The sequence below is a fragment of the Dicentrarchus labrax genome, unplaced genomic scaffold, assembly GCF_905237075.1.
Source record: "Dicentrarchus labrax unplaced genomic scaffold, dlabrax2021, whole genome shotgun sequence".
In the NCBI taxonomy this organism is placed as follows: Eukaryota; Metazoa; Chordata; class Actinopteri; family Moronidae; genus Dicentrarchus; species Dicentrarchus labrax.
Genome location: NW_026136713.1, coordinates 10,685,228 through 10,754,166, shown reverse-complemented (window position 1 = coordinate 10,754,166; position 68,939 = coordinate 10,685,228). Strand labels below are relative to the sequence as shown.

The 68,939-nt window shown below is 42.8% G+C and overlaps 3 protein-coding genes and 1 long non-coding RNA gene across 11 annotated transcripts; 3 read left to right on the top strand and 1 right to left on the bottom strand.

The window, feature by feature from the left end:
• The first annotated feature begins 8,830 nt into the window (after positions 1–8,830).
• On the top strand, positions 8,831–16,419 carry LOC127373991 (eukaryotic peptide chain release factor subunit 1). 2 transcript variants are annotated; one of them, XM_051418886.1, is made up of 11 exons: positions 8,831–8,997; positions 9,385–9,495; positions 10,916–11,091; positions 11,757–11,896; positions 12,008–12,146; positions 12,315–12,505; positions 13,531–13,660; positions 13,779–13,952; positions 14,044–14,108; positions 14,198–14,345; positions 15,672–16,419. In XM_051418886.1, the coding sequence occupies exons 2-11, from the start codon at positions 9,410–9,412 to the stop codon at positions 15,752–15,754; spliced, it is 1,332 nt and encodes a 443-aa protein (XP_051274846.1). In that variant the 5' UTR covers positions 8,831–8,997; positions 9,385–9,409; the 3' UTR covers positions 15,755–16,419. The 2 variants fall into 2 exon arrangements, with proteins under 2 accessions (XP_051274846.1, XP_051274848.1); XM_051418888.1 differs by lacking the exon at positions 8,831–8,997 and adding an exon at positions 9,130–9,259.
• Positions 16,420–17,887: 1,468 nt separating this feature from the next.
• LOC127373990 (F-box and WD repeat domain-containing 11-B) lies at positions 17,888–31,937 on the top strand. Of its 5 annotated transcripts, none has more exons than XM_051418881.1 (13): positions 17,888–18,029; positions 22,734–22,802; positions 23,235–23,454; positions 23,740–23,926; positions 24,202–24,292; positions 25,426–25,563; positions 26,829–26,947; positions 28,473–28,722; positions 28,984–29,102; positions 29,335–29,445; positions 29,542–29,620; positions 30,343–30,507; positions 30,654–31,937. In XM_051418881.1, the coding sequence occupies exons 1-12, from the start codon at positions 17,910–17,912 to the stop codon at positions 30,502–30,504; spliced, it is 1,665 nt and encodes a 554-aa protein (XP_051274841.1). In that variant the 5' UTR covers positions 17,888–17,909; the 3' UTR covers positions 30,505–30,507; positions 30,654–31,937. The 5 variants fall into 5 exon arrangements, with proteins under 5 accessions (XP_051274841.1, XP_051274845.1, XP_051274842.1 ...); XM_051418885.1 differs by lacking the exon at positions 17,888–18,029 and adding an exon at positions 18,210–18,325; XM_051418882.1 differs by lacking the exon at positions 17,888–18,029 and adding an exon at positions 18,219–18,319.
• A 3,386-nt stretch (positions 31,938–35,323) lies between these two features.
• Positions 35,324–44,499, bottom strand: fgf18a (fibroblast growth factor 18a). 2 transcript variants are annotated; one of them, XM_051418890.1, is made up of 5 exons: positions 42,857–44,499; positions 39,316–39,355; positions 38,959–39,136; positions 37,148–37,254; positions 35,324–36,995 (listed from the first exon to the last, which is right to left on the bottom strand). In XM_051418890.1, exons 1-5 carry the CDS (start codon positions 42,886–42,888, stop codon positions 36,723–36,725), a joined length of 630 nt encoding a protein of 209 aa, XP_051274850.1. In that variant the 5' UTR covers positions 42,889–44,499; the 3' UTR covers positions 35,324–36,722. The 2 variants fall into 2 exon arrangements, with proteins under 2 accessions (XP_051274850.1, XP_051274849.1); XM_051418889.1 differs by having other exon boundaries at positions 38,959–39,139; positions 42,857–44,494.
• A 4,981-nt stretch (positions 44,500–49,480) lies between these two features.
• On the top strand, positions 49,481–61,584 carry LOC127373993 (uncharacterized). 2 transcript variants are annotated; one of them, XR_007886969.1, is made up of 4 exons: positions 49,481–51,754; positions 59,847–60,022; positions 60,539–60,624; positions 61,111–61,584. It is a non-coding gene; the product is annotated as an uncharacterized LOC127373993 (long non-coding RNA). The 2 variants fall into 2 exon arrangements; XR_007886968.1 differs by having other exon boundaries at positions 59,847–60,624.
• The last annotated feature ends 7,355 nt before the right edge of the window (positions 61,585–68,939 follow it).

The window sequence follows — 68,939 nt, the reverse complement described above, 5'->3', positions numbered from 1 at the left end:
TGAAGACCTGGAGAGGAAGGATGAAACTGAATATTTTTGGTATCTCTGCCCTATGGACTCTGATATCAGCCAAACAGGGACCTGTGTTCTCTCAGCGCAGAGTTGAAGCCATTTCAGTGGGTCCACAAACGTAAGGGTGCTAAATAATTACAGAACAGCCTATGTTATGTTCCAACAGAAACTGCTGTCTGTTACCTCTCAACCCTGCTATAACATAAAATATGATGTGACATGGACACTTTTACCGCTCTGCCTTTATTTATCATTTTTTTCTGTTTCCTCTCTATGTCTGTGTTATAGTTAGGCCAAGATATTATCTTACTGTACATAGGCTACTGTATGTTCACCACTGGCCTCCTTTTAGGGGTCTACAGTGTAGATGCATCACTGTCATACTCCCAGGCTCAGAGATGCATGATTTTCTCATATTTGGGATCTTGAATGATGGAGAAACAGAAAGATTTAAGATGCACTTTCTTTACATTTGCATGGTCAGGTGAAGTTGTACATACATCTTGCACAACACAGAAGGATAATAATTGATGGTGATCATGTTGATATTTTTGCTGCTTCAGTCGATTGTGGCTCACAGTGCATCATATGGTGCTTCTTTTTGTCCAAAGCTCATGGTGTATGTCTTGACCGATATATGTTGCTACCTTTATTGCGTTGTGAGAAATATTCGACAAAGTCAAAATAACCCCAATTTACGCCCTGGCTGAAGTCTTTATAAATCACCAAATTTGACCTCTTTAAAAACCTTAAAAAGAAGAGAAATAACAGTGTGTTTAGCTGTCGTTTTTGGATATAGAGACACAAAATCATTAAGCATCACAAGTGACAGAAGAGAATCTGAAAGAGTAACAAGGATTGTTTGAAGAAGTCTGATACTTGTTTAACTGAACAAGTTCACATCTCTCTGGAGTCTGCTCCTCCTGATGTGCTAAAAGAGTCTTAATCATATTTTCACATTTCGCTCAGGTGAATAACAACATTCATCTCTGTTGGTTGTAAAAAGCATTGTATTAAGCTTGTATCTAATTCAGTACACAAGTGTTTATTCTCTTCCACTCTAATAAACAATTTATTTTATAGGCCATGGTTTATCTTTCATTAAAGAAAAAGCACCATCTTTAGCAGTGTCTTTGTTTCTAAGTTCATGTTAAGTTCACAGTGATGTGTCTGCTAATAGATGCATTTGAATCAGTATCTCATCATTATTAATACTGGCTGAAAAAGTATTGAAATATTTGTTTGAGTCGAATTACTGTTAGCAGTGGGTTGTTCACTAATTGCAGGGTTAGTGGTTCAATTTCTGTTTTCTCCTGAACGACATGTTGAGACAAAGTGTCCTTGAGCAAGATACTAAAACCCAAATTGCTGCAAATGGCTAGGGTTTCCCATTGTGGGAATGGGTGATTGAATGGTTGAATGAGAGGCAAATTGTAGTGCTTATATATGCTTATAAAGCACTATATAAACACAGGCCCTCTTCAAGCATGCTTGTTTAATCAAATTAGAGGAATAGCCTGCTACAAAAATGAATCGTTTGTTCCCGTCATAAATTAGCTGATTAATGGCAACAATATTGCCGGTATTTAAATATAATAGTAGCTACGAGGGATGGTAAACTACAACTTCTGCTAGTCACGTAGAATTTCAGTTCTCCTAAAAAAAAAAATAATCATGAAGTCATAAATAAGTATAAAAGCTTCATAAAGAAAGTCAAAAAGCTTCTTAAATAAAACAGAAACAATATTGCCCACTTTATACCTTCTCTATCTATCTCTTCCTATGGACCATCGTCTCTTCTTCACTCAATCTTCACCTCCAACCAAAGCTCACTGACATCTTTTACAAGGCGCTCTCCTTTCACCGACTCATTTCCATCGATTTCTCTTTTGTATTTTTAAATGTAAGATATTGATTTACCCATTTAAGAGGCAAATACAACAAATGGACATAACCTAAATTCCTCGCTGTTATGTTTCATTTTGTCTTCTCTCAACCTCACAGTCGGACTGAAGTGATGCTAACTGGGGCTATAAGCACACGTGGATGTAAACAAACACAAAAACATCTTACACTAAATGGCCACATTTGTTTTTTTCTTACTTTTATTGACTACTTTGTAAAGAAATCTCACTGTAGAGAAGTTCTGTACTGTATTGTAGCACTACTACTCTGTAGTGAATATGTTTTCCAGACAATTTTGAAATTCTAATGAAATGCTGATATTATGAGCTAAACACATTTTGTTTTTAATGTGACACTTCCACAATGTTTGTCTGAATAAATCTAAGTCTCCCTGTCCCATTCTGTCTGTTCAGTGTCCTCACATACAGTACGACTAACACTTTTACATGCAAGCAGACTTGTAGTTTGCATACATTGATTTGAGTGCAACCTTGCACAGACTGTTTTTAAAAATAAAAAATACAACCGACACAATTATTCATTTATACCAGGGTGAATGTGAGTAATGCATTTAGGAGTTTTTTGCAAATACTTTTACTGACATACATGTCACCCAAATGCCATCGACTTTTGATAATTCTCATCATCATCCCTCAAAATAAGCTCGCCTCACCAGACACGCCTTTGTCTTCATTTAATACGCTGTATTAAATCCATTGTACTGATAATGCCCTTTCTGTAGTCAATTTGATTAATGCAGCTCGAAGAAAATCAATTTTCCACAATCTTTCTCCCCTGTTTCATCCCATCTTCCTTTCCCTATCAGTCTATCTGTGAGGTTGTCATGGTGGTGGCTCCGATATAATGATTTCGTACTGGTTTAAAGCTGTGCTGCATGAGTGATGGCATGGATTACTGCATGTACTGGACTCACTGGTATGAAAATGTGATTTTAGGGAGTGACAATCAAGACCTCAGAATCTCTGGTGCCAAGAGCAAATGTTTCTGCACTGGTAGTCTTTTGTGGTATATATTCATCTGAAAACAGCACCATAAGTAATTTGTAACAATTTAGTGTGACTCACAAGATTCTTTTTTACATTTATTGTGCTAAGAGCCAAATGAACACAGCCATTGAATGAGCAACTGCAGTATTTATGCATGTGGCAGGCGTTGATGGAACAGATGTTCCAGAACAGCTGCATTTGGTACATTTTTGCATACACAAATATGGGTTTTTCTGCTTGTGCAAATGTGTAGATTCGTTCTGTTTCTCCAATATAGATTACTGGCAAAAAGTGATATACCATCAGGCCCAGGGAAAGCTGTGAGATTGATGGGACCATCTGGTAATCTCTCCTTGGGGAGTGATAGGTGGCATCCAGGCTTTATCAGCTGGATGTGTTGACTGCTATCCAGCACTATCCTCCAGGCTAACACTGACAGGTAGCACATTGTTTGCTCAAGCAATTCAGCTTTTCTTTTTATATGTATTAGTCTGTGTTACAGTAACAGAAAATAGGGCAAAAAGAGTTTTACAAACCAACTTAAACTACAGAATATACTGAACTCCTCACTCCCTGAGGCGTGAAAGACAATTGGATTATGCCCTGGGTCAGTGAGTGCTGTAGGCAGGCCAGCTGGTCCATATTACTTTTGGGTTTAACCCCTTTCCAATGCATCATTAAGATTGACTGTGTGTCCTGGCCTCTAAATTGAGGTTACTGGTCTTAATCCACTGCTCTGATAAACTCCTAATAGCATACACTGTGTGGACATGCAGCATGTCTCAGCCTATGCCTCAAAAGACCTCGTTTATATTTATGACAACCTCGACTCTCCATTCCTGATTAATCTACTTAATATTAGGACGCAGATCCATAAATCTGCGCCTGTAGAGAGCCGTAAAAGACCCAAGGATGTGAAAAGAATGTCAACAAACTCACACCCAAACAACCCCTCTTCTGCAGTCCCAAATCTTTGCACGTGTCCCAGAACCAAAAACTCACAGCGGTGCAGCAGATGGCTGGCAGACGCCAACAGTTGTACAATCTCATATCCATACAGCACGTCCTAAGAAGATTGGTTTAAGTCATAAGCAAGCTATTGAAGTGCTGACGATTATGATCCTCTTTTTCAGTGGGGAGGACAGAGAAAGAGAGCCTGAGAGACAGACACACACTGAGTCACAGATTAGCTAGTCAGCAGAGAGTATGTGCTGCTTAATTCCCTCTGAGGAGTTCAAAGGTTTCCTCGTCTGTGTTGAGAGATGCACTGCACACACTGAGTAGCAAATGAAGTTTGCATGGGAGGGGAACGAATCAAAGCTTGAACCTGTCAGTGACAACAAGGTTTGTCAGGGAAAAAGCTATCACAGAACTTTGTATAATGTTTAAGTCTTTTTAGTCATTTGTTTTCTAGCTAACTTTTACAAGTCCAGGATGTTGGTCCTCTCTGATATGCAGCCTAGGAGTTTCACAACCTCTGATTATGTAACTGCCTGCGTCTTTCTGGAAGTGTCTGATTGGATGCAACCTCACTCCCTCTGTCTTTTTTACCTTACTCACATTTCTCAGTGATGAAAAGCAGGACTATGTCCTTGAATACCCCTGAGAGTCCCTCCTTCAACCTTCACTCATCCCTCTCTCCCCTAAACTCTACTTAAGCAGATGGCCACAGATGGGGAGATAGATCCCTGTGAACCTTGTGGCATCTGTTTTGGGTCACGTTGTCCATAACTTTGCCACATGCATACATATGTACAACACACACACACACACACACACACACACACACACACACACACACACACACACACACACACACACGTGCTTCCTTCTTAATGGCCTGGTCACTATGACAACAGAGTTTTAGTCACTATGACATCATTATCTGCATAGGGTATGAAAGGTGTCTCTTGATATAATACAGAGCACATTGTGACATTCTGGAAAGGGCAGCCATATAGGCTACACAGTTATTGAACACTGATGGTACTGACTATATGTGAGGAAGGTAACGGTTACATACAAGTGACTATATATATATATATATATATATATATATATATATATATATATAAACATACATATAACATAAGTGCAACTCACCCAACATGTTACAAACAATTGTGCTTTAAATGTACATTTTTAAAGCCACATACAATGTTCTCACACATATTCATTCATTTAAGAGAATTCTGCATCCTTTAGAGACACATTTTCAGTTTTGGAGAAACAGAGGGAAAAAAGTATTAATACAATATAATACCAAACAGGTACCAGTATTCAGTCACATTTTAGATGTTACACGTCATTTAGAGGTTACAATTTTGAGTGTGTAGTCCGAGAAGATCTAAGAAACTGTAAAAGCATCAAGACAAAAGCATACTACATGAAAAGTTTTAAAGAGAATTTAATAAAATATATGAGTATGTTCAAATAAAGTGTAAATAACAGATAATAAAGATTAAACATGATTTGTGTATATACGTATTAACATTCTTGTAGATACATGTACATACACATAGTTAAAAAATGAAAATGACAAAATGAGGCAATTAAGTTGTTGTACCTTTTACTGACAACCATGATCCATGTTGATTTGCTGATTTATCTGCTATATTCTTACGTAAAAACTAGAACTAAAATATTGCTGTTTCAATGTCTATTTGAAGCTCCCTGAAAGCTCAAAATACAAAATTTTATCATATAAAGTTTACTCAACAATTGTATATTTCTTCTTACTGCTCAGACTGTGAAAGTATTTTGGACCAAAGGTTTGGGCCATAAGCCAAAAAAAAGGGGTTGAGACCCCTGATATAATTATTATAAATAATAACTGTATTCCTTACTGCTACAATAAGAAATAGAAATAGTTTCCTATTGAGCCTCAAAGGCTGAGGATTCAACAACCTGTCAACCGTCTCTGCTCATTTGAATGATCATGTGTGACGACCAGGTGAAATGAGGAATAGCAGCCCCAGTCAGCACAGCTCCCATCGACAACACAGCACGATCCATCCATTTCTAAGCGACAGATCATTACAGCTCTGATGGTTGACAGATGGTGATGAATTGGGGGTGATACCGTTGCTGGACAATTTTGAAAGCAGTCAGTTGCACAAACTGCTATGTCACTTTTTCTCCATGATGTAGTCATCATGTGTTGCCCCACCCACCCCCACCCCCACCCCCCAGTTCACCAGAGATTGGTTATACCACAGGGATAATCCTTGGGCTTGTTGCTTCATGCACAAACAGATGTTTGTTCCAATAAAAAACAATCACAATTCACTAAAGACACTGACTAACATCCAGCATATGGCAACCTAATAAGGTCTAACAAACAATTAGTACAATAAATACAAAACAAGAGCTGACTTCTGAGTGTCCAATCAAGACAAACAAAAAACAGAAACTCCAGGAATGAGATGCTCCTTAATCAACTAATAAAATCAACAATGATACTGTGGATGCTATTCATTTGTCCTCTAACCAATGCTGTCATCTAGTGGAATAAATGTGTATAGGCCCTAGTATTCTGTTACTGCTCTATGTTAAAGGGAAAATGCAAGATACTTCTGTGTAGATCTCCCACTGAGGAGGGAAATAGTCAGACTTAGTGTATTGGCTCCATAAAGTTTCACTTCTGATTTCGATTCTCCCTGCCACCCCCTTTCTGGCAGATATTTTCTGTAAATAAGCCTTTAAAATGCTTATGTAGTGACACATAAGTGAATGAAAAATGGAAATGGAAACAATTCAGGAAAAGTGATCAGACCTTAACCCAAATACGTTTATCATTACGTTATTATATATCAGTAAAAGTTAAACTTGTTTGTTGGAAGGTCTTTCAAGCACGAAACAAGATTTTTATAGTAGAAATAAAACAAGCTTTTTACTTTTGGAGAGCATGCATAACTTCAATTCAATTCAATTTTATTTGTATAGCGCCAATTCATAGCAGAAGTTATCTCAGGACACTTTTCAAATAGAGCAGGTCTAGACCGAACTCTTTATAACATTATAAACATATATAACTTCACTCTCCTATAGTGTCATTGACAAAGACGGGGGGAAATGTAGAACAATTGTCATACACATTAGTTTCTTAATTTTTCTAAGGTGTTTAAAGACAGATAGGGCTAGGTCACAACACATATAGCATATACTTAAAATATATATATAATGTTAACAGTGAATAGAAACCTTTTAGTTGAAAATAGTTGTGTTATATCAGATTTCTACTAAAGTTTTTTTTCTGTAAACATTTTCATCTTTTTTTCCTCCTGTGAAAAGTACCAAATGTCATTGGAGGACAAAAAGTCAAACAGATATATTTCTCTGAAGTTGACCCAACATGACTACAGAAGGCTCAGCAGTTAATTGCAGTGTTGCAGAGCGACATATAACCCCTAATAAAAAAAAGACACTACTTACACTGTATTCACACTGTGATCATAGGCTTACCCATAGCTCACCCAGCATCTTACCCAATAATTTTCATCCACATCATCAACCTCAGCAACAGAAGGTAATTGGATTACTGTGCTGCCTGCGTTGAAACACTGTGCTAGAATGTCTTCTTTTTTTTTTTTTTTTTGCTACTTTACCACCAGTCACATTAATTGGACAGCTGACCTTTCTCTGGCTTGAAATTGCCCACTCAGCAGTTCGGAAACCACATTGTTGCAACAATCACAGGCTAAAAGGATGACTGAACCCTGCTGACTTGGGTATACAAAAGAAAACACCCATATGTGTAACATTCAAGACACCTGATGCACCACAAAAGGTTGGCCTCATCTGGTTGATGAGCATGTGTACTGAAGACAGCAGAAATGTTTCTGGTGTTCATTAGCAATGTCATATGTACAAAAGTGAATTTAATTTTTAAGACAACAGTATATTTACTTATGATCCTTTTATCTATTATCATCATCTGACATCTCACCATCAAGTGGAAAATGTTTAAAAATGTGCCAGTTTTTCCTCCCCCTTTGTTCTTTATATCCTCTAAAGTATGTGACAACTTAAAAAGTTACGTGAAAGACAGACCACATCTCTGCCAGTAATGTACAGTAGGTGGGTGGGTAGCAGAGTTTAATTTTATAATGTATAATCAAAAACCTTCTGAAATTGCCTTTCTCGATTTGTCATGAGGCTATGTACTGCTGAATATTTCAGAAAACTGAGTCACTACAGTGAATCATCCTGCTGGTTTTTGAAGGTCAAATGTTTCTCCCATTGGACAGTGTTTAAGCCCCACAGTTGAAGTGTTTGGTTTCTCAATTAATAAACGTTTTCATTTCAGTAAGTCGCAGGCTGGAAAAATAATCGACCTTTAAGCACCCCCAGCAAGCGAGATTAATGCTTCTTATACAATGTGTGGATCTGTCATTTTCTGACAGGTAACGTTATACAACGAAGAATTATAAAAATATTCTTTAAGAGTGGTAGAAAAAACCACAAGAGCAACTGATGTGTTTGTTTCTGGTTGAAATGTGTAATTTTTCTGGCGGCAAACGTGTTTTCAAAGTGGCCAGCAGATGTCACGGTTCACACTATATATTTATGGAAATCTCTCAAACAATATGTAGGCTAATGACAATGTAATACATAGGTTATAACTGCCTACACCAAGAAAACGCGGGAAGTAGTCTAGCTACAAGTACTTCTCTAACGGAAACAACAGTTTAAAAAAAAAAAAAAAAAGTCTGTGCTAGTTTGTCACAAACTGTTAATTCAAATAAACTCACATCCCACTGAATACAAATCCCATAATCCACAGTTACGGACCACCACACAGTTTCTGCGATGTTTGTAGCTTCCGTCCAATAAGTTCTTTCGATTTTTATGATTGACGTTGTAGTCAAGCGTTGCCATTGGTTTCTATGTGGTTTCCAGGAAGTGAACGCCACAATTCTAACCACCTCCTACATGTGAGCTCCAGCGATAGCACCACGCGCAGCGTGTGGAGGAGAGAAACCGGTCGGGAAGGCAACGTCACTCCTCGGACCACCGACTCGACGTAGCGCAGCGGACAGATAGCGGAGCGGAGCGGCGTTGTCCGAGGCAGGTACCGTACCCGCTTTATTTTTTGCCGATATCGCTGAAATGCTGACAGTTGGTTTCCGAACGGTTTCCACGAGAACCGAGGGAAAGTAGGTCGTATTAGATAAGAACAGGGTGGACGCTAGGGCCTGGCAGACTGTAGGCCTGTTATTCTCCCCGCGCTGTAGTGACAGAGCCAGCCCGGGTAAAGTCTTTCTCTCGCGGCTAGTCCAGCTGCCAGCACTGGTCAGGTGCCTTAACGGACACCGCGCCACTAGTTTGGAGAGGTACCCAGTTCAGCTAGTTGGGACGAATATTTTGTCAGCCCAATAAGACTATGAATGTCGCTCAATCTGGTTGCTGGCCGGTTTACCGCATATGTTTTGCTGTTCTTTTTTTCACGTCTTTTCAGGTGCTGAAGCGATTACAGCAGAAAGATGGCGGACGACCCCAGCGCGGCGGACAGGAACGTGGAGATATGGAAAATCAAGAAGCTGATCAAAAGTTTGGAAGCTGCCCGTGGGTAAGGAATCGATTTGAGCCGTGTGTCGATATAGTAGCCTGACCTGGTGTACTAGGGGCTTTTGCTTCAGGTGATGGTGTGAATGTTGACCGCCGCAACAGCTGGAGATCGGATAAGTGGGGCCGAATCTGGGAGTGGTTAGCTTAGCATAGCTAACCTAGCCTAGCTTTTGCTGCTAGCTTGCTAGCTGCTAAACGTTAGCTGCTGTCGCATTAAGCCTGTCTGGAAGTTGGCAACGTTGTGTTAATTTGAAAGAATATATGTTTTGATTTGCCTACGTTTGTGTGTGGTTGGTGACACTGCGCAGAATCTCGCTTCAAGTCTCACGAAGGGTGTAAAGCTTTGCTAACGTTCATGTTAGCTGTGTTGCTAATGAGACCTGCATAGACGTCATCTCTGGAAAGAGGCCGCCATGGGTGTCTTTAACAAGAAACCACGTTGATGAGAAAGGAAGGCCGGCTAGCTCACAGTTCTCCTTTTTAGTCTCTTTCCTCAACTGTTTGTCTGGTCTCTTTTATTTACATGTAGATTAAATCACAGAGCTTCTATATTCCCTCAAGAGTCCACTCAGTTGCCTCATGGCAGCCGAGCAGCTCAGCGTTACATTGAGGCTTCACTGGCTACAAAATGGTCAGTTGAAAAGAAATCGAGATCAGTTGTTTGCCGGTAGGGACGTTGTGGCCTTCATGAAATATCAAACACGACATGTTAAATGTGGGTGTTGCTTAACTGGCTTGTAGCTTGCTCTGCGACAGCTTGTCGTCTAGTGCTGCGCAGAATTTGCTGTCCTGTGCTCCACCGCTGCCATGTCACACACAGTTGACCATTTGCCCTACATTCATCCAGCTGCTGCTACCTGTGTGTGTGTGTGTGTGTGTGTGTGTGTGTGTGTGTGTGTGTGTGTGTGTGCGCGCGTGTGCAGTGTCAGCCTGTACTGGTATGCTTTGTCTCTTGATAGGTAGTGAATGGAGAGACAGTGTGTAGCAGTCGAACTGAAACTCAGTCATTGGCTTCAAGGGCAGAGATTGTATACTCTGTAACTGAAAGCCCATCCTGTTTTATTGCCCTCTACCTTTCACTCTTTGTCAAGGTGATATTTTGCAAGGGAAGGTTGTGTGTTTACAAAATGAGATGAGTGTAAGAAGTGGAGATGCCTTGAAGGTGATAAATTAAGAAGTCCAAGTTGCTGTTCCAAATATTCTAAGTTGAATATAGTTAGTGGGGATAACACCTGTGATTTCAGTGTAATTTTGACATAGATATGAATAATGTTGTAGTGTTTAGCCTGTTGCACTCTAGTAGTGGTAAAGCCCTTGTGTTTATAGTGTGTTGTTAGGCACCGTATCCCATAGCGTCTTGTGTGTATGTATGCCTTAGTGTTTATGTTAGCACTAACATTAAATCCTTTTTCTCCATATAGTAACGGCACCAGTATGATCTCACTGATCATCCCTCCCAAGGACCAGATATCCAGAGTGGCCAAGATGTTGGCTGATGAGTTTGGAACTGCTTCCAACATCAAGAGTCGAGTCAACAGGCTCTCTGTACTCGGGGCCATCACTTCTGTACAGCAAAGACTAAAACTCTACAACAAGGGTATGTGTTGACAATGAAAACCAGAATAAAACCTTGCTGACTTTTTGTTTTTCAGGGGCAGCTGGACAGAATTAATTCCTATCAGGATGTCTTTACATAAAAATGACCCTCTTGTTCTCAGTAAAGGCCAGATAGATAGTCAGATCTAGAATTCAATTGACAGTTAGTCAGATGTTACAGATGCAAAGATATAATTTCAGTCTCTGTGACTAAAGCTCATCTGTAACAGAAGGTTGCATGTGATCTTTGTGCTTGTGGACAGTTGGGTCCAGATTTCTAAACACCAGGAAGTTCTCAGTAAGAGTAGTTGTAGAATGAAAATGGAAGTATATAAATATTGTTCAACATCTTTCTCAGAATGTAATTTTTACATTTTACTGTATGTATGGCGTATTATGCACCTCCTTTCAGCTTGTGATCAGCTAGTGAATGAGAAGGCAATGTTTAACTGGCAGATGTGGTGGTTATGGCATTGAATTGCAAAGTAGGTAGCAACAAGTATGTATTACCCATTACTGTAAGTGCACACATCAAATCATACATCATAATCGAAAAATATTCAAGGGAAAACAGTTTGGACATTTTGTCACTTAATGTGGCCATCTGTACAAAAACCTGATATTTGTTTGATCTCTTGGTCTCTTTTTTCTTTTTTCTCTTGCCAGTGCCACCCAATGGTTTGGTCGTGTACTGTGGCACCATTGTGACAGAGGAAGGCAAGGAGAAGAAAGTCAATATCGACTTTGAGCCTTTTAAGCCAATCAACACCTCCCTGTACCTCTGTGACAACAAGTTCCACACCGAGGTGAGAGCTTTTGCTTGTAGAGAAGATTCTTGGGACATTAGTGTCTCTTTTACACTTGCTTTCTGCCACATTCTCATTGTCTGTTCTTCTCTTAACTCTCCCCTAACACAGGCATTGACAGCCCTGCTCTCTGACGACAGTAAGTTTGGCTTTATTGTGATCGACGGTAGTGGGGCACTGTTTGGCACACTGCAGGGCAACACCAGGGAGGTGCTACACAAGTTCACTGTGGACCTACCCAAGAAGCACGGTACAGACCCACAATACTCACACAACATTGAACTTTTGATATTTTCAACTTCACAGCAGGGATCATCAGAAAATTGATAAAATGTTACTCTTAAATTGTTTGACTCGTTATTTTGCCTGTAAAGAAACATTCTAAACATTGTGTCCCTTAACATTATCTTTCTTTCAGGCAGAGGAGGGCAGTCTGCTCTGCGTTTTGCTCGTCTGAGAATGGAGAAGAGACACAACTATGTGAGAAAAGTGGCTGAGACGGCTGTCCAGCTGTTTGTGTCCAATGACAAAGTTAATGTGGCAGGAATGGTCTTGGCTGGCTCTGCCGACTTCAAGACCGAGCTCAGCCAGTCTGACATGTTCGACCCAGTAAGTCTCTGTGTGTTCTGATAAAAATCAGTACCAATGAAATATTTACAATGTAATGTATCAATAATTAATTCATGTGAATGACTTTCCAAACAATTCATAAAATAGACTGCTATGCAATTTAGAATCTGTTTAATTTCTAGATATCAAAAGACTTTGACATGGTTGATTTGTTCCTTTTTTAACATAGGTAAATCCACAACATACATACAAACAAAATAAATACATTATTTTAAATAAGATGTGTAATAAAGACAACTTATTTGTCCTTATAACTTTAACACACACTAGATGAAGGCCCTCATAAAAACATGATACAGTATTAATTTAGTGTAAATAATTACATAGTTTCTGTGTTCTAGGTAAAGGCCTGAAATTCTCTTTGTATCCTTGGTAAATACAGTGGGGTTAACTGCATGTTGTTAAGTTGCAGTTGTATATACTGTATACAGCCACACCGTAATGAAGAGTACCTGCCTTAACCCTGTCTTCACATTGCAAAATCATTTGTTACACCATTTAGTGCAATTTTCACCACAATACATCCCAACATTAGCAACCTTAACATGTGTCATTAAGTAATACACTTTATACCATGAGGGTAAAGTCTTGTGAAGTATATTGGTGAAAGGACAGAATATTAACAGGAGCAACAACAAACATGTTGGAAAATGGTCTGCATTTCCCAGACTTAACTGGGAGCTTATGTCAGCAGCTCTGGTGGTTCACTAACCCTCGAGCAATGGCAGTCTTAACACTGATATCCTGCCTCAGCTCTAGTGGTAACAAAACCCACAGCACAATTTTATAACCTTTATTGTCAGCATGTTTCTGTAGCCTCTGATAGCCTTTTACCATATTTTTCATTTTGAGGACTTTGAGAATACCAAGATTTAGTTCTTAAACTACCTGTTAAAAAATGAAATGGCTTTTAATATTAAGTATGCTCCTAACTATATCACAGCCTGTGTGTGGATATCCGTATAGTGTGTAACCTATGTGTGTGTATTTTTTTTTTTCTACAGAGGTTACAAGCCAAGGTTCTGAAGCTGGTGGACATCTCTTATGGAGGAGAGAATGGTTTCAACCAGGCTATTGAGCTCTCAGCAGAGGTCCTCTCTAATGTCAAGTTCATCCAGGAGAAGAAACTCATAGGTGAGTCATCCTGTTGACAACATCATCAGGTTTAAGGTTTTTAACTGTAACAGCTTAAGGAAACCAAAGCTTTTCCTCTGGTAGAGATTTGATTTCTAATGGTTGTCCCTCTCTATAGGACGGTACTTTGATGAGATCAGTCAGGACACGGGGAAGTACTGTTTTGGTGTGGAGGACACACTCAAGGCCCTGGAGATGGGAGCAGTGGAGATCCTCATAGTCTACGAGAACTTAGACACTATGCGTTACATTCTACGTGTGCATGGGGCAGAGAGTAACGGAGCAGAGAACGGTACACAAACCACAAATATCACATCTACCGTCGCTGAGAAACAATCAGTTATGTTATGATGCTATAATCCTGTCTCTTCTTTGAATTTTAGATGAGAAGACTTTGTACTTAACGCCAGAGCAGGAGAAAGACAAGTCTCACTTCACAGACAAGGAGGTGAGAACTACAAAGGGCAGATCTTTGTGATTTAAGTAAGCTCCATTACCCATCACGCCATGTGTTCCTGACTCTGATTGTGTTTCTAGACGGGGCAGGAACATGAGCTGATCGAGAGCATGCCACTGCTGGAGTGGTTTGCCAACAACTACAAGAAATTTGGAGCCACGTTGGAGATAGTCACAGACAAGAGCCAGGAAGGGTCCCAGTTTGTCAAGGGCTTTGGAGGCATCGGGGGTGAGCACACTGTTTACGATAGGGTTTATGACACTGGAATTGGAACATCAAGTTAGAAAGTTTGGAGGATATGTGTAACTCAGAGGTTATTTTTTTGTGGTTAAATGAGTTGGTGTACTGCTCTTTAAATAGAGGGACCAGAGTCAAGCCTGCATGTATCCACTGTGCTGGAGTGTCCATGAACAGAGTAGGAAGGTTGCCTCAGAAAGGCTTTCCTTTTTCCTTCCCTCCCCCATTTTTTTTTACTTTGCAACCTGGAATAGTGTAAGAAACAAAATAAGCCTCTCCATTATTGGCCACATAACAGCTTTGTTTTCAGGAAACATGTTGCCATGCTGCAGACCCCATACAGGCTGCTCTACCTATATTCATGTTGAGATCAGCAACAATTAAGACATTGATAGCTAGAGCAATATTATTGCAAGAATGTCACATGCTAATAATAAACATTAGCTAAACTCCATGACCTGAAGATTATAACCTATACATAGTAATATATGGCTATGAATAATTCTACTTAAAAGATGCCCTTTCAGACCACTTTCAGGAACAAGCTGTTTACATACAACTTTGGCTACAGTAGAGTGAAGTAATGGACTTCTGCACTTAGGCACAGATAGACTAGGGCCACTTGATAGGGATTTTGATACATAAGAGGGGACAGACTGTTCCAGTTCTGTTCTTTTTTCCTTCCTTGATTCACTTTCCTCCTGTCTATTTGCCACCCTGAGAGTTTTACTTGGGGAAACGTGGTGGATGGTGAGGGGAAGAAATTAGGCATACTGAATGCAAATTAAACCCCCCCGGAATTCCTAAGGTCACTGCTGTATTTACACTGCATGTTGTCCTCCCTTTTGAGGACAGGAAGGCACTGTTCAATAAAGTTTCACATTATCCCTTCTTTTCCAAGTGATTTTAAATGTGGTTTCAAACATTGTTTAACCTAAATCGTGTTTTCATCTTGCCAACCACCCTTTGAACATTAGTGGCATGATAAATAAAACTGTTCAATGTATATTTATCATGGTTCCCTGCTTCAGGTAAGACCTTGTTTCATTCTGCTGTCCAGTAGACATTAGTATGATAGAGGCCTTAATCATGCAAAATATTTAGTTTTAATATCATACGTTTTTTTTTTTTTTTTAAATCCTCAACGTCAAAGTAAGTTTTATGTTAGTTTTGCATATCAGTAAGAGTGCTTAAAATAAAGAGGATTAAGACTAATACAAATTCTTCCTTTAATGCTGCCACGATTTAACCAAACATGACATAAGCTGGCCAGTCATCATATTACCCTTGTTAATCTATCATCTTTGTGTTCCTCAGGTATCTTGCGGTACAGGGTGGATTTCCAGGGCATGGAGTACCAAGGAGAGGACGATGAGTTCTTTGATTTGGATGACTACTAGGTAGTCGGGGACTGATTTTGGGAGAAAAAAGAAAAGCAAAGGAATGAAGGAAGAAATAAGGAAAGAAAAATGCCACCTCTCTTGCAGCAAGTGAGAGGTGCAACCGTGTTGACCATATATATATGACAGACACACCTTCCAATTTACCTGTTGCATACACAAACTTGCACATACATTTCATCTGTACACAAGACAAAGTACATCACACAGGCTGAAGAGGAGTGAGATTTTCTTTCATCCAGAGAGGGAGAAAGCCCTTCCTGAATAAATCCCTGCCTTAGAGTGCTGGTTCCTTCCCCTAGTTGGATTGGACTCGACTCATTTTTGTTCTTTTTCTTTCTCCTCCCCTCCATTTTGAATGAACACAACAGCAAGTTCCCAGATTCCTCGCTGCCCCTAACCTGGTCTGAACATGAACTTTGGACTCACTCCTCACATATAGAAAATATATTTTCCTTTCTTGCCTCATCATGTCCCTACCCTCTCTCTCTCTCTTCTCCCGTCAATGCTTTCTCTCTCTTCTTTTTTTTTTTTTTTTTTTTTTTTCACATTTTTTTACTGGTAACTGCTGCTGTTGTATTTTATGAGAGTGGGGGATTTTTTTTTTACCTGGGTTTCTGTAGAGAAAGGGGGACAAAGTATTAAATTTGAACTGCTGAAAACCATTGCTACCTCCTCATCTGCTGTGGTCTCAATCCTGTGCTGTGTCTGTCCTGTTCCTGGGGGACAAAAAAACCCAATATTTTATCTGCTTTCTGACTTTAAATGAATATATTGTGATAGTCACGTGTGAGTGATAAGTATACATGACTGCTTTTAGGTGACTCGGATGTTTATTTGGTTCATTAGGATCATCCACCGCCTGTTTTATACTGCATAAAGCAAAAGGTATCTCTTTGGTTTAGGTATATATTAATGTCCTTGATATAAGATGTGTTTAGATAAAGTTACATTTTCAAGTGTCTGAATCCCAGTTACAAGGTTCAACCTTTTGATTGCATTTGTGAATTAATCTTAGACTGTTTCAATGCGATCAGAAATCCATTCGAAGTCTGAATCTGTCAATGTAGTCCTGTGGACACGATTTGAAATGTGATGACGTCTGTTTGCCTCTGTTAGGAGAATAAGCTGAAAGATGAGGGTGAGTTTTCATTCAGTGCTTTGTGAAGAAATGTCAAAGACAGAAATACAGAAGTCGTTAAAGAATGGCCTCGTTAAATACAACAAACGCAACCATTCTCTTAAAAGAACTGATTCACAGGACAAGCTAAGGAAGTGAAACTTAATTAAGGAGCTTGCTTTGATGAATTGTCAGAGTAGGCACCGAGTGTTAAGGAAGGAAACAAAACATCCTGTACATTACAGCGTTTCTAACATGTCCTGTGAAGATAACATTATATTTTTGGAACTTGAGGATGTGAGTGATTCAAACACATGTACTTGTCAACTATATTTCTTTTAATTCCTGTAGGATTCAGAAGGAAGCGTCAACAAACGTGAACTAAGGGAAATAATGATGGTAATTTAAGTGCTTGGATTCAAGCCTAGAACAGATCTTACATTAGTCCATCGTTCAGTTCCAGGTTTTACTCCACAAAGTTACCCAGTTGAGGCCCATTGTGTAATTACTATCTCACTTTTACACCTCTTCTTATTCACCTGTATTCATCATCAACCCTGCATCATCCTGTGTGGATTCTTGTACTGAAACGACCCAAAAACCTCTTATCAAAAGAAGTGCATTCAACCACATTATCACATACAACACTGAAATCCTTGTGTCAGAAGTTATATTACTATTTACCGGAGCTAGCTTTAAGTTACCACTTCCTTTCATCACACATGACTAATTAAAATAACCAACATCCTGCAGCATCATATTGCAAAACCTTATGCGGATGATTGATTTTGCCTTAGTGTATTCCTCTTCAGGATAGCAACAGCATCTTCATCCATTTGCCCTTTTGTTTGGGGGAGTCACCGGGGAAGCCTTGGTAGCACGGTTAACCAATCAATAAAAGGCAAAGCCGCGAAACAACTCCCCTTTTGACAAAATCCGTCCAATCAGCGCCTTTTTTCATCACATGGGCGTTCCCATCCCCCCACCCACCCTTTTGACACTGCCCTACCAAAGCTGTGTGGTTGAGCGAAGTGAATGACGTCTCTGCATTTGCGGGCCGCCGACGCAGGGCTGGGTTTCCATTTTCAGAGCGAGTTTTCGGGGGGGATCGTCAACATGGAGCCGGAGATGGAGGACAAAACGTTAGAGCTGATGGTAAGATTAGTTTCGTTGTGGCACCCTGGACATCCGAAGTGTTCAGTATGGCTCCTTTTATTTGTTGGTAAAGCGCCGAGGCTCGACGCGACGGCAGTAATGGGCTGAAGCGGCTTGTCGGGGAGAGGTGGAGGAGAAAGGAGGGGGAGGAGAGGAGGGGGGGGGAGAGAACCAGAAATCAGAGGGAGGGCCTGAAATTAACGATACATTTTTTTTTGTGTGTGTGTGTGCTAAGAAATGCTCCGCATACTGGTCGGATTGATAAGCGAGACCCCGCACGTCAACATCGGGTAAACGTAAGACATGTGTTGTGTTGGGTGAAATCGGTTAAATAAAGTAAATAAAGCAGCAGCGGGGTGGATTTTAAAAAAAGGGTTGATGTTTCAGTCGTCGGTCGAAGACAGCCGAGGATCCTCGGGGTAGCGTTGACTGCGGTGACGCTGCGCCACTTTAACTGGGCCCTGCCTCGTACTTAGCCATCCAGCTAACACAGGCTACAAGGCGATGAACCACCGTAAATTTACGGGTTTGTTATATTATTTAGTTTATGTTTAGACAGCCTACGCGGTAATTGATAATGCGGGACAGTCGAACAGGTCCCGTAATACAACGCAGTGGGAGCTAAAACAGCAACAATGGGCTGCTTGTCTGTTTATATTTTCAAAGTGCGTAGAAGGAAGTGTATTGCTTTTTCATTCACATAGCGTTACCACGATTAGCGAGGTAGCAATTAGCTTAATGGCTAGCATGCTAAAAATGCTAGGTGTACTTTATGGGCATTAACACGCCAAAATAAGTCAATTGTTTAGTGTGATGTGATATATTTTGGCAACCAGAAACTCAAACTGTCATTATAATTGAAGTTTCGCTATGTAAGGCGGTCAGATTTGGTTATTAATTGACCTCGTTTTCTTGTGAAAATGATGCTTTCTTGTCAAGCTAGCCACCTAGGCTAGCGTTAGCTTACAAATAGCTAACATTAACATTTCAGGGGTCAAAGTGGTCGTGAGGAAGACGTCAATTAAGATAAGGCACAAATGTGTTTTTGTCGTTGAACTTACACATGGATCAAGTTACAGTTCATTCTCCATATCTGAAATACAGCACAGTCCTCAGTTTCTCTAACAAACAGATCAATTGTATCGCAACACTTGCTATTGACGAAGTAAGTAAGGCCAAGAAAGTAATATGTTTTTAAATTATATGGACCAGACGTGTCCTGTGGTACATAAACCTACCTGAATGAGCAGTTCATGCTTGTTGTTGTTGTTGGTTTCTTATTCACTATTATAATAATAATAATAATAATAATAATAATGACTGTCATCGTCAGAAATTAAATAAATGTATAGAAACAAATCATTAATGGATCCATCCAGTAGATTACACACTCACCAGACCTTCCAAGGTATTTAAAAGTTCATCAAATTTAAACGGCAAGTAAAATGACTATGTGAAGACTGAAGAATAATAAGATGTAATAGATGCACTGCCTTCCAAATCTTTAATTGTTTTTATGACCTTAATTTTGTTTTTTAAGTACAAAATACAAATGTACCTACTTAAGTGCTTACAGTGTCAATGTTAAAAAGAGTATATTAGTGTAATTGATCAAGACCACATACTATATTTATCTCATGGAGTGGATACATTTACACTAAGGCTCTATTTCCTCGCACTGAAGAATGATTACACAGGACAAAATGGAGGAAATATTATACATTTGAACAGGTATTTGGGTACGGTAATCTTACAAACCTACCTAACTTTAGAATTTTGTCTGGATTGTGTCTGTGTATTTAATTTGATTTTATTTTTTTGTCCCAGTGTTGTTCACTAACCACTCATGGGAGTGGGGATGGCAGAACAGCGGGTGGGGTTTTCTGTCAAAACAAAAGTGACATTAATTTGACAATTAATCCCATTGCCCCTCCCTCTCCTCTACCTATCCCCACCCAGTTCACGTCTATTAATGCTTCTGTGTGTATGTTTATCAGTCTGTATCTTGTGTGTGAAGGAGTGTGTGTTCCTGCGCTCACTGTGCCAATGTGTGTGTAGCTCTAATACTGGTTTTTCCCCTCACCTTATCCCCCACCTCCTCCCCTCTTCTTCTCTCCTCACTTTTGACGGTTACACACCCACCTCCCCTCAATCTCAAACCAAACCTTATTTATTTATTTATTTTCCCCATTATTATTGAATTCTTACACTTTTTCACACTCCGCCTGTCCTGTTCCTCACCAACTCCTTGCCACTTACATCCATCTGTCCATCCATTGATCCATTGATTCACTCATCTCCTTTGGTTTCCTGCTCCCAACTTCCCTCATCAACCCCCCCTCTACTTTTCCTTTACTTCTCATTTCTGGTCTCTCGCTCTTCCCTTTCTCTTCCTCCCTCACCCTGTCCACTTCGTTCTCCTCCTCCCTTCCTCCCTTCCTCTCTCTCTCTTTCACACAGTGCTCTGTGCCTCGCTCTCTCTGGCTGGGCTGCTCCTCGGTGGCTGAGAGTTTGTGTGCACTCAGGTGCCTGCAGAGCATCCCCTCCACCCGGGCTCACAACCAGGTTCTGCCTCTCTCCTCTTAATTCTGCTGCTCCTCCTCCTCTCCCTTCCCTTCCTCCCTCGCCATCTCCTCACCCTTCACTTTTTCGCCCACTCCACACGACTCCTCATACCACCTTGGTGCGGACAACACCCACTCACCCCCTCACCCTCCTACCTCTCCTCACCTTCCGTTGTCCTTTCCTCCCTGTTGGAAGCACACTGCTCTCAGGTTCTTCTCTGGTGCATCCTCAAACTCTCTCTGCTTGAAACACAATTGTAGCTCTATAAACCGTAATTGACTTCTTTATAATCTTGTCAAATCACCGGTTTTTCGTCTAATTTAGGCCCCAGAGTGCTCAGAAAGTCAAACAGTGATTTTGTAATGTCATGTAAAAACCTGGAGACTTGTACAAACGGATGAATTTGAATAGTAGACTAGATTAGATAGTAGATTTCCCAAGTAGTTTGGTGTGAGGAGGAAGAATGAAGGGGGTACCAGAGAATAACCCTGCATTGAGGAGTAACGTTTTCTCCTCTTCTACCTGGAGGTGTGAGGGCCGAGGTGGGGGGTCTTCCTTCAAGCTCTGAGAGGCTACATGCTTGCTTGCCTGCCTGCCTGGCCAACCTGGTCTGTCTGTTTTTATTTCTCCTTCCTTCTCTTCTTCTGCTCTGCATGATCATCAACACATCAACACCAGCAAGCCCATTCTGGCTTCTTGTCCTGTCTGCTTTGGTCTTGGTATCTGACCGTTTGTTTGTTTGTGTGGTTGTGTTAGTGCCAACCACTGACAGAGAACCTCTCTATTGGTTGCAGCATCACCAATTTGGACAGATAACTGCACCGAGCAAAACCTGGAACAGCTCTTGAGAGGGTTCTAGGTTTTACTTGGAGAAGAATATCTAGATAACTTAGTGCTAACAGTAATCCTGTTTTTTTGTTTTTAAGATAGGCCAAGGGTTCAGCACGCCAATTGCAAGTCTACGGCCTCTATTCAACCTTTTTCGCCAACATAGCCATTTTCAAAGACTGTGACCTTGGCTCAGTCATCACTTACACAGATATGCGATACTCTCTCCCAGGTAAAGGCTGCGTTTGTCCCATTTCCTCAAATTAGTTTAACATATCTGGGAACAGGGAATATACATTGTTTAGAAAAGGAAAAAAAACAACTTACATATAATTATTAAGCATTTGTCCCCTTTGATTGTGTTTCACGTGTAGTTACGCTCTGACAAGGTTGTTCTGTTCATACTCATTCTGGAGAGTTTCAGGGTATGCTCTAAAGAAAATGTGCTAGCTTGATGAAAATTTTAATTTTACAGTATGCAAACATGTTTGTTAAAGATGTCTTTCTAACATTAATAGTCCAGCTTATACTAAGTCACAAGTAAAACCAGTAAACATCAATCATAAGAGGATAGCAGCTCCTCATGTCGGTTTGTATGTTTGTAATAATGAGTGTCGGATTATATTACTGCCAAACTGTCCGTGACTTCCAAAAATGTGTATATACTATAAATAACATGTTACTTACCATTTATATATATCATTGTTTATTATATATTATATTTTATTAAGTGTTGCCATCAGGCAAGTCAAGGCTGAATGGTCAGCATCTCAATCTATTATTTAATTAATAAGTGATTTGTGCCATAACCCTGTTGTTTATTAATATGGCTCTCTAGCTTGTTTGCAATGCACTTGTAAAGGTCTGATTGTAAGACTTGTCATGCTAGAAATAGGTGGGATCTGGTTACCTCCCAGTTTTTTTCCTATCCTCTCTATATGCTGTAAGACCACTATCTGATTTAAGTTTCATTACAGTCATGCCTGAGCTGCTGCCAGTGACATACCCAAGATGCTGCAGTTTAATTTCCTGTCCAGACTACTTAGCCCACATCACAGACAAGCAAGCAAATAGATTCCTTTTGTTGCAGTGCTCAGTTTTTTCACTCCATATGTGTGTGTATGCACGGGTGTTTGTGCGTGCACGCCTCAGAAGTCATGATGGTTACCCTTCCTTGGCTGTGTTTGTGGCACTCTTGTGTCCAGCGCTGTCCACACCGCTGCCCTGGCTCTCACAGTGCCTTTAACACAGATGCAAAGACAACAAAACACTAACCTGCACCGTGTCTTTTGTTTTGTTCTTTTTCTACAGAACACATCAGGGATGGAGTCACAGAACCTCGTGGACGATCTGTCGCCAAAGAAGAACACAGTTCTCAAGGTGTGTTTGTGTGTACAGTTTGTGTATCCATTATGACCACAGGTTGGTGAAACAGAAATTAGCATTAGGAACCCTCATATAAAGGTTGCTATTGTGGTTAAAGCTTTCACAGACTTCACAATCATTGAACTTTGAGAAAGTTCCATTTAACGATGCTGAATATGATTTATTTTGGATTCACCACAGTCACAAAAGTGACATCAGAATTTTTTTTGTAGTTCCCTTCATGCCATAAATTATTATTATTATTATTATTATTATTATTATTATTATTACTACTACTACTATTGGATTGCTTGATTGACAGCTGAAATTAGTTCCTACAGTTCCTATGTAACACCCAAGACTAGAACAGTGCCTTAACAAGACTAATTTGCCTCATATGAACCTCTCAAAATACTCTAAATCTGCATGTGCCCGTGATCTTTACAGCTTAGTAATGGTCCTGTTGTGGGGTCCCGCAAGCGTCCGTCAGAGGGGAACTACGAGAAGGAGAAGGAACACTGCATCGCCCTGTTTGATCAGTGGTCGGAGGCCGACCAGGTGGAGTTTGTCGAGCGCCTGATCTCCCGTATGTGCCACTACCAGCACGGCCACATCAACTCCTACCTCAAACCCATGCTGCAGAGGGACTTCATCACTGCGCTGCCAGGTACAAATACACATATAAATGCAAAGTTTAGCAGTAACCACTTTAGCATGAGCTCCAGCGAAGTTAGGTATTCCTGAAATGCTCACCCATGTTTTTGTATTATTGATTTGCACATTTTTTAAAAAGGCATTTTTTAATATTTCAAATAAATACCACTAAACACGGATTACTTCTGAAAAATAAAATCTAATAATAATGATCCCCAGGCATAGATAAACCAACCAGATGAAATCCTATTAATTTTGCAGCAAGCACTCACTCAGCCCCTTCTCTTCCTCCCTTCAGCCCAAGGCTTGGATCACATAGCGGAGAACATCCTGTCTTTCCTGGATGCACGCTCGCTATGCTCGGCAGAGCTGGTGTGTAAGGAGTGGCAGAGGGTCATCTCTGAGGGTATGCTGTGGAAGAAGCTCATCGAACGCATGGTCCGCACCGACCCACTCTGGAAAGGCCTGTCTGAGAGACACCAGTGGTGAGAATGGTCATTGACCCATTTACACACATACAGAGTTAACCATCCTACTTTTGTTGTACATTAAGATCTAAAAAGGGCCAACACTCTTGAAGGAATTAAGATTATGCTTTCTGAGGATACAATTTATTTTCAGTGTGTTTTTTAGTCTTCTTTAATTTAGGATGGGAAGAAAGGCAAACATTTACTTGGTTGGTCTTGAGTGTCTACTGTAGGTAAAAGAAAATCCCAGTGGATACAAAACAGATGTCATTCTTATATTTTTCTTGCCCTAGGGAGAAATATCTGTTCAAGAACCGCACGTCAGAAGTCCCACCCAACTCCTACTATCACTCCCTTTATCCCAAGATCATCCAAGACATAGAGGTAAGACACGGCAAGATGGACATTTGAGTATTAACTGAACACGTTTTTTTAGATTTTAGTCATTTTGTGCAGCTTTCATTATTGTACAAGATATTGTCTATTGCTGTATGTGTAGTATTGTAGTATCTCAAAAAACGTATGAAACCAAGGCTACGTTCACACTGTTTTTGCCTGCATATAATAGGATCTTCCCATTCTGATTTGGGTCACTTTCATATGTGGTATCCATCAGATATAGGTGTGATTTCTTTTTGTTCTTTCATTTATTTATTTTTGTAATACAACCTCATTGTGAACGGTCATATCAGAATTCATGAGTCACTCAGTTGATACAAACCTGGAAGACTGCTGCAGTGGAGGTAGTCAGTGGCAGGACAGTGAGGTGTTAGACCAATTATTTGGGGTGACACTTCTATCTGCCAAAACTTGAGGGCTCAAATTGTAACAGACTCTGCATCCACACACAGCTCCATACAAAAGTAGTAGCCACTGTTTCACAAAAAGCCATAATTAAAGATTTGGCTGTCTTCATCCTTTCCCTCGTCCTTGTTACGTGCTCACAAATTTGCAGCTTCCACTGCCCATCAACTTTGGAAAAAAACTGTACACGTTGTCTTCAGTGGCCTCCATATTCTGTACGACAGCGTGCTGAATCATATGGCGTGTGGTTTTTTTTTTTTGTGTGTGTGTGGGTCAGTTCAGGGCTGTGGTGTGTTCATATTCGAATCTGATATGGGCCACATTTAAACATATGTGTACAGCCAAACCAAAACATCTGACCTGAAAGGTAAATCAGAATTGAGTTACTTTATTTTATTTATTTATTTATTTATTTATTTATTTTAGACTGAACAGTCTGCAAAATGTTGGTACAGTCATGTAGAAAATGGATAATGTTGTTTACAGCTAATTAATAAGGTTGAGTTAATTGTCTTGGTATTATTCTAATCACAGCGATCTCATTAACACTTTCCACCTCACTAGATCTCACACCTGTTTCTGTCCCCTCTAATATTATTACAGTACGTGATACTTGCCTCTATCCTGTCTCTGTTCAACTACAGTGCTTCTCTTTCTCTCATTGATTGCCTCCTGTGTTTGTCTTTCTCATGGTTTCTCCTTCTTTCCTCCAGACTATCGAGGCTAATTGGCGATGTGGCAGACACAACTTGCAGAGGATTCAGTGTCGCTCAGAAAATAGTAAAGGGGTTTACTGTCTCCAGTACGACGATGACAAGATCATCAGTGGCCTTAGGGACAATTCCATCAAGGTACGTGTGTATTGAACATCAAGGACAGTCTGAGGCCTATGAAATTATGACTTTGCCCCTTTATTGATGTCTTTGCCACTGTGCCCTGCCACCCATTGGCTCTTTTTCTTTACTTTCTGTTTCAAAACTACTTAAGAGGCTTGTCTAGTGGAGATGTTAGGTACTTTGTTTTGAAACAAAAAAAAATTTTTGTTTTCAAATGAATAGAATGTTTGTCTTATGTGAGCTATATATATTTTCTTATGTTCTAATGTCAAATCTATCTGTCATCCTTGTCTAAGGATGGACGGTATATGAACAGGCAATGCACTGATGGCTCCTGGAAACAACAACTCATTGCCTAGAATTACAGCTGATAAGATCTCTATACCAGCCAAGCAGCAGGATGTGAAAATGTTATCATGGCCCTTGATTTAGTTAGAAATCAAAGTTGTTCACAAAAGCGATCTTGACATCCTTTTTGTTGAGTATTTCTATACGTTTACTGGTTACTAGAGCTGTTAAGACTTAAATGTAATTTTTACAGCATTGATTTCATGTCCCACAACTGAACTTCGCGCAAGGTGGATAAAAGACTGCTACTTTTTTTTTTTTGTTTGCAAAGTAAAGTTTGCAACGTTAGTAGTTTAGTTTGTTTGATCTCAGAACTGACGTGTAGAAGTAATTAACATCGATCTCATTTGTGCATTAAACACCAGCAGTGGAGAGAGCCAAAGTTGTTGGCTGTGAGAAAGGCATGCTGGCTGTGTGGTGCTGCTCTGGTTGTTTTCTTCCAACCTGGGTTTGTGTATTTATGAATTGAATCTTTTCTTCTGGCTTCGTATGGCTTATCGTCTTATTGTCTATGGCGCTGAGCTAAACCAGCAGACACTGAGACAGAACACAAGTGAATTACAGGATAAAAGAGCTCAGCTCCAGACCTGTTGTGTTTTCCACTTATCTGTCTGGCCTGGGAGAAGAGGAGAGGAGAGGAGAAGATGATGGAGAGGAGGATGGAGGGAGGAGAAGAGCGGATTTGTCTTATTGTTCTGGAAGAGGCTGACGTACACCCAGGGTAGAGCTGAATGGCGCTTTCGTACATACACAGAGCTCAGCACAGCAGTGGGGAAATGGGGCATGAACACTGCTGAGAGAAAAGCATGGCCCAAATCTGCAACCTTCTCACAACCACTTATTTTCCCTCTTTCTGTGTCCTCTTCTGTCAGTATCTCCTATTCCCTTGGTTTTACTCATCTTCCTCTCTTCTCTTATTGCTGTCATTGTAGATTTGGGATAAGCAGTCTCTGGAGTGTCTGAAGATACTGACCGGTCACACAGGCTCAGTGTTGTGTCTGCAGTATGATGAGAGGGTCATCGTCACCGGGTCTTCTGACTCAACCGTCAGGTACAACACACATCTTGTTACAGAAGGAACATATTGTACTTTGTAGTAGGACCCAAAGCTCTGTCCACAAGGTTAAAACAGATTGAAATCACTTAAGAGGAAGTTGTTACTCACTATTACTTAGGCTGAATGTCTGGATAACTTAATGGGATTTTACACAACTATGCTTGGATCAAACATCAATCATTTATCTATTTTTACTAACCAATTTTAAGTTAACACATTGAACGCTTGGTTAACATAATGCTAATGGCCATTTATAGATACTAAATGTATTATCCTCAGAAATGGACTTCAATGATAGTCAAAAGTAATGCAGCTCATTGTTTGGGTTGATTACTCAGTAAAGAGCAGTTAACACCAACATCAGTGTTGAAGACACGTTTGTTTGTTTCATGTAGAGAAGTGTATATAAGCAGAATAGTTGATTTTTAAAAGGTACAGCGTGGTGGGCGTCATGCAACCAACGTGTTCCTGCTGCACAGCTTCTCTAACTGAAGGGAATGCTTGACATGTTATGTTCAGATACACAAGGATATACTTGAATGATAATAAATCGTACATATTAATCGTGAATACATCATCAATCATAAAGAATTACTCTAGTGGCCAGTTTGTTCTGCCATTTAAAATAGAGTGCGTCTAATGGATACAATGAATACTTCATCCACACAGCAACATGTACAGAATTGCATACTACACTGTTTGTATGAGGAGATGACGACTTGTTTTCTTTTCACCAAAAACCGCAAATTTCTATCATTACTAGAGATAGTGGGATATGTTTTATTGCAGATATTTAAAGACCGTGTGTGTGTGTGTGTGTGTGTGTGTGTGTGTGTGTGTGTGTGTGTGTGTGTGTGTGTGTGTGTGTGTGTGTGTGTGTGTGTGTGTGTGTGTGTGTGTGTGTGTGTGTGTTGACACTTGCTTGGCTACTGCACACAGAAGCTCAACATTAATTCTCTTATTACTTCACACTTCAGCCGTACTCACTGGGCGGTATCCAAGGAAAATGTGACTTCACTTCCTTAGCAACAGCTTGACAGGCACTTTGTTTGTAGGTTGGGTTGTCAGCTTTTCCAGTGTGTTCTGCGTTTGACTCTTAATGCCCAGCGGTGCAGTTCAGTTACATGTTCTTAACAGCCTCTCGTGTGGTGTGTGTGTGTGTGAGAGACTCTCCATTGTAAAACTAATAAACATAATTCTCTCTCATGTCTCCATTGTTTTCCTTTGCTCCCATTACATTTCTTTTCCATTCTCCACCATCAACTGTCTTTTCTTTCATTTTGACCACTCTTCCCGTTGCCCCCATCTCATTTTTCTTTCCTACTCACCCCTTCTTCCTGTCCTTTTCCACGTTTCTCACCCCTTTGTCATTTCTTCCCTCTTTGTCTCACGACCCCATTTTTCCTTCCTGCTCAATTCCACATTTTCTTTTCCTCTCTATCACCTTTGATCCTACTTCTCTTTTTTCTTCCTCCTGTTTCCACTCCATCCCTCTCCCTCTACCGCTCCTCTTCTGCAGGGTGTGGGAGGTGACGACGGGTGAAGTACTGAACACACTGATCCACCACAACGAGGCAGTTCTTCACCTGCGCTTCGCCAATGGCCTGATGGTCACCTGCTCCAAGGACCGATCAATTGCCGTCTGGGACATGGCCTCTCCTACTGACATCAGCTTACGTCGTGTCCTTGTGGGACACCGGGCTGCTGTCAACGTGGTCGACTTTGACGACAAATACATTGTGTCTGCCTCAGGGGACCGCACCATCAAGGTAAGCCATTTGTGAATTCAAACCAGAGACCCTCTGATTAAAAGCCTGCTTGGAAAGGAATTTGCCAACATGCAATGTGAAAGATTGAATAGAGAAAGGTGGATTAGAAGATTTTAATCAGGTGTGAATTATATGGACTACGATACTATCAGTACCTTAAGTTTGAGTGAGTCTTAAAACTATGTTTTGTTACTTGTTATTCATTAGAATAAATACAGGCTGTTTTACAAAGCTTTCTGTCTTGCCCCTCCCCCCCTTTAGGTATGGAGCACCAGCACCTGTGAGTTTGTTCGCACTCTAAATGGTCATAAGCGGGGCATTGCCTGTCTACAGTACAGAGATCGTCTTGTGGTCAGCGGCTCATCTGACAACACAATCCGGTAAGTGTGAGATTCAACATGTATATGGCTTAATATATGTATTTAAAATGTACATTTGTTAAAAGAATATAAGTATGATCAGTTAGCTGAAAACACTTTGAGTACAGGTCTATTTGACTTAATGCAGTTTCATGATACAAATGTCATTGTTTTAAACAATAATATAAACTACATAAACAGTGAAGGGACTCTATATTGTGTTGTGTGTTTACTAAGGCTTCTCTTTCTCTAGGTTATGGGACATAGAGTGCGGGGCATGTTTGCGAGTGCTGGAAGGTCACGAGGAGTTGGTGCGCTGCATTCGCTTTGACAACAAAAGGATTGTCAGCGGCGCCTACGACGGGTCAGTCTCGTACACACACATACACACACATACAGCTTTGTGCACAGAGACGTATTTTGTTTCTGACGTTGTGTCGTCTCATGTTTCTCTCTGCAGTAAGATCAAGGTGTGGGACCTGCAGGCAGCCCTGGACCCACGAGCCCCCGCCAGCACATTATGTCTGCGCACTCTAGTGGTAGGTATCACTGATTTAGCCTGTCGCCACATCGCTGACTGATGGAGCTCATGCACAAGTATCTTAAGCTGCAGTTCCTTTAAATACACTCTTAACTGTTGGCTAAAAAAAACCTCAACTGTATAGGATTTAAAAAAAAGTCAAACACAAAAGCTCCCTCTCTTAAAGCAATGTGTTTTATTTTTCACATTAGTTTCAACCATTGTTAATAGTTAATTTAACTTCTTTGCTTCTTGAAATGTGTGCCTTATTGGTAGTTTTGAGAATCGTTAGATATTGAAGAGATGAGCCCTAATGTTCTAATTTTAAGTACGCTTATCAAAAACTGATGCTTTCATGATGAATTTAATGTTCAGTTGTTTTTTTTATGTTTAGAGAGGTGCCAATTTAATTCTAATTGGTTGTTTGCTGTTGAATTTTAATGCATTATACTAAGATGTTTGTAATGTTTAGTCTGCTCTCATAGATATGAATGGGACACACATTTATGGTATGTCAAGCTGGTGGTTTCAAAATGTCCATTCATATAAACCTGTGGGGGAAATCCAGCGATTCCCTAAGTAAAGAATTTATTTTTGATTTGGTGCCAGTTAACAATCTCACATTAATATTTTGCCTTGCTTCATCAACCTACACTTCAAGCTGCGTTTCCGTGGTGAAATCACAAACTCCCATGGTCTGCCTGTGTGTTGACATAACTTCTTGATTCATTGTGTTTTCAGGAGCACTCTGGCCGTGTGTTCCGCCTCCAGTTTGATGAGTTTCAGATCATCAGCAGTTCTCACGACGACACCATTCTGATCTGGGACTTTCTGAACGTCTCGACCAATGGCCAGTCAGAGGGACGGTCTCCCTCCCGCACCTACACTTACATTTCTAGATAGCAGGTACAGAGAGACACACACACACACACACACACACACACACACACACACACACACACACACACACGTGTTCACATATAGCTAATAAGACCTTTCTGTAAAAAAATTTGCCTGTGTGTGATTGCACACTTTTTTTTTTTACCCCCCAGGTGGCGCCATTCACCGCACCCTTTCTTGGAGGAGCCCAGGGCTGATTGGCTGATGGGTGCGTCCATCACGGAAAGGAGCCCATCTCTTCTCCTTCCTCCTCGTCATCTCTCTGTCCGCCTCCCACGCCGCCCCCCCGCCACCTCCACCTCCCTGCCCGTTCTGACAGACTCTCGAGCTTGTGCCCATTGGCTGCCAGTACTGTGACATGCACTCAGACATGCACACACACAGGTCAACACTGATGAGGATTCCCTACTACAGAACCAACTCTCCCAAGAAGTTTCACCTTCTACTACTAATTTATGTTTTGTAAAGTACACTAATGACAGTATTAACTTAGACATTATATAAGTCACAAGCTCCTTTTTGTCCCCTTGATACAAGCAGCTTCTGCTCCTCAGTTTTCGACCCCTGCCAAAACAGGTTTCCACAGACATGGAATCGCTTATAGATATATATTTATATATATTACACACATACATTCACATACACACACACTCTCACACCCACACACACAGTGGCACAGTTGGACAGAGGATGACCGGAGCTGTGATGCGGGAGACAGAGACTCTTTACTCAGCTCTAGGAAAGGAGGGAAGGATTGGAGATGGAGGGAGTGAACGAGGGAGAACTGTGGCTGACTTGCCCGCTCCCTCTCACTCCCTCTCACTCCTCCCTGTCTCTCTCTCCAACCCCCCTTCGCCCCCCCACCCCTCTAAACCCCCAGAGATGCACACTCGCTTGGAATATGGGGGCGCACACATTCAAGTTTGCGTGAGTGTGTGTTTGTGTATGTGGACTTGTGAAACGGCAGAACAGAGCAGAAGCGTCAAACAGACAGACATGCATGTGAGGTTGCCTTGGATACAGCATCCCGGTACACCTCTGCTTTTTTTTTCTCTTTAACTCTTACTTTCTTACTGTTTTTTATTACTGTTATTTTCTCATTTTATTTGAGTATTTTGGTTCTTAGTACAAAAATCATACTAAGCGTAGTCCTCTTTCTCTTCCCCTCTCTCTTACTGTCTTTTTCCTAATTTCTTTCTTCTAACTTCGACCCTTGTTCATCTGTCCCTTTCACTCCATCTTTCTCCCCCCAATCATCTACGTGCTTGCTTTGGTTATGAGAGAAGCTGGAACTCGAGCTCAAATTTAGCTGTAAACGGAGTTGTCTTGTCAAAAATTGTGTTGTATATTAAAAATGATTTTTTAAAGAAGAAAATGACCTTATTGTGAATAAAGTACTTGACAGTGGTGGAGTGTTGAGCCAACTGTAACATGAATGAGTGTCTAATTGTCTGTCTGTTCTTGTCTGTGTGTGTATGTGTGGTTGGATTTGTGCGATCTTGCCTTTGACATGTAGATACAACACTCAGTGCTTTCAATCTGTACCTTTTGTACTCCAGATAAACAGCTGGGAACCTGCTGCTGTCTGTCCCGCAGATAACAAAGAATTCAGACATTTGGAATTTTATGTGGAATTCCTGATTGTTCACAACAAGAAAACAATTTGTTTGACAAAAAAAGTGGTCTTCCTGAGTGGAGTTTTCTCAGCTCAACTCAACTGACCAAACTCCATCTACTGAGGAAGGTGTGATTGAAAGCTCTGTGGAAAAAAAAAAACTAGTTAACTGGGCTTTGAGTAAAGAATTTGTTTAGTCAAACTACTGTTTCCAAGATTAAGAAAGAACGTTTAGGCTCCACTGTGTTTCATGCGCACTCATTCCCAGTTTTGATTCTTTGCCTAGTTTGACCTGTTTTATGTGGAGCATGAGAAACCTGTTTTATACATATTGATGTATATGATTCTAACAGTATCCAGGTTTATGATCATCTGTCTACGGTGTCTGGATGTTTCATCTCAACCATATTTTCAGTTGTAATATAACCAGGATATTCTGTTTACAAGAGCAACACTCAACAATTGTGAGGAACTGATGGAATGTGTGATGTCATAAAGGTTAAGAACTCTCAGAAGATTGTTAGAACAGAACTCGATACAATGCTGTAGCTGCAGGTGCAAAGTGTAAGTGATCCTCTGGGTGAGATCTGAGCTTCTTGTATCCACTGTGGTATTGATATGGATAGCAGCGCTTCCGGTAGGTAGTTTTAAATCATCTTTTTGTCCCACTATGTTCTTTATGTCTTCAAAGGATGACCTTTTTTTTTTAATACACACTGGCCTTAGTTATGTTTATTTTACTTTCTTAAAGTTTCTGTCCTCCATAGCTTCATCAGGTAAAATTAATTCAGACCGTTTATAAATAATAATAAAACAGTAATAAGTGATTAAATGTATGCAGAATTCCCCTGTTTTCTTTACTTGAGTCAAAAATTGTAAAGGGTAAAGTAACTTAAGGCCAGTTTGCATCCACTAATAATAATTTAACTTTGGTTAATTTGTAATTCCATTTTATGTTCATTGTCAACCCTTTTTAATTCATGCACCCATCAGTAAAACTTTCCAGTGTGCAAAAACTTATTTTTACAATTGTGACATGAAACCTTTTTAACCAATGTTGCTTGAACTGTTGTGTTAAGGCATTATCAGAGTATTCCAGATGGCCACCAGGTGGGAGTATGAACTCAGCTATCTCCCACAGTGTAATGTGTTTATGAGACTTGGCCTCTGACTGTTTGGTAGCCAAGTTTGGAGTCTAAATAACCTGTTACAGTAGATCACATACTCAGTCTTGTAAACAGTGGAACTGTGAAGGAGGAATTTATGTTTGAGATGCTTAAAGTGGTGCCTTTATAGCAAAGATCTGGCTAGTGTAGTCGAGGTCTATAATACGTCTGTCTGGTTATTGTACAGTGTGTATTCTCTCGACTAGAAGAAGGAGGGGAGTTGGCCTGCTGACGGGGTTGGTTTTCTAAATTTCTGGGTTTAGTTTAGTGTAGTAGAATGTTTCAAATTCTGGGAATAAGTTATGTGGGATGGATTTGTGCTTGGTGGAGCACCATTAGTATATGATGTGTGTATGTGTTGGATATGGGTGTGTGTGCTTCCTCTGGGTCTGTGGGATTTTGGCCCATAATTCCTGCAGCTCTCAGGTCACAGCTCCGTTCTCACGCACATATTTGGCATTCCTTCCCTGACATGATTACCATACACCTTCCACTCTGGGTTTGGCTACGCGGAATATTTCCATCATTCGCGAGTGGAACTGGAGCAACGTTCCAGAAATGAACAACTCACCCCACCACCCCCTACTCGCTCTTCTTTATCCCACCCCCACACCCCTTTCTCCCTTCCACCCCACTGTCTCCTCCTTATACCACCCCCCTCCAGCACAGATTCCTGCTGCCTTGCAATAGGAATCCTCTGGTACAACCCTTTTTTCCCCCTGAGTCAGCTGTTTGTGTCTGCCGGCATGATTGGGTCATTTGGCAGCGACATCTCTTCAGTGACCTCCCGCTAGGATAGGGAAGGAAGGGGAGGGATGGGGGGGATAAGGGTAGGATAGATGAGAGGAGAAGCAGCTATGAAACTCTATCTCACTACTGCATGTTTCCCTTCCACTGTTCTGTCTGATCCTTCATGCTGTGTGTTCATAGCAAAACTTTATAATGTGGAGGTGACTGTTGGAGCTCAGCAGTTTTAAACGGGTTCCTGAGTGAGGCTGGTCCAGCTTAGATTTGTATTTTTATAAGCAGTTTAATGTCTGAGATTTGAGCTTCAGTGACTACTTCAACCCACACTGGCAGGAACTGTGACAAGTACACAATCTGTTCTTCTTGCACATTGCAAACGTAGAAACCTGTGGGTTTAATTTTCTAGTGTTGCACAGGACGAAGAACCTTTTCTACTTTGTACAATGAATTTTTGTGAGAAATGCAGAATTTATAGTTTTGCAGTGGCTACTGGTTGGAGAAAGATAGTTAAGTTCTTGCCTTTGCATGACAATCTTCTATTGGCCCTTGATACTTCTCAGAGAACATTTTCAAATCTATTATGTGCACAAACAATGTTGAAGCCAACTAAGGCTGTAACTAAGTAACTTTCATTAGTGATTAGGCAGTCTATTATTCTTTCAATTTTTCATTTTGCCTATAATATGCCAGAGAATTATAAAATAAATAAGAGTTGGAAATATGGATCAGATCTATCAAGCTATGTAATTTTTCATCAAAATTTTGATATGTATATATATATATATATCTTGACATATGAGAATTAAATACCTAAAAAGTTAAGATACTTTGATGCAAAAACTCAATATTTCCATAAATTAGTCTGCAAAATGACTGATGGCAATATTGCCCACTAGAAACATAATACACAAATGTATATTGTTTCAGGCTATATATCATCATATCGCCCAAACCTATCTGTATAACAATTTCTCAGAGCCCAAGGAAATGTCTTCAGATTGCTTGTTTTCAGTCAAAACCCAAAGAATTTCAATTTAGAATGATATAAAACACAGAAAATCACCAAACACTCACATTGCGAGCTAATTTCGGGCTTTTTGCTTGATAGATGTCAAACAATTGTCAAAATTGTTGCCAATTAATTTTTTGTCGAGTCCAATTGAGCACTGAAGCCAACCTCTGTAGCTAACCTCTGAAGCCAAGGTGAACTTTCTCTCTTTCTACAATATATCCCTTGACAGACAAAAAAAAAAGCATGTGAAGAATCAGTTTAAAGAGAACGGGAGACAGGAAATGTTTCTGTAAGGTTTACTGAGTCAAGAAAGACTGCTGCACACAGAGCTGAAATAAATAAATGAAATAATTTTATCGTAATAATTATAGTAACCATCATAGTAAGATTGCTTATTTAGGGTTTCTGTCTTCTTTTATATATATAATATATATAACTTTCAATAAATTGTTCCCTTTAATATTTTTTCTCCTGTGTGTATGCATGAGACTTTGGTTGGTTCCACTGAATGTCCTGGTAGCAGCATTCTGTATCCACGGTATCGCACAGGAGCATCATCCCCTGGGTCGTTTCTATAGCAATGCTAATCGACAAGGCACCCTCCCCGCCGTGCTCGCCCCTGCGCTTGTCACCCTCTGCACCTATAAGCTGAGGGTGTAGTGTCCTCGGGGGGCAGGGCGTGGGGAGGAGTCATGAAAAAGGTCTCCAGTTGTCTTTGGTCGGTCGTTGGTTTGGTTTACGGTGATTGGCTGTTTTTGGTGCAGCTTGGTTTTTATACATTCTAGTTCCTAAAGCTTCAGTCCCTGCGGTGAGTTGTCACGGGTTCATGCAGGGACTGGATGGTCCCTTTCCAGAATCCCTTGTGATCCAGCTTCACTCATGGTTGTTGGTGCACTCACTCAGACACACACATACGCACACACACTCCTACATATATTTCCTCGTCTTCCTCTTCTTACAAGCACTTATTCAGTAAGTCGCTTATTGGTCATTCCCTCATTCATCCTTTCGTCATCCATGCTTCCATCCATCCAACAGTCTCATGTTCCCACCAATTTAGCAGTGAGACAAATAAGTGCGTCACATGTCAACAATCCATTATTGGTCCATTTGATCTGTGCAGATCACTCAGTCCCTTTGTCCACTTCGCCGTTTTCCTGTCCACTCCTTCCTGTTCCCTTTATCCGTAGGCTAAGCACCCACTCTCTTGTTCAGTCAGTCTTTCCCGACCTTGTTCTCTCTGTTTGGTCCAGTTGTAATCCCATACTTGACATTGTCCAGCTGCTCCAGAACAGGAGACATGTAGGCCTTGTGGTTTTTGTGGTTGCGGAATAAAGGCCTTCGTAGAGCCTGGGACTCTGGCTGGCCTTCAGGTTTCCTGTCAGTATTTCTGGCCTATGAAGGGAAGCAGACTAAGTCAACAGCGCTTCCAGAGATGGTCAGGTTGGTCCAGTAAGGGAACTAAAACTGAGGAATGATCACTAACTTGGGGACTGTAGTGGCAAATTAGTAGGTGTAAAGCTAAACCACATGAATGATTCATCAAGTTTGTGGTCAATGTTTGTCCCAGCAAAGGGAGGTGTTCAGTCGTGTGTGACAGAAGAGATGACTGGGTTAGCCATTGGCAGGCTCAGGTCAAGGCTTTGGATGACAAGACAGTGGGTGATAGCGTTAGCCTCTACTAGCGGGGACCAGTAGCGCGCGCCTTTTTGCCCCGCTTGCTGACGGTGGTGAAACGGAAGGGTGTGGTGAGGTCTGGCTGCTCCCCAGGTGGGAAGCGCTTCATGAAGTGTACGTCCTGCTGGTTGGGCAGCGTGTGGGGGCCCCGGCGAGGACGGCCTCTTTTAGTGAAGCCCACATACCAGCCTGAGTAACGCGCTGACATCAGAGCTGTGTAGTGGTTTTCCAGAACCTTTTCCACAAAGACGCAGTCTGCGCTTCGATTACTGGCCTTCTGAGGGAGCAGAGAAACCACAGGTACACACACACACACACACACACACACACACACACACACATTGGGAGAAACAAAGAGAGGCTGGTCAGGAAACTGTAAGACACAAATATATTCTTGATGAACATGTCTCTAAAAGAAAGAAGTCTCACCTTTCCTACCAGCTTGCCACGCCGGTTCATGCACAGGTAGAAATTGGTTTCTTTGCCCCGGATTCTCACCTGGCTACCAAAGGTGTCGGCCTCCACTACGAGCTGGGCTTGTGAAGGGACAGACAGAGGGACAGACAGACATTAGAGCCACAGGCAATGCAGAGAAATACAGTATGTTGTGTTTACAAGATTTCAAAGTTTTATTAAGTGGTATCACACAAATATTAGAGGTATAAAGATAAAAGTAACACAAAGTTAGACCTCACTTAGTGTTATGTTGTGTGAGATTACTTGCCATAGCAAAGAACAACATTCAAGCTAACATCAACAAACCCACTGCCAAGTAGTGTGACACTAATTGCACAGATTACCAGCCACCATTAAATCAGATCTGGCTTTAAACCAGATAAGGCATTCAAATTGAATCACAGTTTTAGGATTCATAGTTGCTATTAAATGTGCTGATAAATCACAGACAGATGTAAATGTCTCTGGCCGGACAGATGGTTGTCAGATAAGCGCGGTCACACACATGGATGTGAGGCTGCTGACCACAAATGGGCCTCGTAAAAAAGATAACAGCCAAGAGTAGACGGAGCACGGTGGGCCGAGAGGAGCGGGAGAACACTCAGACTGAGTGTCTGCGATACTGTTGTTTTAAGGTGTTTGCATGTGCGCGTGTACCTCAGTGTGTTTGTATGTGTGCAGGTGTATGCATGTTCATCCTTCCAGGCAATACCGCTTCACCGTCTACACATCTTCAGAGAGCGCTTGTGCCTGTTTAAAAATAAATCCCTAAAATGGTTCCTACATGACCTTAGTCAACAAAGGGGTCAAGAGAAATCAATACCTCCCTCCCTCTTGCCCTCTTCCTCTCTCTTCCCCCAACTCTCCTCTCGTCTCCCTTCTGCTCTTTCGCTTCATGTTTATACCTTCCTGCACCCGCCCCTTCTTTGCTTTATTTCTCCTCTTTCTGCTCTTGGTTACTCTGTGCAATATACCTCATCGCCATAGGTGGTCAGTTTCGGGTGGATAGTTCAGCTTAGGAGTGGTATTTGTCAGTAAACAGACATGCTTTTGCATCTGTGGTCCCATCTATGGCTTGAAGTGGCAGCAGTTAGCAGCCTGACATGTTTGTCAATGGATGGGATGTGCAATGTGAGCCACTGCTGGAGAACACAGAAATCTGAACTCCAGCTTTATGGCTTGGCTTTCTTCTGCCCATTGATTCTGTGTGTGGTTTAAGAATGGGTTAGACATCATTACAGACTGAGAAAGGTGGAGAGGAAGAAGGAGTGGGGGATGGACAGAAAGAGTGTTAGAGGATGGAGGGAGGGAGGGAGGGAGAGGAAGCCTGCTGTTTTAAATCCAGAGGAGACAACAGGGAGGATGAGAAATCAATGGAGGGATCGATGAAGGAGATGAGTTTCTAACACTCGGTCCGACACTCTACCTGCCAGGCTTCTCCCGCTAACTCACACTTTTTTTTGCTAACACCTTCTCTCTCTCTCTCTCTCTTTCTTTCTTTTGCTCTCTTGTGAATCATTGAGTCAGCAGCCAGTCGATGAGGTCTTTGTACTCCCAAGACAAGCTCCACTGCCCCTCTGCTAAAGCCTGGGGAGGCATGTGTGTGTGCTTTTGTGATTGTGCCTGCACAGATGCATTCTGTATCCGTTCATGCATGCACTTGGTCAACCTTCAAGTCTTTGTACTTGCAGCCGTTACTTGGTGTGAATGTGCATGTGTGTGTGCAAGTAAGCATCTGTACCAAAGTGTTTGCCTGTGGTCTACTGTGTGTGTGTGTGTCTTACCATATTTGTCTCCATCTTCTCCTCGAGCACTGATCCTGCGTCCCAGCACCTGGACGTGTTTGCCGCTGGTGCGGCTATAGAGCTGGTAGACCCGGTGGTGTCGCCGACTCATGGTGTCTCGCACCTGCGTCTGGTTCTCCACATGCACGCTGAAGTTGACCCCATCCACACCAAGTACCTGCTGGAATACACACACACACCAAGGCAGACACACACCCAGGTTGGCACACACACAGACACACACACATACAGAAACAGAGAGTCATAAAAAGGCTTAAAGAAACTACACATACTACCAATATATAACTTGACTTTTATACTGCATGATTGCTCTTTGTCATACACGCAGACTCTCACCTGTAATGGATTGCACATCACCAGCAACATCTGGATACATCTAGAAAAAAATAGAAACAGATGAGTTTAGAAATATGTCAGGAACACTGAATGTTGGAAGAGTCATGCGGGACACCATCATTTCCATCTCTTTCTTCTCTGCCGTTCTTTTTGTTCAACATTTCTTTCCCTTATTGGGTGATTACTCACACTGCTGGGTGTGTGGCTGGCACAGCGACTTGACATACAGACAGGCAAATGTCCAAGGATCGGCAGACAGACAACACCCAGAGCAGTGTTTATTGTTACGCTAGTAGCTTTCTGTACAAACCCACTTTCTGACCTGTTGGTGACTTACGCCACACCAAAATCTGGCCTGCAAATGACCCGAATGGACCGTGGCAAAATGGCAAACATGCCGAGACAACTAGAACATGTTTTGGTTTGGACATCTAAGGGAACCGGCTGACTTATTTGGCTGCTCTGTGTATGTAGACAGCTGGGCTGGACTACAGGTGTACACTCCACTGTGATGTGGCTTTGGAGAGCAATGGACTGTGGTTACATTTAGAGATGCTATGAATAAGTGAGAACATGAGCTACCAAAACGTGTGGAAAGATGATTTATTGAGGAATCAACTGGTGGGGAGTAATCGTGGTGATGCATGCAGAATTAATGTGTATTGTCTGTATGAAAATATAACCTTTATGCATTATTTCTTATTACCTACTTTCCTTCTGACTATCTGGACTGTTGAGACATGTTTGATTGAAACAGCTGGTTGCAGTTACAATTAAAATTCTTCTCACTTTATCACATTACTTAATTGAAGTTTAGACCTTGACCTTGGATGTAACAAATGTTATTTACAGCTTTAGTAAGGGAGTGTTTGTGTTGCGCAAAATCTTCTCTGGCAGTCCTTGAACTGCTCTAATTTAGTGGCTGAAGACTTGATGAAGTTCAGAACCAAGTGTGTGGGCTGAAAAACAATTCTACGAATTTCATCTTTCCCCACCTCATCTTTTGCTATCTCTCTGCATGCCTCTTCTCTCTCTGCTCCACTCTCTCTCTCTCTCTCTCTGACTTGGTGTCCTCCCTATCTCTACTCTACCTTATCTCTCCCTCCCTGTCTCTCTGTCCACTCTACCTTTCTCCTATAGTTCTCTGCCTCCCATCTTCCTTTATATTTGGGGTTAGCAGGGTGACTCCTCCACAGTGTCATGGGCATGCACACAGATGTGCAGATGTGTGCAGGGTGTATGTGTGTGTACAGGAGGAGCAGGCAGCTGACAGCTGGGCCAAAGCAAAGACATACGCGCTGCTGAGAGAGGGAGATAGCGAGGAGAGAGAGGTAGACTGAAAAGTACACAAAGGGATAGGGAGAGGACAGGACAGAGGACAGTGATGTAAGAATAAATAGAGGGGGGATGAAGCAAGAGAAGGCTGACATATAATAAAAGAGGTGAGAGATAAAATCAGAAAGAATGGGCTGATGCACAGTTGTAGGAGTTGGAGGACAGAGGGTCAAAAAAAGAGTAACGTTACATATTGAAGGACGGAGAAGAAAAGTTGCAAAACGAGAGACAGTAGTGCAACCACAGAGTGTGGTCTGGCGTGAGAAGTAGACAAAAGATAAATATGGGAATGAAAGAGGAAAGGGGGGGGGTTTCAACTCATGCACATCGTAACACATGTCACTGCCTCCTGACTCACACACACGCAAGCACATATACCATCTTGCTTCCTTTCCCTATTTTTCAACATTTCTTTCCCATAGCTGGTGTGTTGGCCCTTGAGCCATTCTAATAGATACAGATATCCCGGGCAATGCAGTAGAGTTTTGGCCCTAACATTTTGCCTGCGCAGACGAAAAAACCTGAGCGCCTGTGCATTGTGAGGACTCTCAGCTGTTAAAACACCACAGCTGCACTGCCGCCGAGGACACTGCAGGAAAAGTGCCTCGGCACTGGATTCTCCTGCTCCCACAAAAACCACAGACACTCCATATTATGCCAGCCACAGAGAGAAATAGAAGGAGAGAGGAAAGAGGGAGACAGGATCAGTCCGGGGTGGGGGAGGGATGAGAAAACGAGAGAATAAGAGAGCGCCTGACTAAAAGTTGGGGTAGAGTAAAGACAGAAGGAGGTATGGAGAGAGGGAAAGCCCGGTGCGCCTTGGCAACCTGCCAAAACAAGCACGGGTCTGACATCATAAACCTGCGTCCCAGCAGATCTACCATATGGAGGCTGCGGTTAGACTAGCAGGCCTCAGCACCGAGGACTGGGCAGCAGCGTGGAGTGAGAGCGGTCGGCCTGGTGGGACTCAGCACAGAGCGGCGGTTTCAGCTGTGTGTAGCAGTGGTTAGCGTGGTAGGCCAACACTGGAGCAGTGGGCTTCGGCACGGTGCAAGAGTTTCAGATGTTCAGCAGTGGGCCTCGGTGAAGAATAGTGGTTAGGCTAGTGGGCGTGTGAGTGGTATCAGCAGTAATAGGGCCTATGGTGGAGCCATGGTTAGGGAAGCAGAGGGCCTCAACATGGAGCTGGGGCTTTAGGAGAATAGCAGTAACAGGTTGTTGTGGCAAAAGGCCCTTTTCTCACTGGCTGAAGACTTTGTATGATCAAGTTGGTAAAACAGCACGGATGAAGTGAAAAGTGGCTGTGGTTAAACTGATGGGCAAGAAGGAAATGAATGGAGAGATGACTGGCTCTGAAATACCTAAACTAAAACCAGCAGACTAAACAGTGCTCCTCCTCAGATACTGCCAGGGGCGCCATCATTCATCAGTTATTAATTCATACTTTTTATCTGAGCAAGTATCTGTGGAAAAATGGGGTATAGGCAAGACAGCAAGACAGATGTAGGCAGTTAGGTGGGTAAGTGGAGAGAGTGTGAGGGAGACATACACAAAGAGAAAGAAAGTCAGGCAGACACCAGCAGCAGCAGAGGCACACACCCTGTCCAGGTTGTGTGAGGAATGAGAAGTATCTGGAGATGACTGCCATCTGGGAGAAGTACAGCCGACACAAAGAAAGAAAAATAAATCCCTTGGCTTTTAACAAGACACACCTCAAATGGGCAAACTCAAGCCCCCTGAGTCTGCATCCTCCTCCCCTAGATTTGCTCTTGGCACTTTATCATTTTCCTATCCCACTAGATAAAGCCGTTGTTATTTGACTCAACTTCTGAAATATTTTCAATAGGGGAAAAAAGAGCATTTTCTTGGCGATGGGAAAATGGCCTTTTCTAAGCCAGCTTGGCAATCCCTGAAGTAAGTGCAGATGGTGATGGAGATGTTTATGGCAGGTTTTATGAGTAACAGGGCCCTGACTCTGACCCAGTGACCCTGAACTGTCAGCCAATCAAAACAGGGCCTTCCATGGCATGTTTTCTGTGGGGACTGATGAGGAGTGATGTAATCGTTAGACACTGCAGCCTTCCTCTCCATCATCTTCATCTGTATTCAGACCCGTCATGAAACTAGTTTAAACAACTGCAGAAAGAGATATGCCCTGAGTGGATAAATACGATTATAACATGATAAAGTGATAAAAGTGACTTACAAGACGGTCAGCGTGGAAAGAAGGGACCACATTGCTTCCCCCCTCCACTATGGAACTTGGCCCAGAGACAGTCTCCTCGCTTGGTCTGAGCCAGTCCGACAGTCCGGAGAGTTCCCCTCTGTGTTTTGAATCCGCTGGATGTTGTGCAGAGTCAAAGAGTCAGCGGACACTCCCGTTGGCATCGGCGGCGGCGTGCCCCGGTTCTCCCGGCGTGGGTACGGACAGTGTGGGGTGCGAGGCAGGGGTAACTGTGCCACTGTGACCGCCGGGCAACCTCTAACAGCTGTCCAGACCGGTGGAGAGACGGAAGGGCGGGGGAGCAAAGGGGGAAGGTTAGGGTTTTAAAGGCTGCGCGTTCCCGACAAGGAGAGGAACAGGTGAAAGCGCGCTCACGCGTCACAGATAACCAACTCCAATCGACCTCGCTGACCCTCAGAGTGATGCTCGGCCCCGTGGACAGATGCAGTGCGTGCGTAATCCAATGCGTAACGTTTCAGCGCAACAGTAAGCTTGGGGTCTCCACAATGATTTCTGCAATGGATGAGATGATAAAAGAAAGTAGTGGAGTGTTTGTTCCGGCACAGGCAGGACCAGGAGGCAGGTTTAGTCCCAGCAGAGCAGGGTCAGGAGCTGTTGGAGGTGGGCTACCTGGGCTGGCTGATGGAACAAACGGCGAGCTGGAGACGGGGGCTCTGCGGGCGCAGGGTAATGCAGGGCAGCCTCGGTCATGACTGCGCCCCCACGCTGACTCAACGGATCTGTGGCTCAGGTGACACCGACCAACAGTGTCCGACAGAGAGGGTGATAAGGTCCCGGAGCGGTCCAGCTCAGAGGGGTATATGGAGAGTGCTGAATGAGAATGGGAGGGGATAATAAATGGGAAAGAAAGACGAGGGAGGGAGGGGTGGCTGGAGAGGATGGGAACAGCTGTGACTGGGTGGCGGACTCAGCCACCCGCGACACAGCGAGGAAATAACAGCCGCACTTTGCACCTGATTTTCCGGACTTCCCCGCTTGCCTCAGCCGCTGGTTACCGCCTGGCTGCAGCAGTCCTCCCTGCGCCCTCTCGACACAATACCAGCCAAAACACAGCACGATGACATCACCTCCAAAATGTTTGAAGGGGGAAAATGCAATCCGATCTTTTTATTTATTTTTTTAAACGTAGAAAGTTTAAGCAGTTTCTCTGGAGGGGGAAAAACACGAAAGTCTCTTCGTTCCGAGAAAAACGAACTCCGCGGTGCAAGAGGAGAGGAGTCGAGCTCGCCAGTTTTTGAAGAAATAAAAGTTAAAGCGGGCGCACTGGAAACGTGTTTACTCAAAATCACACTGACAGATCGACTCCCAGTCCAGAACCTGCACCGTGCCTCTTTCCCTTATGTTTGCCTCCTGTTTCATTCAGACACCAGAGGAGAAAACGCAAGAGAGAAGGCAAAAAGAACCCAGCCGTGCGTTTTTTTTTATCCACTTCACTAGTGTTATGCAGATCCTTCTCCCTTTCAAAAATTCCAAGGTTTCCTTCCATAAAAAGCTCTTGGGGGCTGCACAGGAGAGGCGCGTCGGCAGGCACAGACCTCACTCCAAGAAAAACCAGAACAAGATTTTAACAGACGCGGATCAATCCTCCCTCCCTCCTCTCCTCTCCTCTCCTCACTCCCTCCCACCTCTCTCTCTCTCCCCTCTCTCTCTCTCTCTCTCTCTCTCTCTCTCTCTCTCTCACTGCCTCGCACACACGCACATGCACACTTATTGGATCAAAATGGGATTAGTCAGTCGCAATGCGATGGCGACCCAACTTACACTGCAAAAATATCAATTTTAACAAGTGTTCCGTTCTATGTGAAAAACATCTGCTAATGAGGTGATATAAATTCACTTGTTTACAATGCAAACTAACTTGTCTCTATTATTTCCCCGATTCAGGCAATTTTCTTTTGGACTATTAGTCTGCGTTATTTACTGATATTTGTTTGTGGGAATTCCTGAAACAAGTAAAATACATTGGAAACAATTTAAATGATGTCATGCTGTCGGGAGGAATTAATTCCTTTCCAGAAAATACGACTTTAAAGTGCATTTCAGAAGAAATGAGTTGGGCTCTTGAACGTGTCTCTGGCAGAAAGAGAAAGTGGCAAAAACTTTCTTCATAAAAACAAAGACACCTGCCTTAGTCAAGTGAACATCTGTCTTAAAAAAAACCCAAGCGAACTCCTTGCCATCCATTATCTCCCCTGAAGATAACCTCACCACTGCAGCCTCAGTGGCCCCGCACTCAGGATGGAGGGTGGAGGGCAGTGCACACACGGGCGCGCACACACACACCCTTCAGAGCCGCCGCGCTTTCAAGTGATGTATTTTGACTCCCCATTTCATAACTTTTAAGTTAAACCTTAAGAGGGAAAAATGAAACGGAGAATGAGAGACAGTCGGGAGGGCGGTATGTAAGCACGGACACGGATCCAAAACGAACATTTCTCAGGGATTTCGGCAGCAACGCCCGCTCTGCGCTCCCAAAACTCCCTCTCACCGCCGCACAACCGCAGACGGTCAGCCAAGCCAACACAACACTCCTGCCATACCTTTCATTCACTCACATACACACACACCAACACGCACACGCACACACACACACACACACACACACACACACACACACACAGAAGCGTGCACACACAGAGGGAGAGAGGGAGAGAGAGAAGAAAGGGAAAGAGAGTAAATTTGTACGTGTGTATGTAATAGAGGTGGGAGGGGGTTGGCCTCATACATCAGGGACAGTTATCTTGGCTCAAAGTGTAGGCTTATTCTTTTCAACATTGTACTTTCAAATATCTCACACACACACACACACACACACACACATACACACACACAAAGAGACAGACTTCTGCAACTGGACAGGGTTGAGCTGGGCTGGGTAGGGGTACTGTGGTTGAATGCCTTTCCAGTCATGCTCCATAGACAAGCCTCTGGCCTTCTTTCCTACTACTGGCTCTCTCTGTCTTTGCACCTGTGTCTGGGTGCTTTTTTCGCCGCTCACCGCACTGCTGCATGGGACACGAGTGTAAATGTTGTGGAGAGGGATTTGAACCACATTCTGGTGGTGAGGTATGGGCCCGTCTGGTACTCTTAAGCCCAGATGGAAGGGTTCAGAACAGGGACTGTAGCACATCTTGGTACAATGGTGGAGTAGAAAATAACAGGCACAAGAGCCCAACTCAATTCACCTACTGCTCACAAAAGCCTGCTTTAACAGTAGTAGTAGATTTGTAGATAGTAGTCGATTTTCCAAAAGGATCCTGGTGCGGAGATAATCTTACTCCCATTATAAATCTGTAAAATTTATGTTACACTAAGATTCTTCTGGGACACAAGATGTAGTGTATCTGGCTCAGCAGTATGAACATGTTTCGGTTGAAATACAAAAAGAAAATAAAGGACAAAATTAAATTGAGCCCCATTCACATCTGGAATCATAGACAGTTATAATAACATGTTGTTGCTCAAACATTCAAACCTCAATTGTAACTATGATTGGTTCTTTGCCAAGCAAAGCTGTACCTGAAGCGAGTCTTAGAAATGACTTACAGCTTGCGCCTTCTGTGGAGTTGGTGACAGAAGATGTTTGACTATTTCAGGAAGGTGGGATTTCATGCGACCAAGATGTTACCTGGGTTTGGAATTGACAGTCTTTTCACGTACTTCATCCAAAAAGCATAAAGTAAAAAAAAAAAAAAAAAAAGATTTAAAACCAACCAGGCCTTTTCTTCCTCTCTCTGTCCTTCTGTCACATCACTCTTTCTCATTCATTTTCTCTCCTCCCTATCTGTCTCTTTAATCTCCCCGGCTGTTTTTTATCTGCTCACTCTGTCCCTCCCTCTGTTTGCAGCCAGCATATTGATTGCCCATGTCTTTGCCTCTGCAGCTCCTGTCTATTGATCCTTAGCTAAGACACACACACACACACACACACACACACACACACACACACACACACACACACACACACACACAAACTTGTGTGTACACACATCCTCACATACATGGATGTCCCCTTCCCGTTTCTCCACACTCAAAAAACCATTGTACTTCCATGCAGACCAACTTTGCCACACACATTATTCATAAATGCACATGTGTATGCACTCACATGTGCACAAACACACACACAAAGACACACACACCAGGACACCTATTTTTTTTGCATATACCCTCTGTTGTGTTGAATAGACTTGGCATTGATGGACGTTATGCCTTTGTGCTCCTCTCTCGACTCATTAAAGTGAATGAGACCCGTGTGTGTGTGTGTGTGTGTGTGTCTGGGGCCCTGTAGCTGCTGTAGGTCTGGGCCCAGTAGCTTTCTCTCTGTGTATCTCTCTCTCTCTCTCTCTCTCTCTTTGACTGGGCCTGCAGGCTTCTTCATCCAGGGAGCCTGGTCAATATGGCCATTCTGTCTAGCAATTAACATCGATCAGCGCTCGTCAATACCGTCAGCACCCAGACAAAGACCCAGGGTGCATTGCGCGTGCTTGCCCTTTCTCTATCACAGTCCAACAAATCCCCAAACAGCACTCTCATTATATGAGGGCATTCTGGCCTGACCCCAAGGTCATCGTGGAGGAGAGGCATGGTATGGTGGACTCTATGTTATGGGTGACTGGAGTGGAACCTTAACGCAGAGCTTGGAGCGCTCTGAGCCGCGGGCCAGTTGTTGACTCATTATGGCAGTCGTGTGTGTGTGTGTGTGTGTGTGTGTGTGTGTGTGTGTGTGTGTGTGTGTGTGCAGAGGTGTGAGTCGAGTTGAGATATTCGTTGGTTTGGATGCAGTCAAAGACAAGTTGGCAGGCAAGCGATATCATCCCCCCGCTGTGTGCTCTAAAGTGTTAGACACTGTGAAAACTTTGAACTGTATAAATGCAATCCATCATTCTGGTGACACACTGCACAAATTTAGAGTTCTTAGATGTGTCAAGTGCATTGGATTGTGTCCAATTAGCTTTGTCTATAAGGTATGGGCTGTATATGTTTGGATGGAAGGAGGGACCAGAGGAGCAGGCCTGTGTATATGTGGGATCTATGGAGGGAGAGAGAGGCTTGTGGCTTTGATTAATACCTGCAGGCATAGACCTTAAACTTCACATCAGATGTTAAGATGTCAGCCTAACATTGGTTTCTGGGATAGATATCCCTACTCTGTTAATCATGGGCCAAGTTTAAACTGTTCCCCAATGTGTAAATGTATGAGACACTTAATAAAGGCCCTTTGATGACAGGGGGGCCCATGCAAAGTCAAGGAATGTGTACAGTGTGCCGGGCTTTGAAATGAGAACCTGTTCGCCACTTGTCCGCGTCTGCGAGATGAGAGAATCGACAGCTGCAACTAAGTAAGAGCAGGAATTAATTAGCGGAGAGCCGTTTGTGCGATAGTGAGCCGTGGTTGAGATGAAGAGAAAAGCAAAATATTGTTTTTATTAGCGGCGATGTTGGTGGTGCACAGCCTGCTCCCTTCTCTCGCTTAGCAAGATTAATCCAGTGAATATGAAAGTTTACTCTCCTCCCTCCCAGAATCCACTGCAGCTGTTGTCTCTATACATAGCCCAGCTGAAGCCTGGGAATAACTTTACTTTGACACTTTCAAGTTGGAGGGTTTGATGCTGCTTTGGACTCATGTCAGGGTAATTATTCATGCAATCTAGTTTGTCACTGTTAGGACAGAGCCTGGTTTTGCAGAGTGAATCGTGCCCCGGCAGTCGTGTTCTTCAGGCTACACTTGCCTTCTTAGCTTAACTAATACTTGAAAGGATTTATTTATGGAAGTTATTCAGTGGCTTTCAGATTAACAAAGCGCATAATACTGACCTTAGATCCAACAACATATGCAATCCAGCAGCAAGACTGACTCATCTTCACCTCTGTGCCATCTGGCAAGACCGCTTGTTGAAGTTTGAACACTTTGCATTGATGAAGTGGTATGCAAAAAAACAAAAACATAAAGACATTGAACTTGGAAGGCACCATCTTCATGCACCTGGATCGTATATCAGCATCATCAGGAAACCATGACAGAACCTCGCGCAGGAGCCAAGAAGTTCTCACCATCCCAATAAAATTAAACCAATGACAGAAATAAATTTCAACAACAACAGGGACTATCTGAATATTTGATTTGAAATCTGAATGCACAAAGCTAAAGATTCAATTCTAGAACACTACGGGGTAAACAGAAGAAAGTCCTGTGTGATGAGAGTTTGACTGCAGGAGTGGCACTGCATGCTGTCTGACACTGATTGGCAGAGAAGAAGAAGTTAATTGCTTTCGACCAATGAGGTTGTACATAAATACGCAACGCTCAGCGACTGGGTAGATGTTTGTTTAATTATGGTCCTTGTGGTTGTGTGTGTTTGGTTGAGTGAGAGTGTCATGACCCTCAGTGACAGACTGTGCACAGCTGAGTGTGTGGGATTTGTGGCCAAAGTGTGAATGGTTGAGAGTACATGCAAAGATTGTGTCAACAAGGGTGTGCACAAAGTTGTGTAGGTGTGTTTCATTGCTGCAGTGTGCGTGTGTGTGAGTGAGGGAGGGAGAGAGAGAGAGAGAGAGAGAGAGAGAGAGTTATCCAGTGCTGTCCATACATAGTGATGTGAATTGCAGCTGTGGCTTGTGTTGGACGCTGATCCAGCATGTTTTTTTTTTTTTCTTCCCTGTTTCATGTTCAGGCGCTCAGCGATGGAATCCATGATCATGGTAACCTCTACTCCTGTCATCTTTTCTGTTCATCTCTTCCACACTCCTCCCACACCTCCCCCTCCTCTCCAGTAAGTGCCCTTTACTCTTCCATCCTCCCCTCTACTCTCCTTTGTGCTGCTTCTGCTCCCTCTCACTGTGTCCATTTCTCTCATTCTGTTTTTTCCCTCTCCCTGCCCCTTTAGCCTTGCCACCGGGCAGAGGAGGAACTGTAATGTTTATGAAACCCTTTAATGTGCTATGTAATTACCCTGGCAACACCTCCCATCATTACTCATGCCAATAAAGCACCTTCGAATTGACATGTCAGAGTGGGAGAGCGAGAGACAGAGAGAGAAAGAGAGAGAGAGAGGGGCATAGCACACACACACTTTCCATCATTCACCCCCTCACTTCCATTAATCTCTCTTCCTTTCTTTTCTTCCCTCAGTCTCCATTTGTTCACCTCCATTTTGTCATTTCTTTCATTCTTTCCATCCACTGCTCCTTCCTCTCCCTCTGCATCCCCTTCTCTCCAGCTCACTGTGACTTCTGCCAGATGCCCAGGTGGTGGTCAATTACTGCACAACTCCTTTTGGAATAACAAAAGCATTCTTAAACTTGCTCCACTGAGCCTATTTTAGGAAGAGTTGTATGTTGGATACTGGTTGAATGGGCTCAAAGGAAAGGAGGAGAGGAAGAGAGACCTAGAGAGGGAGAGAGGGGGGGAGAAATAATTATGAAAAATAACACTTGCTGAAAGAGTGAAAATGAGGATGCATAAAACAGGCAGGCAGCTGCAGGAGTATCCTGAATGATGCATTCCTTAAACAAATAGTTTTGAGTAATGCAGAAGTGTTTGTTTACGCTAAAAACTTCCATATGCAATTAACACATACTCCGAGCCTCTGAGCAGTTCCTCCCTTTCCAGCGCACCCACCCATGCTAGTCCTCCGGTCACTATACCTCCCACTTAGACAGTTGAGGCCCAGGCTCTTCTTGTGTTAGCACTTATGCTAAGTCCCATAGCTTTTCTCTACCGTTTGAGCAAATGCTCAAACCCCATTTGGTGCTTAAACGTCGGGCTCTTACTGTAATGCCCTTTGCCCACCTTTGTTCATCTGCAGCTGTAGCCTCTCATTCTTCCTCTGTCCTGGCAAAATCCTCATTTGTAAGACAAATATTATAACAAATTAAGCAGCAAAACAATGGGTGGGTGTCTGCCTGACGTCAGCCTGCATTTCATTAGCAATCGCTAGGCTAACGTGTTCCATATGGAGGAGCCTGCAGGGTAGCCCCCTGCTGCCCAGCCCCAGCCTAGCCCAGCCCAGCATGGCCCAGCTCAACTTGGTTGCCAAGGTCTGCCCCCACCTTCAGTCTCAGTCAGCCCCCAGTTTGGACCCCATCCGGGCCCCCGCCATTATGTCATCTTTAATTTGGACTTGTCACACATCACCTGACACCTACCCCCGTCATGCTGTAACCTTTTGTCCCGTTGGAGCAAAAAAGCACTCCGGAGGCTTTCTCCCTCTCCTTTTCTCTCCCACTTTGCCTGTTGTTTTATTCTCATTCTTTCTCCTTCTCTCACGCCCTTTCCCACTCACTCACACTCTCTGTTGGCTTCTATCACTTTCTCCCTTCCTCTCTTCAACCTCACTCCATGTAGACCCACCTGCCTTTCCCCTCTGCCCTTTATCATATAGACTTAAGTTAGATGTGTGTGTCTGTGTGTGCCTGTATGTGTGTGTGTTATGAGCAGAGGAAACAACCAAGAAAAATTCAGACAGGAATCTGAGGACATCTCTGCCCAGTCACCCTTAGCCATTTTCCTAGACCCCCGACAGATGAGCTGAGTGACAGTGATATATGGGAAGTGACAGTCAGAGGGAAAGTAAAGTGTTCTGGAAAGAGCTAAATTATAGCACATGACAGGATTCTGGAGTCAGACTGGTGTGTTGGACAGAGCTGTGGACTTCTGGAGAGCGGCAGGGCCGTGGGGCTGTCTCCTGTGATGGAAATATGGAATGTGATGGACCTCTGGAATTTGATAGAAGAAGAAGGACAGAGATGGAAGATGAGAGGAAACAACGCAGATAAGAAAGGATTCATGATAACAAACACGAGTTAATGTGTTCAATGTGTACTGGAAAAAAAGACGTGTATGCATGTGCGCTACAGGTGTGTTGTATGTGGGGATGTGTGCAGGTACTTGCGAGCATGACCTGGTGTGTGTGTGCGTGTGTGTGTGTGTGTGCACTCGTGTGCCCTTTCCTGGCCTGTGTATCTATGTGTATAATCGTGTATTTTTTATGGCCCATGTGCACTGGTGTGTGTGGGTTGCTGTGTGAGTTGCTGGGTGTCTCTGGTAGCCGTCCCTCATCACTGCTCTGTTCCCCCAGGTCTCCGCTGTTGGCTTCACTCTCCTCTCCTGTTCTGCTGTAAGCTTTCTGTTCAGCTCTGTTTTTACCCTGTTCTTTTCTATTCTTTTCTACTGATGAAAGTATGACTAACTGGAGCTCTTGCAAAGAGCTTTGCCAATATTAATTTTGGGATGCAGATAATAATTTTTTGGGCTTTGAAACGGTTTGCAGTCACGATAAATTCATGAATTTTGAAAGCTCTATTTTTATATCTTGTAATTCATAACTTCCATTTGCTTCTGCAATAAAAAAAAAGAATGAATCAAGTAGTGACAGCTGGTAGACAACCATTTGGTTAAATTATTCTCTTCAGCTCAATAGCCTGTATTTAGCTTGGTCGGAGGAAAATTATTTTTATTATAAGGGAACTATTTTGGACCCAAATGATCTTGTGAGAACTGTGCTGACCGAAGTGAAAGGAAACTTCAGAGACTATAAATACCCAAACAACTACATACTGGATAAAACACTGAAAATGGAAAAGAACAAGCTCATATTATACACAGCTAAATTATCTTATAGCCAAAAAAATATTCCCACACATTCTCAAATGCTGCACAGCAATTAAGATGCTACTCCTTTACTCAAGCCTCAAAGTTGTATGAACATTCCTATGAAGCTGATAATTGACATTTTCCACACACAGACGGGTGACAAGTTAAAGAAACCTGAATGGAGAAACATAACAGATGCAGATGCTTCTACAAAGAGCACAAGGGGTCACTGAATGGTTTAATGAGCATGAAAATGATGTGAATCATATGCTATGGCCTTCATAGTTCACAACTGAACACCTGTGGGAAGTTTTATAGACATTATAATTAAAAATGGGCTTTCTCTGACGTCACCCATAGGTTTCTGAAAAGTTCAGAAGCTCAGTGTGGTCGGCTCTGGCCATTGCCATCTTGGCAAGTCCTGACTCCGACGGCTCCCGTCTAATCCAAAAATGGGCAAAGACGTGGAGCGTGGGCAGAGCTGAGGTGGACTGAATGAAGCCTGGTTACTAAAAACAGCCGCCTGTGACAGCATCCACCTGCCACTCAAAGCGGCCATGTCCTTAATTATGCATAACTTTAAGCCCTAATGTAATTTAGACACGTAACGTATATAAAAATCCCCCAACAGCAAAGTTAATTCCGGACTTGGAACTAGTCATTTAACAAAAAATACTTAACTCAAGGTCCATTTACCAGCTTTTTCTTGAGCTTTCAATCCCATCTTCTCAGTGGATTGAGTAACATGACAGTTGACATGTAGATGCCAATAAGTGACAAAGACCATATCTGAACAATGACCCTCCTCATACTTTATACAACCACCTAAAGACTGAAGCCATCTTCATCTGCTGAGCGAGCCCATGAGATGTGGTTGAAAGCTCTACAAAGAATCTAGTAAGCAGACCTTGACTTAAGATTTGTTCTGTAACCCCATACTTGTTTGGCAGAGAGAGGTTGCAGGGAGGTGTTGTCAGTATATACGTGACACTGACTTTGGGGCTGTATAGAAACCGCACTGAACGGACCAAAAAACCACAATATCTACGTCAACACTTCAGGTGTTCATGTAGATCACTAATCGTCTTTGTTTTCATTCTGCAGTGAGACGTAAACCATGTCGACGTAGTGGAATTGTAGCACTTCAACTCTGTTTTCAACCAATAACTGTCACATTATGTGAGCTGTACTTTCAGCACACAGCTAAAATCACAATGCTTGCACTTTCAAAGTAGTGAGGCTGGCTTATAAAATGACAGTGGTGGAGTGGTAAATACCAGAGTGACAACATCAGACATTTGTTTAGTGAGTTTGGAGTGTCTGGTTGCGCGGTATGCTCAGTAGCAGTGTGTTTTCAGTGACTGTGTGTGTGTGTGTTTGAAAGCATGGTTTGTTCATATGAGTGCAGTTTACAGTGTGTACGTGTGTGTGTGTGTATGTGTGTAAATCGCGTCCACGCACAAGCTACTGAGCATGGTTTGTTTGTGTGTGTGTGTGTGTGTGTGTTGGCTCTCTGTGGGGTTGTTGGTTGCTCATGCTGGTTGGAAGTTTATGATCAGTATTTTCCGGCTTGCATGACTTAGCGTGTGAAAATCCATTCACACCCAACACAAACACACACATACACACACACACACACACACACACACACACACACGCACCTACACGCACATACATACACACAGACACACACACACACAGACACACACACACACACACACACCTACACAGACATACACACACACACACACACACATACACACAGACACAGACACACACACACACACACACACACACACACACACACACACACACCTACACGCACACACACACACACACACACGCACGCACACACACACACACACACACACACACACACACACACGCACACATGCACACACACACACACACACACACACACACACACACACACACACACACACACACACACACACACACACAGTAATGGTGTGGATCTTGATGATATTCCATGGTGTGTCCGTTACTGTATGGTAGTCTTGGTAGCGGTGCAGTGTGGGGGGAGTCAGGGTATGTGTGTATAACTTTGTGTGTTGGTGAGTGCAGCTGCATGTCGGTGTGTGTGGAATGAGTGTAAAAGACATCAGACACCACCGTTAATGGGCTTAATCAATGACAGATGAAATTCCTGTTGTTTTTCTCACCGCAGCACTGTCTGCTCCAATAGAAACAAGGCACAGAATGTGCAGAGAGACTGATGGGGACGACTGAGGTTGGAAATCTCACTTATGCTCTCAGCCACCATACACACACACACACACACACACACACACACACACACACACACAGTGTTTCGCTTCGAAGAAAGGTTCTACATTGGCACAGACCTGCTTGCATTTTGCTCCGCCACAGAGTTTACGAATTGCATGAAATATGCATATTACAAATAAACTATGCATACACTGGTCTTTGACTCTGTTATACACATACGTCCACACACACTCACTCACTCTCTCACACACACACACACACACACACACACACACAACACACACACACACTTGCCAAAGTCCTTTCTGTGCTCCAGCTGGGGACCCAGCTGCAGTGATGTCATTGCTTGCTGCCACTTTGCTGATTGTGACTCTTATTGAAAGCAGAGCACTTTGATTCGGCTTCAAGAGCGGTCACCGTGCGCAGGCGAGCGCATGCATACACACAACACGCAAACACTAACATAGATTGCATGCATTATGCACATATGTACACATATGGTTCATACCATCAGCATATTTTTTGAACACATGTGCACGCACGCACGCACGCACGCACGCACGCACGCACGCACACACACACACACACACACACACACACACACACACACACACACACACACACACACAGTGTTTTAAGGTTGGATCATAGTGGCCACATCACGTTAACAGCACTTTTCTAAAGTAGACAAACAGCTTGAATACTCAGTAGATGAGATGGAAAGCAGGATGAGTGGGGAGGAAAGCAAAAAGGTTGTGCCCCTGATTACTTGATCCAGAAAGAGAGAGAGAAAGAGAGGGAAGGAGAGAGAGAGAGAGAGAGAGAGAGAGAGAGAGAGAGAGAGAGAGAGAGAGAGGGAGAGATGGGAACGCAGCATTGACAGTTTGCTTTGAGAGCAGAGATAAGAGAGATGAAGTTACGCAATGAGGGAATGTCTCCTCTCCAAGCTATCCCCAAATCCATCCATCTCCCTCACACATGTAAGTTTATGCACACAAACACCTACCACACAGCACGCTGACAAACACTCACACATGCAACTATGTGCAGATTTAGGTATACACACACACACACACACACACACACACACACACACACACACACACACCAAATAATCTTTGCCAGAACTTTTTTTTAAACTATCAAGATCTGATATAAAACATCATTCTCCTCTTAACCTCCCCAACAGCCACATATGCACACACACTGACAAAATCAGTTACAAGACTCTGTGAAAGTCCTGCCAGTGTAAAAAGCTGCAAACATATGAGAACAGTTCTGAACAGTTTCCCCATATTATGGTCCATCTGGAATTGTCCCAGCACCCCCTTTTTCCTTCTGCGTTGGCCTTTGCTCTGTGTCCTCACTGCCAGTGGCACAATCTCAAGTTCTCAACCCTCCATCACCTCCTCCACCGCCCCCCTCAGAGACCTTTCTACCCATTCATGTCCCCAGACTTCATTCGTTTGCCTCCTTCTAAACCTTTTTGCCCTGTCCCCTTCACCGTCCCCCCTTTCTCTCCCATCTCCCCGGTTCCCCTCCTCTCTCCTCTGCCTTGTATACACTCGTCTGTTGGCATGTCCTCTGTCTTTCCAGCCTTTGAAGGCTTTTCAGGCTGCTAATAAAAGACAGGTCCCCACCACAACAAAAGGGCTCAGCGCTGCCTTTGAATAAACAGTTTATTTCGCTTTTTTTTTCTTCTCCCCATCATACACCCCCCCCACACACACACACACACACACACACACACACCCCCACCCCTGTGTGTGTGTTTTTTTCACTCTTGGCTAAGGGGGAAATATGTGCACTTGCTATGTTTTTTTCCATGTGATCACAATGCTCTGGAACAGATTAACAGAAGACGAGGGAGGGAGAGAGAGGGATGAAAAAGAGCGGAAGAGGGAACAGAAACAGAGAGCAGGTAACTGTGGCAACCTTGGCCTTTGGAGTAGACAGACACTCTCTGTGTATGTGTATGTGTATATGTGTGTGTGTGTCAGTCAGTCAATCTGGTTGTCTGTATCTCCGTGCTGACTCGGACCATATTGCTTAGGGGTTGTGGGACACATGTTCTCCTCCCATCTCAGCATCTTATCTTCTGAGCAGTGCAGCACGCACTCCTACAAGCACCTGTAGTCTGCACTCGAAAGTAAACTCCCCAAACCACGTTAGGCTTGTGTACACTGGCAACACCTGCTGTTTCCCAAGGGGATTCAAATAAACATCTAGTTGAAGAGAGACCTGTTTTGTTGGATAAACTGGAACAACCTGGCTTTGAATCTGAGCGTAATCCACCACATCCAGGGGAATCACGTCAAAGTTAAGTTGACAATTTGTCCTGTTTACATGTGTAGAAATATTTCTCTGGCTAGAAGTTACTTGTAAGGCATATTTGAAAAGGCATATTTTTCCCCCCGAATGTAAATAAGTTCTCAGTTTGTTGGAACTGGACCCAGTGTGGACCTGCTAGCTGGAAAGACACTCTGCTACTGAACGGAGCACCTACGGCCGAGCCAGGAGCAGACTGGGCAGGGCAGAGTGCTCCCTCCAGCAGACCTGGACAAACATAAATAAGGCTATTTCAAAATATTTGAAATGTATGAGGCAAACTTTAATTTGTCTCATCAGACACTTGCACAACCTCAATGTGGATGAAAATTGCTTGGAAGATACGTTTATTAAGCACTTGTAATGTGTTTTTTCAAGTGCTCCAAGTGAATTCAGCTACTTTCTTGCCCGGGTTTGTTTCCCTGCTCGTTTCAGCCCAACCCACACAAGCCACAGCCAGACTGTAACACAACCAAACGCTGCACCGGACCAAACCACAGCTCGCTACTCCACATCCACCAGCAAACTCTCTCCCCCTCTCTCAACCTCCTTCTGGCTCATTCTTTTCTTGTTCGTCCACCGCTCCTCCCTCTGTCCTCTTCTGTTGTTCGCCTACCTTTTGCCTTCCCACTCCCTCCTCTGTTTCGCTCTTTGACTCTTTCTTTCTTTTTTTTGCTGGTACTGGCAGGCTGTGTTGCCGCAGCCCCAGAGCTCAAAGTAAATAAATGGTCATTTTTCGGCCTCTTTCTCTTGGAAGAAGAATAACAGCGAGAGAGCATGTGTGTAAAGGTTTGTGTTAACTGTGTAAGTATGTGTGTGTATTCATGCGCCAGTGTGTACATATCTGTGTATGTGTGTGTATGTGTCCATGTGTGTATGAGGCAGCAAACCACAGACTTATTGGAGCTATTAGAGAGCTGGCTGAGCAGCACAGCATAGCAGCACCAGATGGGCAACTAGAAGTAGACACATTGCATGTAGACGCACACTACACACATACAAAACACACACACTTCATACGTAAAACAGACACTTTGTACACAGACACATGGTGCACATTAATATTGACAGATTGACAGAGGGAATATTAATACATACAATACACACGTGCATAAACAAACAAAAAATGTATGCAAACAAACTGATTACACACACGTACACTTGCGCACAGCTGGCATGCACAGCTGACACACACTCCGGAGCCCCATGATGCTCCCGATGAATGATGGACAGAGTGAGAGTGAGGACAGGTGACACCAGAGAGGATCCCTTCATCTCTGTCACCCTGCTAATCCCTCTCTCCTCTCATCCATTACGTCACTCTGCCTCTCGCCAGACACCCCCTCCAAACCATCATCCCGCTCTGTGCGTCAGTCGCTTACTCTTTCCCTTCTCCATTTGCCTACTTTCCTCCATGAGATCCATCTCTTTTTCTGTCCTTCCCCCTACTCTCACCCTCCTTTGTTTGGTTCTACTTTTTAAAAAAAAAATGGAAATTTGGTTTATGTTTTCAATTTTTGCTCTGACATACTGTAGACCGTCTGTGCTGTGTCACGTGCAATGGTGGTGGAAGAAGTGCTCAAATCTTTAAGTAACACTACAATGTTAAAATACTCCAGTACAAGATACATTTCTACACTCTAAGTAAAAAAAACATAAGTCCTATTAGCAAATTTCCTTTTCAAGTATTAAATATATGCCATTATTGGATCATTATTTCTAATTAACTAACATGTAAGCAGCGTTTTAATGCTTTAGCTCATTGAGGTGGAGCTAATTTGATCTATGTTTGGGCTGTTTGGGGCGACTGTGGTGCAGAGGCAGAGCGGGTTGTCACCTAATCGGAAGGTTGTTGGTTCGATCCCCGGCTCCTCCTGCCACATGTCAAAGTATCCTTGAGCAAGATACTGAACTCCAAATTGCTCCCGATGCTGTGAATGTGTATGAATGAGTTAGTTTCTGGGCTTTGCCATCACTGTGTGAATATGTGTGAAAGTGCAAATGTGGCATGTAGTGTAAAAGCGCTTTGAGTGGTTGGAAGACGAGAAAGGCGCTATACAAGTACAGGTCCATTTAAGTCTATAACAATCCATCATATTTTATAAGCTTGTATATAAAAATATAATATGCAATGTCAATGTCAAATAAATGTAGATGAGTAAAAAGTATAATATTGTCTTCTAAGGAACAGCGGAGTAGAAGTATAAAGTAACATGGAGTACTCAAGCAATGTCAACATTTTACTTAAGTAAGCTGCTAGATAAATAGTTATGTCTTAGTTATTTTCCACCAGATGTCTCATGCACCCTCACTAATGTACATGCACTTACATTTAAGTATCCATGAACACCTACTGTATTTATGCATTAAAATCAAAAACATAACTTTTCCTCCTTTTTACACTGTCTTTAACATCCGTCTGCCTCCTTCTCAATCCTATAATTTGTATCACTGACAGCTGTATTATCTATTGCAACCTGTTTCGCCAAATGTCCAGCATTGCTGTGAAAACCACACCTTTCAGAATATATCAGTGCCTTACACCGTGCATAGTATCAGAGATAATCTGTCTAAAAAGCTTTCTTTATTTAATGCCAGTGTTTTGAATTCCACAAAACATTACAGCTTACACTTATCTGCTTCCCAGAAGTCAAAGCAGCTTGTCTAGAATTTCTTATTTTTCCTGCAATGTTCTCTTTGCATCTCCCTCTTGGCCAGCAGGAATTTACTACAAGCTCCAGCATTACCCCTAACGTTCTTCCATTTGTCATCCATCAGGCTCGGCAGAGTTATTGGAACATTGCAGTCGTGCTTCCCGTGGCGTGGATGCGGCCGGCGGGCACGTTCTTGGGGTTGCAGTAAAACAAGCATCTAATGACACCCCCTGTAACCACAGCAAAGGGGGGGCACGCGTCACCAGCGCTAACCCAGGAAATGCTTTGGTTGGCCACAGGGTAATTGGGACTGTCCCATGTAATTTGGGCGGAGAGGCAGGCAAGTTTGGCCGGCACTCCTGCACTTGTCTCTCCCTGGCTGTTGGTCAACCACACAGCACCACAGAAACGACAAAGGGATGGAGGGAGGAGGATTGATGGAGGAGATAGGGTACCGGAGAGAGATAAGGCTGGAGTTGAGGAAATTGGGAGAACGAGTGAAGACAGAATACTGAGAGGCTGCATGGAAAGAAATCAGTGAATATAAAGAAGAGGGAAACTGTAGAGATTGACGGAGTGGATTTGTGTGTGTGTCTGTGTGTGTATGTGTTTAAAGGAGTGTCACAGTAAGAGCAGAGAAAGTGAATCGTGGCGTGTGTATGGTGGGCATTATTTTTCCCCACACAGGTTCTCCTACGCTGAGGCAGATGGAAAATAGGAAAGGGGAGCAGGGGGAAATTCAGCTTAGTCAGGTCTTCTGCTCCAGAAGTGTACTCATCGCAGTGTGTGTGCGTGTGTGTTTTCTCTGTCTGTCAGGTCCTCTTCACAAGCAGCGCTCACTTTAAGTGGGACAGACAGCTCAAAGACTAAAGAGTTCTGTGTGTGCTGGCCCAAAACCACAGGTGTGTGTTTGTGTGCACACACTTGTACCTACTGTATATGTGTGTGTTTCTGTGTGTACGTATTTCTGTTTTGGTGCGAGTAGGTTTCAAATGTGATGGTTATGCATCTGTGTGTGTATGCAAGACTATACAGTATGCATGTGACTGGTTATCAGGTGTTTCAGTGTATGTGTAACTGTCTGCATGTGTGTTAGAGTTAAACCTTCCTGAACAACTGTGCACTAGAGTGTGTGTAATGTCTCTCTTTGTGTTTGTGTGTCATACCTGTCTGTCTCTGCAGATTTTTTCGCATTAGTGGAATTAGACGGCTTGTTCCGCATGTTGTCTACATGTGTGGGTTCTGTCTGCCTATCTGTCTGTGTTTTCTTGGCCCACTTGTGTGTGTTTCTGTGCACGAGCAGAAATATGTCTGCTTTCCACTTTAGGTTTATGTGTGTGTGAGCGTGCATATAGAAATGTGCAAGAATGTGAGTGTGTGTGTTGCAGGCTATGGGGTCACCGGCAGGTCCTCATCTCCTCAGACCAGACCAGACGATGAGGAGGGGAGCGGCTCGGTGCAGAGCGCAGCGGTGTGCTGTGTAGCAGTCTCCAATCTGGGACATGGCCTTGGGCAGCGACTAAATGAAAAATGAAACAGCGCAGCAGCGGGGCCTTAAATGTTTGTAAATCGGAGACTCACTAAACCGCGCTAAACACAAAAACACACACAGAGCAGACTCCAAACAGATCTCCCGCAGAACAGCACCCCCTGACCTGCTTCCCTGGCCCGGTTCTGGCCGAAGTCCAAACCTACTCAGGTACACACCGAAGGCACTTTCTCTACCAGTGGCCTGCCTTGGGTTTATTTTCCTTTTAAAGGCTGCTTTGTTTTCATGATTAATCAGAGTGAAGGGATCTCAAGCAGGATTCATGACCGCAATTGAATGCATTTTTAACTTCAATAAACAAAATATTTAGCAAGTGTTGTTGTTCTTTGCCCCAGATTCTTGCGTAACAGTAATATGTTTAACAAAGCACAGATGCTGTATCAGCCTGGAGACATAGGTCTGCGTTACAGAGGGAGAAAGACAGGGAGAGAGACTTTTTAAGAATGTCCCTACCTTGGTTCAGCCACAACACACACGTCCTCATCCAGCCTGGGTTCAAAAGGCTGGCCGAGCCCAAGGAACACTCTGACCTTTCTCTGGACAATACTGACCTATTAAGTTGGTATCATGTTTTCTTTGTGACATTTGGGCTCGGCTCTCCACACGCGGCTTGTGGGGGGATTTGGGGTAATACAGGAATAAGCTTAAGTGAAAACAGGGGTGGCAGGGAGGAGGAGGTGTAAAATGTGATTGAACAGGAGATGAGAGACAGAATGGGAGAGATATACAGAGTGAGAGACAAAATGGGGTGAGGTAGAGGGGGAGAGGGTCCTGCTATAAACAGAGGGAGTACAAGTTACACTTTGCGCTAGGGAATTTTAAGCCTTTTTCTGCAGCAGTTGAGGTTATAAGTTGTTTCAATTCAGGAAGGGACGCGCCAAGTCAAAACAGTTCCAGTATCCCTGCACCAGTACAGCAGACAACGCCAAACCTCTGCACAGCTGGGAAAGTCCAATCTGACTCATTTGTGGATTCCAAAGTCTATGAATCTACAGATGGAGAAACACTGCTGCAGTGTAAATAAGACTGGAATAGTGAAATGCAACACCGTGCAGCCCATCCTCTCCTCTCATCCATTTCAACAGTTAGCCCAATGAACAGTAGCTGCCGACCAGATGTCAATCATGTGTGACCCCCATCGCATGACTGACATTTGAATTGGGTTTCCCCCTTTTTTTATAAAGTAATTTTTAAAGAGTCTTTCATGTACTGAGAGGGATAACAGCTTTAAGAACAGCAGTGAATATGACAGGTGGTGATTAAGTCTAAACACTCATAATGTTTCTCTTCTATTATTTATGTGAATGAAAAAGGAATTATGATCTTTTAGCCTTACTTTCATTCATTCATTCATTCACTTGGTTTTGGGAAAGAAAAACAAAGGGCTTTGAGTAACAGTTGTGGGAGAAAAAAAAAAGGAAAAAAAAAAGAAGCGGTAATGGCTGGGACACATTATGTGATATACCCTACAGATGTTGATCACTCATGTGTGTTCCCATCAATCCATCCATCCATCCATCTATCCATCCCTGTAGTCCACACTCTTCCTTGTCTTCTTCACTTCTCTCTTTGCACTCTCATCCCTCCCTCCTGCTCCCTCATTCTCTGTCCTCTTCCTCTTTCATCTCAGGCCAGACATGCCCAACTGTAGCCAATTAGCATTTTTCTCCCTCTCCTTTTCTCTTTCACTCCCCCTCTTCTCTTCCCCTCCGTTTTTTTGCCTTCTCTTCTCTCCTCTCTGTTTGTTGTGTAAATTAGATTTGGGGGCTCTAGACAGATTTTGTACTGTTTAAGCTCTCTCTTTTTTCTTCTCTCTTTTTCTTAACATGAATAAACCTGCTGGCAATTAAACATTTATGGAACTGGCATGCCCCCATTTATCCCATCTCAGTCTGTCTTTCTCTCTCTCTCCCACCATCTTTCCCTCTCCATTCACCTCTAACCCGCTTTTATCCCATTCTGTCACTCGCTCTTTCTTCTCGCGTTTTCACTCTTACGCTCACATTGTCTCCTGCCTCCTCACCTTTCAACACCTGCTATACAGGTCATCCAGTCCCTGCACTCATCCGTCCTCATCCTTTAGACATCCACATCTCTCTCTCTCTCTCTCTCTCTCTCTCTGGGTGGAATAGGGGAATGATTAGTGAGAACACATTCAGATTTTCCTTCCATGTGTCGTGCCAGTGAAACGCCCGTGTGCCCGCAGCATTTGGGACAGCTGTGCCAGGGAAGAAGTGGTGTTTGAGTGAGTGAGTGTGTGTGTGTGTGTGTGTGTGTGTGTGTGTGTGTGTGTGTGTGTGTGTGTGTGTGTGTGGGCATGCATGAGAGTGTGTGTGAGTTAAGGATAAGAAAGACCGGGGTTAAAAAGCAACTGAGCGTGATACAATACGCAGCACTTGCATAACACAAATGGGGAACTGTTTAGCGGGTTGTACAATGTGTTATGTTCTATGTTTGTTGTAGTGGATGCGCACATGCTCCCTTCTTACACATCACAGATGTTTGTGTACCGATCGTGGTTTATCAAGGTGTGTGCAGACGCATGTTAGTGTGTGTAGGCTATGTGTTTTCAGTCGTGGGAAATCTAATTCTGCTCTTGCAGCCCAGATGTGCTGCATGGTGCCATGAAACCTGACCCCCCCCCACCAACTATAGCAGCCCCCTCTCTTCCCTTGTCCTCCAAACCCGCCCAGAACTCTGCGTTAAGACACATGTGGAAACAATTCAGTCAATGCCCTGAGCAGGGTAGCCCTCACACACACACAAACAGACGTATACACACACTTCACTCATACATACACTCTCATACACACAAGATACACACTCATTTCACACTCACCCCTCTCATATGCTATGCACAGACATACACATGCCCACCATACGCTCACATGTTACTCTCATCTGTCCCCTGTTGAGGTGCTCATTGCATGGCATTTGACAGTGTGTTAACTCTACTGTGATCCTAAACTGCTATCAGGTTGTCTACACTCAATCAGTAAGTCATGTGTATCCCCGGGATAGCTCAGGGTTTATGGAGGAGGTGAGCAGGGGGCTACACTTTAAGAACAATGTGTGCAAAGGGGAGAGTAGATTTTTGAGGATGTTGTAACACTGTAATGCTAGTAGTGCTATAGTCTGTGATACCAGTGTGTTGTCTGCTGTATAATCAGGAGATGTGATATGAAGCAGAGGGAAAGATTGAGTTCTTTCTTGGATGGCCACACTATTATTGACACATATCTGGATGTCATTACTGAATATATAACTCAAAATGTGAAGAATTCCTCATTTGAACTCACCTTTAAAGAAACAGCAATCATTTTAGATTCAGTTGGTTCGTGGGTAAAAATATATTCTTACACGCCGCTGCAATTCCCTGGTTTTTAAACTATTTATAAAGGGTTGTTAAATAACCAATCTTATGTTTGTATTTATGTTTTTAACCTACCTTGACCTAAAGATCTGTTATCTTACTTTTTCTCAGACAAGGACCACACATGAAATCATATTTTAGCTTTATTTTAGCTATTTTTAGTACTGGTTGTTTGCAGTCTCATATTTACATTTAATTTTAAATCTAATAATCTAACTGTAGGCACTATTAGGCATTATGAATGTCGAAGTCTATTGCTTACCTTTAACACTTGTCGTGTTTTTTGTATTGATGAGCACACTGTGGCAAGAATAACAAAAACAACACTACTAGAATTCCGTTTAGGTGCATCAATAATAACCAAACAATTCCTACAGTATAATTGTTGTGGCTGTGCTGGCTGATATTGATATATATTCATTATATAAACCATCCTCTGTGTGTGCATTCTGGAATGCCACTATGACATTAAGAGAATTATGTTCAATAGAGTCATTCCAGTTCTAGAATAACTGTTTTTCTTGCTTTGATAATGATCTTTCAAACTGAACTCAACTGACCTGATGTGACTGGTTTTCATCCATTTTCACCAACCAAACTGTGCAACGTGACGCGAGCATCTCTCGGCTTGATTTGTTTGTGAATTAAGTTAGAGCAGGCAAAAATGTCTTTAGTTGAATAGCTGCCACGGTAAGTAACAGTTGAAAACTGATAACTAAAAAGTACTGTACTAAGCATGAAGAGAAAACATAAACAAAATAGGTTCCTTACACAAGGTTATATTTTCTTCACAGTGCTATATTGGCTTCAGAGTAACAGGATTTCTTGTGATTTCGCTAAGCAGCTTACATTCATATGTTTCTGGTTCTAGGTTTACCAGATTTGGGCAATGGTGTGGAGCCAAGTGAAGCTCAAGTAAGTAAAGCAAATGACAACCACCATAAGTGAGTGTGATAATCAAAGATAAACAATAAAGCAAACACACCATCCAAATTTACATACAATAATAATCACAATTAGACTTTTTTATAGAGGACATGTCACAGTAGGAAAAGGAAAAGCGTAAATAATAATATTAATGATGGCTGAATTCCATTTAGCTGCTTCAGTTTCGGGGCTCACTGTCATCATTAATAGCATTTGTAACATCTGTGCTTTTTCTTTCTAGTCATCATGTCTGCTGTGAAAAACACTATTTTTCATTCATACCATTTAATTGGAATTGCTTTGAAAGACTTTGGGTCCTATTCATTTATTTATCAGCTACTGACATTTGCATGCCCTGCAACACAAAAATAAACATGAACCCAGTAACAACGTTCATGTTTCAACTAAGTCACCTGTTGACGTCAGTATAGCGAAGGTTTTCTTGGAGCCAGCATCTAGTGGTGTTTACAGGTACTACACCTCAAGGCACTTTTGCAAGATCCAGCTGTGGTGATTGCTGCTTGACTCTGATGCAGTGTGTACTCTAAAATGAAAAAAAATATATATATATTTAGAGCACACAACGAAACCACTGAAACTTTGCTTCTTTCACCTGCAGTGTACGGTCATACACAGTTTGAAATGTGATTATCAAAGTGTGAGAAAGAGTGTGTGTGTGTGTGTGTGTGTGTGTGTGTGTGTGTGTGTGTGTGTGTGTGTGTGTCAGGTCAGGAGAACTCAGAGGCTGGGTTGTTTTTGATAGAGCCAAAGTGCAGAAACAAGCCCATTTCTGTAATTTAATATTTCACTGCCTTCACATCTGGAGCTGCATGTAAAAATGGAAAATAGAGGGGTGGGATATAAGACTGACATTGAGAGAGGGAGGAAGAAAGAGGAGAGAAAAAATACACCCTCCTCTCCTCTCCATAGTACACACATTCACAGCCTTCACTCACTCACTATGACCACATGCTTGTCTGCGCACACACTTTTTACGGTAACACAGGATGCATACTTGCTGCATGCACATATACTTCTTGTCTTTCGTTTTCTTTCTCCCTCTCAATCAGTCCCCCCCCCTTTTTTTTTTTTAACACACACATACACACACACACCACTCTGGGGTGACTGGTGTTGTAAGTTGGCGTGAGTGTGTAGGTGATCTGGGTGTGATTACTGCTTGGCTCTCCGACAGCTCTGATGATGACATTCAGTGCTTTGAGCTCCTCTGGCCTGGGCCCGCTCCAAACACAACCAGGCAGTACACTCTCTACCTCGCAACCAGGCATACATGTGGCCTAGATACTCCTACAACACACACTCGGTGTATGCTAGCTCATGTTCAGCTGCACATTCAGGTTCTGGTACGGGAGTGTGAAGTTCAGTTTTAAAAAAAAACAAACAAACAATCAAATTAAATGAATCTCTTTGTGTTTAAAGGTGAGGTATGATTTTCAAGGTTGCGTCAACTTCACTCTCTTACATACGCTCCATATTCCAACAACATAACAGTGATTTGTTATGTTGTTTACAAGAATAAGTGCAACCTGCTCTCGAGTCTGCTGCTGCTGCTCCCCAAATCTCTTCTATCTGTCTGTGTTGTCACCGCCTCTGTCTGTATTCCATTTGCTCCAAGTGTCTGTTTGCCTCATTTAAATGCCAAGCTTAGGGAGCAGCTGTGTGTTGGATTGTTGCTATCAAGACAGAGTCAACATATGTACACACACACACACACACACACACACACACACACACACACACACACACACACACCATTCTCTCAGTTGTGGGGCTTCATGCCCAGATTGTGTTAATCCTCTCTGTCCTCCACATATTTCTCTACACCCATCAACGTCAACGCCGCTTTGATGAAGACACACACACGCGCACACACTCACACACACACACACACACACACACACACACACACACACACACACACACACTTACTACTCTCCATCATTATCATTGTTTCAGCTGGAGAAGAGTCAGCGCTTTTGTTTGTAATTACAGGGGTTTGAAGTGAAAGGGAAGAATTTTCAAGAAGAGAGAAGAGGATGGATGGAAAAGGGAAAAAAGAAAGAGTAGGTCAGAAAAAAACACACCAGCATGTCTGTGACATATTAGTCACATTTTACCGTAATTGTTGTTCGACCCCATCCCACACTTGTAAAAAGAAGAAAAAAGAAATGCTTTGGGAATGTGCTTTGCAGTGGATGGCTTCCAAGGTTTTGTCTGGTGTGTGCTGTACAAAGGGCAAAAGGAGCTTTGTGGCTGCCTGGTATGGCTTTAAAAACATTACAGCTATGGGTAGAGGCCTGTTCCGCTTCCTAAGCCTGGGGCTTCAGTTAGGATTGACCCCATCAAAGCAGAATAGATTGTGCCATTTGTAGAGGTACTAAAGAGTCTTCAGCTGTAGTCTTTCAGTTTCCCTAAAATCAAAACGAATCCCTCAGTGCAAAACCCAAGATAAAGGAAACATGAAACCTAGTTGGTTCCCTTCCATCTGGACATGTGGTGATAAGCCAACCTGATGATCTTTAAGGCAGAAAAACCAATTGATTGATGGACTTTGATTGATTTACTTTTCAACAAACCTATCGATTCAACATCAGAAATGGTAAGCCTGCCTGTCAGAAGTGTAAGCTTGTTTGACTGAGGCACAGAAATGTTCAAAAACAACCCTGCTGAGTGATGACAGGCACGTGGCACACAGCAACATCCACACAGCTTGCAGCGATCCCTCAGGGTTCATAAAACACAAGCCTCGTTAAAGCCTGCGTCCCCACTGTGACGAGCAAGCACAGGTCACAGTTCAGGGAAAAGGGTCGTCATGAGAGGGCGAGGGAGACTTACTGTAGTAAACAATACTCGTCCCTCCCACCATTAATCCTTCCAGGTTTTTTTTGTTTTTTTTTATCATGTCAGTTTTTGCATCTGGTAAGCTTGTCTATGTCTTTCCATCCTTGATCCCTTGCTTCTTTACACACACACACACACACACACACACACACACACACACACACACACAATTTACACACACTCATGCCACATATTTCATGCAACGTCTTGGAAATGAGTGCTGCTTTCACTTGTTTATTTGTGCACTGGCACATTTATACAACAAGGAGAAACTGGTTATGCAAAAACGCTGCAACTCACGGCTGAAACATATGAACAAACTGCACAAACACACATCCTCACACAACTGCTTTCAAACTCATAGCTCTTGGGGAGGTGTGTGACCCATGTACGTCCTCTCCTGACTCCCAGTGTTGCCCAACAGGGAGTGTTTGTGTGGTATCCAAGGGCAACGGCTAGAGAGGGTGGGGGAGGCTGATGTAGAGAGGCAGGGCTGCAGCCACACT

Bases quoted from the DNA above. Each gene is read 5' to 3' on its own strand.
- LOC127373990 (XM_051418881.1), top strand. From the start codon at position 17,910: ATGACGTCTCTGCATTTGCGGGCCGCCGACGCAGGGCTGGGTTTCCAT. The intron at 26,948-28,472 runs GTACAACACACA...CCTCTTCTGCAG, and splicing joins TCTTCTGACTCAACCGTCAG to GGTGTGGGAGGTGACGACGG. The intron at 29,621-30,342 runs GTAGGTATCACT...TTGTGTTTTCAG, and splicing joins TATGTCTGCGCACTCTAGTG to GAGCACTCTGGCCGTGTGTT.
- LOC127373991 (XM_051418886.1), top strand. From the start codon at position 9,410: ATGGCGGACGACCCCAGCGCGGCGGACAGGAACGTGGAGATATGGAAA. The intron at 13,953-14,043 runs GTACACAAACCA...TTTGAATTTTAG, and splicing joins GAGTAACGGAGCAGAGAACG to ATGAGAAGACTTTGTACTTA. The intron at 14,109-14,197 runs GTGAGAACTACA...TTGTGTTTCTAG, and splicing joins CTCACTTCACAGACAAGGAG to ACGGGGCAGGAACATGAGCT.
- fgf18a (XM_051418889.1), bottom strand. From the start codon at position 42,888: ATGTGGTCCCTTCTTTCCACGCTGACCGTCTT. The intron at 39,140-39,315 runs GTGAGAGTCTGC...TGTGTATTCCAG, and splicing joins TGATGTGCAATCCATTACAG to CAGGTACTTGGTGTGGATGG. The intron at 37,255-38,958 runs GTAAGACACACA...TCCCTTCACAAG, and splicing joins AGAAGATGGAGACAAATATG to CCCAGCTCGTAGTGGAGGCC.